This window comes from Bos taurus, chromosome 8 (genome assembly GCF_002263795.3).
Source record: "Bos taurus isolate L1 Dominette 01449 registration number 42190680 breed Hereford chromosome 8, ARS-UCD2.0, whole genome shotgun sequence".
NCBI classification, from domain to species: domain Eukaryota; kingdom Metazoa; phylum Chordata; class Mammalia; order Artiodactyla; family Bovidae; genus Bos; species Bos taurus.
Window position 1 is genome coordinate 112,973,659 of NC_037335.1, and position 72,089 is coordinate 113,045,747.

The 72,089-nt window shown below is 44.0% G+C and overlaps 1 protein-coding gene and 3 pseudogenes across 1 annotated transcript in view; 1 reads left to right on the forward strand and 3 right to left on the reverse strand.

The window, feature by feature from the left end:
• Positions 1–7,936: 7,936 nt before the first annotated feature.
• LOC100139638 (histone-lysine N-methyltransferase PRDM9-like) lies at positions 7,937–32,383 on the reverse strand (annotated as a pseudogene).
• On the forward strand, positions 60,991–61,914 carry OR5M9GP (olfactory receptor family 5 subfamily M member 9G, pseudogene; annotated as a pseudogene).
• Positions 66,704–67,663, reverse strand: OR8U29P (olfactory receptor family 8 subfamily U member 29, pseudogene; annotated as a pseudogene).
• The window catches only part of LOC112447760 (basic salivary proline-rich protein 4-like), a 1,981-nt gene continuing 752 nt past the window's right edge, over positions 70,861–72,089 (reverse strand). The window contains exons 3-4 of the mRNA XM_024996033.1: positions 71,148–71,929; positions 70,861–70,926 (exon numbers count right to left, since the gene is read on the reverse strand). Coding sequence (XP_024851801.1) covers positions 70,861–70,926; positions 71,148–71,929 — 848 coding nt within the window. The remainder of the gene's footprint in view (positions 70,927–71,147; positions 71,930–72,089) is intronic.

A 72,089-nucleotide genomic window follows, 5' to 3' on the forward strand; every position in this document is an offset into this window, starting at 1 on the left:
CGCTACTTCTATCTTGCAAAACCCAGACAGTCCCCGTGAGACACTCAGTCCCCATTCCCCTCCCTCAGCCCCTGGCACCCACCATTGTGCTTTCTGTGTCTATGGAGCCAGTTGCTCTAGGGACCTTGTATGAGTGGACTCAAACATCATTTGTTCTTCCGTGTCTGCCTTATGTCACTGAGCATAATGTCTTCAGGGTCCATCCACGCTGTAGCCTGTGTCAGAATTGCCTTTGTTTCAGGCTGGACAACATTCATTGTGTGGATGGACCATGTTCTGCTTATCCATTCTTCTGTCGAGGGACACATGGAATATCTATGTTCATCTCTCAGGTCTTGTAGTACTTGTGGAATAACTTCAGAAAGTCCCATCATCTAAAAGTCATTCACCATTAACTACTTTATAAACTTTTTTATTTTGGAAACCATCGATGCTCAGAAGAAGGGAAGAATGCATGTGAGCTTCACTCGTGTTTAGGAATGAGCACTTTAGGGTATTCGTTTTATTCCCCATTTGTGTGCTATGCATGTGTGTGCGTCTGTTGGTGGACACGTGCTGTTTGTGTGCACGGTGTGGGTGCACAGCTCATACGTGTGCGGCATGGGAGTGTATGTGTGTGTGGTAATGGGTCATGGGGTGGGGGCTTGGGGCCCGAGGTGGGCAGGCAGGCACAGGTGGGAGCTCCCCCAGGTGCTCTGCTCTGATGGTGTCTATGCCCCACATCTGCCCTCATTCTCTACTTGGATGCAGCATGGTGCCCTGTGGGCGTCAACCCCGGCATGAAGCCACTTGACCAGGAGCCTAGGAGGTGTTAGGCCCACTCCCCAACCCTGCGGGGAAGCAGTACCTGAGCGCACTCCATCCCTAATGACCAGCAGGATGGACGGACCCACTCTCCCCTCGGACGCTGCAGGACTGTCCTGCCTGGGCGACCCTCGGAGCACCTCCTGCTGGGAGCCCGGAATGCTGCAGCCGGGCCACTTCCGGTCTGTCCTCGCAGGTCGCTGGGCGGCGCTCCACTGGGTTCCTGGCTTTCCCCGGGCCCTGACCACCACATGGTTGCAAAACCTGGTCACAGTTTTGTTTTGCCTGCCAAAATGTGTAGTGACAAAGCTTTTGTTCCTTTCCTGATGTGGGTGAAGTGTGGAGCCAGTGGTGATTTCTTCAAGAAAGGTACGTCCCAGTTCTCACACGCAGGTGAGCCCCTGTTCAACGATGAGAGACCCTGGGGGTGTGACCTGTGCCTCCTAGGAGTGCAGCCCTAAGCTACTTTGAACCTGGCCAAGTTCTGTTTACATGGTGGATTCAGACCTCTCCAAGTCCTGTCTACACTGATTATGTTTATACATAATCAGTTCTTCTACAGTGAGGACATTTACACCTGGCTGGGTACTCTGTGCAATAGGACATGGAGACCTGGGTGCAGACTGGGCCTGTCCTCTGTCCTGGAAGACTCCGTGCCTGTGTCTGAATGTCAGTGCTCAGATTTCTGGGGTCTGGAGCTGAGGTGGGTTTCTCTGGGTGACCGTGGGCTTCCATGGCCCTCCCAGGGGTCAGTGCTGAGGTAGGGCTCTTAGTCTTTCCCTCTGACAAGTTCATCTCCTCTGGGGTTCATCGAGACAACTCAGATAGGCTACCTGGTTATTGTTGTTCAGTCTCTAAGTGTGTCCAACTATTTGTGACTACATGGACTGCAACACATCAAGCTTCCCTGTCCTCCACTGTCTCCTGGAGTTTGCTCAAACTCACATCCATTGAGTCGGTGATGCCATCCAACCATCTCATCCTCTGTTGTCCTCTTCTCCTCCTGCCTTCAATCTTTCCCAGCATCAGGGTCTTTTTCAATGAGTCAGATTTTCCCATCAGGTAGTCAAAGTATTGGAGCTTCAGTTTCAGCATCAGTCCGTCCAATGAATATTCACAGTTGATTTCCTTTAGGATTGATTGGTTTGATCTCCTTGCAGTCCAAGGGGCTCTCAAGCATCTTCTCTAACACCACAGTTCGAAAGCATCAGTTTTTCGGTGCTCAGCCTTCTTTATGGTCCAGCTCTCACATCCATACATGCCTACTGGACAAACCACAGCTTTGACCATATGGACCTGGCTTGTTTACATATTGGAGGCCCACTGACCACAGCCAAGGTGTCCTGACCGAGGGAATATGTGACCCCAGGTAGGGGGGTCTGGGGACTGAGTCTCACCTCATCTGCATGGGCCAGAATCATGTGCAGAGGGAAACCATATACTCAAAGCTAAGAAAAAGGGAAGAATACACATGAGCTTCACTTGACTTGTGTTTAGGAATAAATGCTTTACAGTATCATTTTATACAGGCCTCTGCCTATTTCCTCTTTATCCCTGAGTGGTTCCCCATCCCTGGGGCTCCTGGAGACTCCTCAGGTGAGCTATCTGGTAATTATTCCAAGTCACCAGCATGAGCATGGGGAGAAGGGAGCAGGTTTATCTGGGCAATTGATTATCCGGGCACATGGACCAGCAAAAAGCTAATGAGCAGCAGGCGAGGTTGCAGCTGTGATCTCCTTCCAGTAGACGTCCATACTCAGCAGAGACCAGACCTACCCCTCCTCTTCCAGCCCAGCATCTGATGTGTTTTCACAGAATCTCAGTGGGATAACAGAAGACCCAGACTGCCAGCACCATGGCAGTGTGTTCAACATTATTATGATGGCTGTAAAAACAGTTAATATTACACAGAACCGAAGGGAATGTGGGAGAGAAGGAGGGGGAACCTGGGTCCCCATTGCGACCCTCTCAGCGAGGCTGGGCCTGGGTTGGGCGTGGAGGGTGTGACTGAGAGTTTGCTGGACAGGACGCCACATTTAGAGGGCCTCCTGCAGTGTAGGTTTCAGGGCTGCATAGCAACTGAGTGCAGAGCATGGTGGCCGAGCTGGTGGTTGTGGATCCTGCAGGCAGAACTCCGAACCCCTAATGTTGGAAGATTGTCTGCAGTCACAGGACATGCTTGCTCTCTCTGCTGAGATGATCTCAATGGGGATCCAGGTTCCCCCTCCTACTCTCTAGGAGCCATCAGACTGCAGCCACTCCCCACAGTAAGCCCTGAGGAAACTCAGGAAGGAGAAGAATACCTGCATTCCAGCAGCCATCAAAGTGCAGCCACTCCCATGGTGATCCCTGAGAAAAGTCTGGAAGGAGAAGACAGGATACTGGCCCCAGATGGTGAGGTGTGTATCAAAGGGGATGATTTCAACGAGATGACTCTTGCATCTTCCCATACATAAAAAGTGCAAAATTCCTTACCTTTAGATGCTGCCTGCATTTTTGAAGCCCTAAAAGATTCTTGCTGAATAAAACATAACTCTTAACACCTAGATTATAAATATTTTTGTGTCTACACATATGAAGTAGACACTTTCCAAAGAGCCACAAAAGATAAATCTCAACATTCAGAAAACTGGCACCAGTGGTGGGCACTCCCCAAACGATGCAACTGGTGGAGCAATTAGAACAATCAGGTTCCCATTTTCCATAAGATTGTGGAATGGACACTGAGAGTGGGGAGTTGTTACAGGGAAGAACAAAATCTGACTCCATGTTAAAAAAATTTTTTTTTCAAATTAAATCTTTTACTTTAACCTTTGCTTCCTGTTGGTTCGTTTGCTACAGGGATACTGTCCATATGTAATGGCCTACTTCAGGAAACCCTGCCCCTCTGGCTTTGTTTAGGACCTGTCCACCTGTGGATGGCTACAGGAAGGGAGAAAGCAACACATCTCCTCCCTAGGCTGGCCATTCCAGGAGATATTTGCCAGATTAATGGCCTTTTTACTTTATTTCCTCACCTCCCAGCTCTGTGTTCTATAAAAGACACTGGCAACCAGGCCCTGACAAGATGGTTTCTTTGAGCTGTTAGTCTGCTCTCTTCTCAGTCTGCCGGCTTTCCAAGTAAAGTCGTATTTCTTGCCTCAGCACCTCGCCTCTGGTTTATTGGCCTGTTGTGAGGCATGCAGAGCAAGCTTGGACTTGATAACAATCACACATGCCTTGCAGTCAAAAAATCAAAACATAAAATGGAAGCAATATTGTAACAAATTCAATAAAGACTTTGAAAATGAACCATATCAAAAAGATCTGAAACCAAAAGGAAGTCAGTGGTTGTCTGAACTATTTAAAAAGGAGTTAGTGCCCCTCTTGCCCATACCCCAGAAGCCACACTGGACAGTTAGGCCCTGTCCACTCAGGACACCCTCTCTGGACCCCAGGTGGATGTGCTCTGCCCCCAGTGCCCACCTGGGTCTCAGGAGATAGAAGAGACACAACCTAGGGGGTCTTTTCTCTGGTCCAGGGGAGCGTCACACCAACCACCCTGTCTCCCTGCCCATAATAAATAAGGAGTGTTGTCGGCACCTGGGCGAGTGATGCTGTGGGCACCTGGACAGCCTTTTCCTTGTAAGAGTTGATGTGAAGACAACACAGAAGAGAACCAGCCAAGAAGGATCCAGTCAGAAGTAAAGCCCTCTTCACAGGGACACTGTGAGACCCAAGCACTCACTCTGCCCACCCTGCTCCAATTTCTGGGAACTGGCCTTTGTCATTCTCTGGGCAGGAGGTGGAAAGGACAACCTGGGCCTCTCTTCAACCTCCTGAGACCAAGGTGGGCACTAGGGGCAGCAGCATCTCCACCTGGAGTCCAGAGAGGGTGTCCTGAATGCACAGGGCCTAACCGTTCAGTGAGGCCGGCCCTTGTCTACAGTGCACTGACCTGCTGCAGGGTCTTGGGTCCCTGGCATCCAGCTCACCCTTCGTCAACCCCAGCTTGGTGTCTTGGGAGCCCCTCGCTGGCAGACACCCAGGAGGTGAAAGCCGCATGCCCAGTGAGAAGGAGGAGAAGCCGGTGGGGCAGGGGTCCAGCATACAGTGTCCAAGGCTCCTCTGCTCCCCCAAGAACACCCAGCCCTGCCTGCCGTGGCCTTTCTCCTCTTCAGTATGTGTGGCTGATGTTGCCAAACACCGTCCTCTTGAAGAGAAGGCTCTGTGACCGTGGAAGGGGTGGAGGTGAGGAGGCGCTGTAACCCTAATGGAAGCTTCAGGACAAACTTCCCTGAGCCCTGAACATACTGCCTGTTAAATCTGTTCCAACTGAAGCCGAGATCCAGATTCTCTGTGAAAACACTTTCCATGTCAAGCAAGAGAAACTACTGAGGTCAAGATCTGGGCAGGTTCTCTGTGGAAACACGTTTCGTTTCCAACAAGAGAACAAACCGAGGCCGAGGTCTGGGCAGATTCTCTGTGGAAACAGTTTTCACGTCCAAAAAGAGAACCAACTGAGGCCAAGATACAGGCAGGTTTCTATGAAACACTTCTTGTTTCCAACAAGAGGACCAACTGAGGCTGAGATCCAGGCAGCTTCTCTGTGGAAACACCTTTCTTTCCAAAAAGAGAGGATTTAACACACAGCTGAACCCTGAGACGTGGGACGTGCTGTTACTTAGAGAATGCAGGGAAGGTGTTTGAGAGGCTTCTTCTCAGGTGGCTCCCCTGGAGTTACTGGACCTAGAGGCGGAGCACTCTCGCTTCTCTCCTCACTGCAGGCCAGACAGTGCCCCCAACCTCACAGGCCTGCTCCCTGAGCTCAACAGAAACCCCCCCAAGCACGAGGCCAAAGTGCAGTCTTCTTGGTGAGCAGAGCAGAGGCCGGTGGGAAGGTAGGTGGAGGCTGAAAGCTTTTGTAGAAGAAACACACACACGTGTGTTCCCGTGTGTGGTGGCCAGATGCTGCAGTAACTGGTGTTCCCTACACATTTATGGGTGGGTTTTAGTTTCTGTATTTTCAATTTTTTTTAGAACAGCTGCATGTTATGAGAAAATTTTTGCAATCAACCATGAGAACTTGCAAAATAAGATCTTTGTTTTTTTTCTTTCACTAAAATGTTGCAGTTTTCTATGGTGACAGATGAACAGCCTCCTACCTTTGAATATTCATTTAATTGGCTGTGCTGGGTCTTAGCTGTGGCACATAGGGTCTTCAGTTGTGGCATGTGGGATCTAGTGCCCTGACCAGGGATTGAACCCGTGTCTCCTGCATTGGCAGGTGGATTCTTAACCACAGGACCACCAAGGAAGTCATTCCCCTTCCCCTTTTCTGCCAACATCCCACTTTAAAAAAAGACAAAATAATCTGTTTAGTAAGTTTTCAGGAGTCTGAGGTCAGCATCTGTGGTGTCATTCTCCCAAAGGCATCTTGCTTTCAGATACTGGCTGGGCTCATGAGTCTGGCGACCAGGGTAGGTGTGGTGGCTGAAGACAGGCTTGGCCTCTGGAGCTCTGCCCTCACCGACTCACCCAGGGTCCAGAGCCCCGGCAGCCAAGCAGAGCCACACGCAGGTGGGGCTGGTACAGCCATGGGGCCGCTGTGGTCGGGGTGGAGCATGAGGCAGAGGCAGCTGGCTGTCCTGTCCCTGCAACTGCTGCACTCCTGTGTGCCCGTGCAGGGCAGTCACAGTGTCAGGTGAGGCCTGGCCACCGTCGTGGGGACAGGATGGGACCTCAGACAGCTCACACCCCCACTCCCCATCCCCCAGCTCTGCTTCAGATCGGGGCTTGTGGCTGCTGGCAGCCCCCTGGGCTGGGAGGCTGTGTGAAGCACTAGCCCCCTTGCTCAAGGTCAGCTGAGACCCCCAGCTCTGGGGTCAGATACCATCCCTGCCACCGTGCAGGTCGTCCCACTTCTGCGAGGGAGGGCCTGTGCAGGGCTGTGGGTGATGGGGGGCTTGGGGGTGTTGTGGGCTGGCCCAGGAGCCAGCTTTTTGGGGCAGGAGAGGGGAGCAGAGGGGAGGGGAGGGAGAAGCTTTGAATTGGTCAGGCTTCCAGGGGATTCCAGGCCCAGCTCTGGTGGGAGGTGCAGGTGAGAAGCCCCTGCAAGTTTCTGGGTCCCCACCATTTTTCAGTTGACGCCCATCTGCCTGCACCACCCCTAACTCTCCCTCCTGTGGCCCCTGCCTCAAGCCACAGAAGATGGGGACTTTACATGGCTTCCCTTCCTGCAGGGAAACCAAACCACAGACAAACACGTTCTTTAAAACAGTATGAAAGAAAAGAGAAAATAACAGTGGGTGGTTATTACTGACATGGTTCACGTAGAGACGCTTCGGAAGCCTGGCACAGGGAGGGAACTGAGGGCCGTTGCCCCCAGCCCTGGAGTTTGCACCGCCCTGTGGCTCACTTGCCCCTTGGTGTCTTCTGGTGACCGGGTGGACTTCAGCCTCCTGAACCCTTTCTAGAAGGATCAGGACAGGGCAGAGGTCATTCACAGAGGGGAGGGTGCGGTCGACACTTGAGAACGCCATTGGCTCCACTGTGTCGGAGCTCAGTTCTGGGTCTAAGCAAGCGTGGCTGCCTGGTGTGGTCCCCACCTTCACTCACCAGGGGAGGACTTTGTGTCCACCTTGTCTCCACGTGCTGCCTGGTAACCCCCGGACCCGTGCTGTGCGCACCTGCTCTGCTCACAGCACACTCCGTGGCCCATCAGACTTCACTCATAAAAAAGGTAAGTGTAAGGATGAGCTATTCTGTAGTTAAGAATTTCAAGGTCGAGGCAGCATTGACCAGAGCATGTGGGGACAGATACGAGGCTGTGCATTAGAGAAGCCACAGTATGGGCTTCGAGGACCTTCTGTGTGGGTGGTGGGATGGGGGCCAGACAGGGATTTTCTGAACATGTGGCTCCAGGCTCTTTTTTCAGCAGGGTGGATGACTGTCGGCATTGCCTGTCTGTGGAGGGGCTCTGGGGCTGCCCAGCTCAGCAGGAATGGAAGTGGTGGGAAGGGAGGTCGCCCTCCCTTAGCACCCCTGACTTCACACTCCCCATCAGGGCAGCCGAGTGCCTAAACGGCCCCTTCCCCGTCTAACTCTGAAGACCTGGAAGGTGTGGGGGCTGAAGGACACACAGGAAACAAAATTCTGTAAAGCAATTATCCTTCAGTTAGAAGATAAAAAGAGATTAAAGAAAAAAACACAAAGAACAGCAAAGGCAGGGCTTACATTCTCATCAACCTCTGCCACATTCCACCTGTGCTTATGCATCAGACTAAAATGCTGCTGCCTCTACCGTGTATCACAGACAAGAATAGAGACACAGAGAGGTTGAGCATCTTGCCCCAGGTCACACAGCTGCTGAGTGCAGGGCTGAGAACTGGATCCCTGTGGTCAAATCTGGAGTCCAGGTGCTGTGATGACTCTGAGGGAGCGGCAAAGACCAGATGGCCCAGGCTGAGCCAGGCATACACACATGCCCACACTCACGTGCCTGAGGCCTTCACTTTGAGGCTACAGAAGTCAGAGGAATCCAGAGGGCAACCAGGAGACACCAAAGGAGAGTTGAGGTCCATAAGGAGGAGAGGCCACACTTCCCAGGAGGCCAGGGAATTCTCTTCCCTGGTGAGTCTGTCTCAAACCCTAGATTCCTCTCCCTGAACCCGGGAACTGACTGTCCAATGCCTAACTGAGTTGACTCCAGAATTATGCCTTCCCAGGGGTTCAGCTACCACTGGACCCCACTGCTGTCAGTAATAAGGGGGGGATAAGTATGTAGTCTGGGCCTCAGATTTGTTTGGAGACAAAAATTATCAGAAGAGGAGTACAAAAAACCACGAAGGCAATTGGTATGAACATCTCCAGAACACTTAAGAAACCCTCTGCTCTTTATCTACCTCCTCCCCTGTCATGAAAGTGTCATAAAGTGAAACTGTCAAAAAGGTCTATTTAATCAAGTAATTCTGTGCTTATCACACTCTGTCTTTAAAATATTTATTTATGTATTTGTTTTTTCCACTGCGCTGTGTCTTAGTTGCAGCATGTGGGAGCTAGTTCCCCAATCAGGTAGTGAGCATGGGTCTCTGCAATGGAGTCTTGGCCACTGGACCACCTGGGAAGTCTCTCCTCATACTCTTGGGGACTGTAATGGGCCACAGATCTCCTCTGAGGCCCCCTTAGAGCTGAGGCATGGGGTGGCTGCAGTAATCCTCCTGTGCTAAGATGTGGTTTGTTTGTCATGACTCACTCACACTCTCTGCAAACATAGGGCTGCTCCCCTGTGTGTGTCCTCTGGTGTCTGATGAGCCTGAACTTGACACTGAAGCTTTGCCCACACTCCCCGCAAATGTAGGGCTTCTCCCCTGTGTGTGTACTCTGGTGTGTGATGAGATTTATCACTGAAGCTTCGCCCACACTCCCTGCAAACATAGGGCTTCTTCCCTGTGTGTGTCCTCTGGTGTCTGATGAGGGGGGACTTCTGACTGAAGCTTTTTCCACACTCCCCACAAACATAGGGCTTCTCCCCTGTGTGTGTCCTCTGGTGTCTGATGAGGGGGGACTTCTGACTGAAGCTTTTTCCACACTCCCCACAAACATAGAGCTTCTCCCCTGTGTGTGTCCTTTGGTGCATGACGAGGAGAGGGACTTCTGACTGAAGCTTCGCCCACACTCTCCGCAAACATAGGGCTTCTGCCCTGTGTGTTCTCTCGTGTGTGATGAGACTTGACCGATCCTTGGAGCCTTGCCCACACTCTCTGTACTTGACTTTTATAATCCCTGAGACCCCTGCCCCCATAAATAATTTGCCTGTGTCCTCTGGATTCAGTTTCTGGCTTGTGCTGGGCTCTTCTGTGATTCTCTCATGCACCCCAGACCTCCCCACTTGTCCTCTGGGTGAGTAGGAGGAGGCCCTTGAAATCCTCTTCAGCTTTATGCTTTTCAGCAAAGGTTGGGGCCTGTCCTTGGCCTTGCGACCCTCAGGTTTGTCACTTGGGCTGTGTGGATCAGAATATCGCTGCTGCTGATTTTGATTGCCTGGGCAGGGATCCTCTGGTTGGAGGTGGTCTCTTGCAGATGGTCTCAAGAGGGTCTGAGAGGGGTGATTGCGTTGGACGTGCTGGCTGAGGAACTTCTGACTGGAGAAGGCCAGAGAGCAGGAGGCACATGGGTGCATCTTGGCTTCGGTTCTGGAAGAGGAAGCTTTTGGTCAGGTGGCGAGTTTGCCACGGTAAGGCCGCCCCACTGATCATCTAAGTGTTGATGCTGCACGATTTGTCTCCCATCGAGTGTGTCTTTACAGTCCACTTCTCCATCTATTCTTATTCTCTACATCTACAGAAATCCAGGAAGCTTGTGTCAAGGGTCTTTTCTACATATCACCCAGACTGGGGACCTTCCAGCAGCATCAGAGGCAGCGTCTCTCCTGATAGAGGTGGATCTGCAGGAACCTTTCCCTGTGTGTAAGTATCTGAAAAGTCATGTCACAGTGGCCACAGGTATTTTACCCTACTGAGAGATAAGACTTGATGACTTAGGTGGAATCTTCCTGATCGGCTCCCTGTGAGGGGAAAGGGTCTATTAAATTAGGGGCACCTGGCCTGGAGCTCTCTGCATGTGGGAGGCAGCACAGCGGGTGGTTAGAGCAGGTTTGAGTAAAGCTGAATTTATGGCTCCTTGTTCAAAGAGCAGCCTTTGTGTTGATCTCTGCAGGAAGTGGGTTTCAGACTGCTGGAGACCAAGAGGCCCAGGTCCCACTGACTACAGGTCTCTGGCTCCTGCTGCCCCAATTGCTTCATAAATTGCTCCTCTTTCAGTTTTCCATAAATCATAAAATAAAGGCATGTCCTTTCTCAAGCCTCACCTGTATTCATACCTCATTTATTTCATTCAGTCTTACTGCATTTAACATGCACTAGGAAGTCCTATTTAAAAATACATCTCCAGCCAGATTCCTCACACCCTCACTCCCGAGCATCTTTATCCAGCCCACTCTCCCCTCATGTCTGGCAGTGAACTGACCTATGAGCGGAATCCCCACTGCTGTCTCTTCCCAAAAGTGAACAAAAGCATTGTCTTAGCACAGAGAACATGCCACTTGCAGCTGAAAGCCACACGGTTGTTCTGTGTTACCCAGGAAGACTCCTGGGGCGTGCACCTGGACACAGGCCCTGAGGCTTCTGTGTCCCATCCAGCCTCCTTCCTCTCCCTCTGTGCTTCCTCCTGTGACCACTGGCATGGCCTCTATTCCTGGCTCTGGGGCTACAGCACTGGCTGCTCCCCTGCCTGGAATCCTTTCCCACAGGTGTTATCGCTGCAGAGACCCTGCCCACCATCCTGCACCACACCCCACCCTCTGCTCACGCTGATTGGAGGCACTTTCCCTGCACTGGTTTTCCTCAGAGCACCAGCCCCCATCTGGTATGAAGCCCATGGTGCCCCAGGGCAGTGGTTCTGTCTCTTTCAGTGGGTGGAGCCTTGTCTGGCACAGAGTATAAACTCACATGACAACAAACTGATACAGTAACAGAATGCAAATCGCTGTACATGTGTCGCTTAGAAATGTGGAGGAAACAAGGAAGAAACAGGTAAAGGTGAGAGAGCTGGTAGGTGCTAGGAAACTTGCTTTTTGCTTCTAGGCCTTTCAGCAGAAGGTGACGTTACATATTTTTCTGCATGAAATATTGAAAATTAGAACTAACATTTTTAATATACAATTTTTCTCTAACAGTCATATGAAATGAATCAAATTCTGAGGCATTTTAATGATGACATGACTGACTTTGGACTGGATTGTACTCTGCTTCGGAATCGGACCAGAGAGGCTCCCCAGGATGGGGTGGGGCGTTGGAAGAGGGGTGGCGCTCACCTCTCCCGGCCGCGAGCTTGTTCTTCCCCCTGCTGTCCTGCTTGATGCTGAGGTCCCAGCCATACTCATCCCCATACCAGACCAGCAGCTCGCAGCCCAGCCTGACCACCTGGCAGGTTCGGTAGAAGATCTGCCCTTGATACTGCAAGGCCACCAGGTTCTGCTCCTCGTCGTCCCGGGCACAGTTCACATACCTGGGGTCGAGGCAGGGAAAGGGGAAGAAACCTCAGGTGATGAGTCCCCTCCACCGTCGGGCCATGCCCAGCTCCTTGCCTTCAGGCTCTGAGGCTGCCATGGCTCCCACCGCCCCTCATGGGGACCTTCTGTTCACACCTTCGACCAGGCCGTGTGAAGTTCTATTTCCAGATCCTGTTTTCGGTCCTCTTTCTGGCTGGAATGCTTTTCTCTCCTTTCCTAATTAGCCATTTTATGAGCCCAGTTCCAGACTCGTCTGCACCTGGGCTGTCCGTGAGGCTGGTGACCTCCAGTTCCTCTAAACTCTGAATTAAGTTCTCTTTCATTCCACAGGGCTTGGTGCTCCTCTGCTAGCAGGCAGCCCTCAGCACTCACCCCAGCCTGCCTTCTCTCCCGAGGCTTTCCTCCAATCTCCCCACGTGTATCCAGGGTCATATTCGCTTGCCCACCCCTTCTCATGAAAACTTGGAGACTGCTCTGACATAGCTTGAGACCCATAACAGTGATAGTTTATTCACTTTCTGCCTGCCCTGATGAAAGGAGAGGCCCTCAGAGAATGGCCCTGCTCATGGCCATCCTGGCCCCCATTCCTTCCCAGGCCTCAGGGCCCACTTCTCACTGGAATGGAGCCTGGGGAGGTTGTTGCCCACATGGACTCAAGGCCTCCCATGTTAGGTTATCCTGGAGCTGTGCAGTTACTCAAAAATAGAAAATTAAGGTTACTGTTCCTAAAATCAACTGGTTAATGTCTGTCTGCAGTTGTTCTCCAAAATATGGGTTGAGTGACCTGCTTCAGTAATGAAGTTCACTGTCTAAACTGGAACACAAAATGCTTGGTAAGTGCCAGTTAAGTCAGTTTAAGTATCCCGATGTCCAAGGAGAGGTGGCTGCGCGGGCACAGAAGAGCCGAGAGGAGCTACTCCACGTACAAGGTCAGGAGGGGCGGCTGTGAGGAGATACCCCTCGTCCAAGGTAAGGAGCAGTGGCTGGGCTTTGCTGGAGCAGCCGTGAAGAGACACCCCGTGTCCAAGGTAAAAGAAACCCAGGTAAGACTGTAGGTGTTGCGAGAGGCATCAGAGGGCAGACACATAAACCATAATCACAGAAATTGAGTCAATCTAATCACATGGATCACAGCCTTGTCTAACTCAATCAAACTAAGCCATGCTGTGTGGGGCCACCCAAGACGGGTGGGTCATGGTGGAGAGGTCTGACAGAATGTGGTCCATTGGAGAAGGGAATGGCAAAACACTTCAGTATTCTTGCCCTGAGAACCCCATGAACAGTATGAAAAGGCAAAATGATAGGATACTGAAAGAGGAACTCCCCAGATCAGTAGGTACCCAATAGGCTACTGGAGATCAGTGGAGAAATAACTCCACAAAGAATGAAGGGATGGAGCCAAAGCAAAAACAATACCCAGTTGTGGATGTGACTGGTGATAGAAGCAAGGTCCAATGCTGTAAAGAGCAATATTGCATAGGAACCTGGATTGTTAGGTCCATGAATCAAGGCAAATGGGAAGTGGTCAAACAGGAGATGGCAAGAGTGAACATCAACATTCTAGGAATCAGCGAACTAAAATGGACTGGAATGGGTGAATTTAACTCAGATGACCATTATATCTACTACTGCAGGCAGGAATCCCTCAGAAGAAATGGAGTAGCCATCATGGTCAACAAAAGAGTCCAAAATACAGTACTTGGATGCAATCTCAAAAACGACAGAATGATCTCTGTTCATTTCCAAGGCAAACCATTCAATATCACAGTAATCCAAGTCTATGCCCCAACCAGTAATGCTGAAGAAGCTGAAGTTGAACGGTTCTATGAAGACCTACAAGACCTTTTAGAACGAACACCCAAAAAAGATGTCCTTTTCATTATAGGGGACTGGAATGCAAAAGTAAGAAGTCAAGAAATACCTGGAGTAACAGGCAAATTTGGCCTTGGAATAAGGAATGAAGTAGGGCAAAGGCTAATAAAGTTTTGCCCAGAGAACGCATTGGTCATAGCAAACACCCTCTTCCAACAGCACAAGAGAAGACTCTATACATGGACATCACCAGATGGCCAACACTGAAATCGGATTGATTATATTCTTTGCAGTCAAATATGGAGAAGCTCTATACAGTCAGCAAAAACAAGACCGGGAGCAGACTGGGGCTCAGATCATGAACTGCTGCTACTGCTGCTGCTAAGTCGCTTCAGTCATGTCCAACTCTGTGCGACCCCATAGATGGCAGCCCACCAGGCTCCCCCGTCCCTGGGATTCTCCAGGCAAGAACACTGGAGTGGGTTGCCATTTCTTTCTTATTGCCAAATTCAGACTTAAATTGAATAAAGAAGGGAAAACCACTAGACCATTCAAGTATGACCTAAATCAAATTCATTATGATTATAGTGGAAGTTAGAAATAGATTTAAGGGCCTAGATCTGATAGATAGAGTGCCTGATGAACTATGGACGGAGGGTCATGACATTGTACAGGAGACAGGGATCAAGACCATCCCCATGGAAAAGAAATGCAAAAAAGCAATATGGCTGTCTGGGGAGGCCTTACAAATAGCTGTGAAGAGAAGAGAAGCGACAAGCAAAGGAGAAAAGGAAAGATATAAGCATCTGAATGCAGAGTTCCAAAGAATAGCAAGGAGAGATAAGAAAGCCTTCCTCAGCGACCAATGCAAAGAAATAGAGGAAAACAACAGAATGGGAAAGACTAGAGATCTCTTCAAGAAAATTAGAGATACCAAGGGAACATTTCATGCAAAGATGGGCTCGATAAAGGACAGAAATGGTATGGACCTAAAAGAAGCAGAAGATATTAAGAGGAGGTGGCAAGAATACACAGAAGAACTGTACAGAAAAGATCTTCACAACCAAGATAATCATGATGGTGTGATCACTCACCTAGAGCCAGACATCCTGGAATGTGAAGTCAAGTGGGCCTTAGAAAGCATCACTACGAACAAAGCTAGTGGAGGTGATGGAATTCCAGTTGAGCTATTTCAAATCCTGGAAGATGATGCTGTGAAGTACTGCATTCAATATGCCAGCAAATTTGGAAAACTCAGCAGTGGCCACTGGGCTGGAAAAGGTCAGTTTTCATTCCAATCCCAAAGGAAGGCAATGTCAAAGAATGCTCAAACTACCTCACAATTGCACTCATCTCACATGCTAGTAAAGTAATGCTCAAAATTCTCCAAGCCAGGCTCCATCAGTATGTGAACCATGAACTTCCAGATGTTCAAGCTGGTTTTAGAAAGGGCAGAGGAACCAGAGATCAAATTGGCAACATCCGCTGGATCATGGAAAAATGATGAGAGTTCCAGAAAAACATCTATTTCTGCTTTATTGACTATGCCAAAGCCTTTGACTGTGTGGATCACAATAAACTGTGGAAAATTCTGAAAGAGATGGGAATACCAGACCACTTGACCTGCCTCTTGAGAAACCTGTATGCAGGTCAGGAAGCAGCAGTTAGAACTGGACATGGAACAACAGACTGGTTCCAAATAGGAAAAGGAGTATGTTAAGGTGGTGTATTGTCACCCTGCTTATTTAACTTCTATGCAGAGTACATCATGAGAAATGTTGGACTGGAAGAAGCACAAACTGGAATCAAGAGTGCTGGGAGAAATATGAATAACCTCAGATATGCAGATGACACCACCCTTGTGGCAGAAAGTGAAGAGGAACTAAAAAGCCTCTTGATGAAAGTGAAAGATGAGAGTGAAAAAGTTGGCTTAAAGCTGAACATTCAGAAAATGAAGATCATAGCATCTGGTCCCATCACTTCATGGGAAATAGATGGGGAAACAGTGGAAACAGTGTCAGACTTTATTTTTTTGGGCTCCAAAATCACTGCAGATGGTGACTGCAGTCATGAAATTAAAAGATGCTTACTCCTTGGAAGGAAAGTTATGACCAAATAGATAGCATATTCAAAAGCAGAGACATTACTTTGCCAACAAAGGTTTGCCTAGTCGACGCTATGGTTTTTCCTGTGGTCATGTATGGATGTGAGAGTTGGACTGTGAAGAAAGCTGAGCGCCAAAGAATTGGTGCTTTTGAACTGTGGTGTTGGAGAAGACTCTTGAGAGTCCCTTGGACTGCAAGGAGATCCAAATAGTCCATTCTAAAGGAGATCAGTCCTGGGTGTTCGTTGGAAGGACTGATGCTGAAGCTGAAAATCCAAAACTTTGGCCACCTCATGCGAAGATTTGACTCATTGGAAAAGAGTCTGATTCTGGGAGGGATTGGAGGCAGGAGGAGAAGGGGATGACAGAGGATGAGATGGCTAGATGGCATCACTGACTCTATGGACATGAGTTTGGGTGAACTCTGGGAGTTGGTGATGGACAGGGAGGCCTGGCGTGCTGCGATGGGGTCGCAAAGGGTCGGACACAACTGAGTGACTGAACTGAACTGAACTGAAAGTGTCCCTGGTGAATCTAGACTCAAGTTGTTTTCATGTACTGCAGTTTTGTTCAGCATGTAGACTTGTATTTTGATGTCACATGCTATATTTTAATTTTTTTCTAATGTCTTTTAAAATGAAAGAGCATGATATGAACGGAAAAGAGGTAAGAAGATGTGAAAGCTGTTGAGGTAGCCAGGTTGAGAAGGAAAGGGGTGTGGGCTTGAGGGAGGAGCGACATCTATACACTGCAGACTCACTGCACTCACCTCATCCAGTTGGCCAAAGACGTGTCCTTTCCATCCACATACTCATAGCAGTTTCTCCCTTTGGTGATCTGAGTGTCAGAAAAAGAGTTTCAAGCTTTCTTCTCTCTTTTATTTTTTTTTGGTAGGAAGTAATAGAAGAACTATTTTCCTCTGCTGTCATTGGTGCTCTTCAGCCTGCATAGATTCAACTGCCAGTCAGACCACATGGTAAGCTTCTTAATCATTCCAAGTCTGAGTCTGTTGGTTCATTGAAGGAAAGGGTTCCACAAGGGAGGAGTCACATCTGTGTGCCTGTACCACTGTCTCCCACCTCTCCTCTGACCTTTACATGGAAGTCCTGTGTGCCTGGACCACAGTGTTCCCACCTCTCCTCTGACCTTTAGATAGAAGTCCTGTGTGTGTGTACCACGGTGTTCCCACCTCTCCACTGACCTTTAGATAGAAGTGCGGTGTGTGTGTACCATGGTGTTCCCACCTCTCCTCTGACCTTTGGATGGAAGGCCTGCGTGTGTGTACCACGGTGTTCCCACCTCTCCTCTGACCTTTGGATGGAAGGCCTGTGTTCACACCCAGTGCACACAGTACACAGGGCTGACCATGTCATTGCTGACCATGTCATCACCATTGGTGTCCTCCCATGTAGACATGAAGTACCCCCCACCCTCACCACCCACAAGTGATTAGAGGCCAGAGGACAGGGAAATAGGGGTGTTTCTCACCAGCCAGGAGTATCTACTGTGGGCGGCCTCTTTGTCATCTGTAATCTGGCCCTCGTAGGGGCCAAAGTGCAGGCCCAGTGGCAGATCGGATGCCTCGTTCCACACTCCAAGCCCAGCCTCAGGGATGCCCGACAGTCTGATACTTAACCCAGGGGGCAGAGTGAGGGCTGAGCAGTTGGCATGCCCCTTTTCCACTGCACAGTCCTTTACAAAGGTTGGGGGCCTGTGGGCAGCACAGATGTCGATGAAGAAGCTCTGACACTCCTCACAATCTGGAGGTGAGAGCAACAGGGATGAGGGGAGGTACAGTGATGTTGCTGGTCGTAAAGACCTTCAGAAAGAACTGCGGCACTCACGGCATGTGGCCTTGATCCTGCACCCCAAGTCATAGAGGAAGGGGATAATTGGGGAACCAAATGGTGAGGTGAGGTTATTGGACCAGGGCCTTGTAGCCCCTTCTTCATGAGCAGGCCAGCGGGGTCACTCACAGAGGTAGTCGTCATCCAGGGGCTCGCTGACCTCTTGGTACACAAGGCCCTCTCTTTCTCGTAGACTGTACCTCTTCACTCCAGTCTCCTTTCTTCTGCGTTCTAAGATGGAGAACAGAAGTTAAACAAGGCTGGTGGGGTCTGGAGAGTTAGTCCCTGTTTTATCAGAAAGTGTGAGATCTCCTACCTGTCCATCTATACACTTTGTTAAAATTTTATTACATTTATTTTTCAAGCTTTTACTTTCATATTTTTATGTTTTAATGTTACATTATTTATTGGCCACACTACATGGCTTGTGGGATCTTAGTTCCCCGACCAGGAATGGAACCCACACTTCCTGCAGTGGAAGCGGGGAGTCTTAACCACTTAACCACCAGGAAGTCCCTTCTCTATGCTTTGTTTCTTCTCCCTTTAACTCCTGGTTCAGGAGACTGAGTCTCCTCACTGACCACAGATGCCCCGTTCAGTGTTAGCTTCCTGTACTTCCCATTAGTAGGTTTAACTTCTCAACCTTCTTACTTAGGAAATAGTTCACTGACACATGTACTCAGAAAACATACATTGAGGGCACATGACACGTAAGGCATTGAGCAGAGGTCTGGGCATAAACACTAACGAAGTGCGGTCCCTATGATCACAGCTCGATTTATTGAACTACTTGTAGGTGTCAGACTTTTGCATTTTTGTAAGGCTTTCAAGCACTGTATGAGTTATGTATCCTTATCTTCACTTTACAGATGAGCATTCAGACCTCAGAAAATGTATAAGATTTTCCCAAGGCCCCAGTGCTAACTTCATGTTTCAGATCAGTCCAGCTTAAACCCATGCCTACCTAAAGTCCATGCCACACACCTAGGCCATACTTATTAGTTTTTCTATAGTGATGAGAGGAACTAATTAGAGGAACCCCTCAAGTTTTCTCTTATCGACTTTTTGTCTGGGGTGCTGTTCAGGGGTCCTTGCTTTTCTGGGAGGGGGCACCAGTTTCTGAGCCTGCTTGCAGCCACTTGTCTTCAGCAATTTTGCTGCTCCTGGCAATTCCTTCAAACTAGATTCCTTACTTAATGGTGCCCTGGACATTCCCTTCCATGTGAGTAAAAGATAACATTCATTTCTTTAGTTCTTTAGGACTTTATGAAGTGTTTTCACATGCATGACTTTAGTTAGTACTTTGACAATTCTTGGAAATACCTGATGGAGGGGGTGGACATGAACACTGGAGTGTAAAACAAGGACCTAAGAGGATAGTGAATCAAAGCTAGAATTCATATCTTAAGGTTCCCTTCAGCTTTCTGCATAAAAGTGAGAGCAAGGCAGGGAGAATAGCTGGAGGTCAGAGAAAGAAGAGGGTAAGGGCTCGTAGAGAAATCCGGGGGGTTTTCTATTAATTAGTGGACCTTTGATGGATGAGGAAGTACGGAAAATTACAGAGGGGATAAAACACATCTGGGAAATAAGGTGACAAACCAGTGAGATTGATAAGAGAAAAGACGATCGGCAGAAACACATTTAGACAATGAAGAAAATGAGCTGAAAGTTGCAGGTTGCCATGTCCTCTTAGAGACAATGTTTGGAATTAAAGTAGTTGGTCTCATCAATTCTCCTTGAACAAGGCCGTATGACTAGCTGGTTCTCCTCAGTTTCCTGATCCATAAATTGGTATACATGCTAATTCTTAATGTTATAGTGGACATGAAATTTAATAACATTCAACAAATCATTGTGTGAGCTATTTAATACAGTATGAATGTGAGCGTACACCCCCGCCATCAATTTATCCCCTAAACTCCCTCTATATTTGAAGTCTAGCTTACAGATACCCTCTTCAGCATTCTTTGACCTTCCTACTCCTAGATGAATGTTTAAATGTGCAGTCACTCATTCAAAAAACATTCAGGGGGCCCTCAGGGGCTTTGAGCTGGGCCTGGACTTCTGAGAATTAACGGGTATGGGCTAGGCTCTCAAAGCTCACAACACAGGGGCAGGCTAAACAAATGATTCCAAACAGGAGAGTTGCCTAATAGGAGCTCAGAGGAAGGAGTTGTTACTTCCTCCTACAAGAATGAGCATTTGAAATGATGCCCAGATGATGAGTTTCTACTCAAAAGCAGGTAACCTATGTGAAGTCCTTCAGTCATTTTCTTATTTGTTGCTTTTCAGTCATAAACCTAAGGCTTGTCAAGGCTGTGAGTTGCTTCCTCTTATTGGTGTGGGAGGCTCTGAGGTAGGGATCCTGTCACCTTCTTCATCCTGGACCGTCCACTCTACACACTGCCTAACATGTTCTTAAGCTTCTTCATCTTGGACCGTCCACTCTCTAGACTGCCCAACATGTCCTTCAGCTTCTTCATCTTTCACTGGCCACTCTACAAAGTGCCCAACATGTCCTTAAGCTTCTTCATCCTGGACTGTCCTCTCTTAAAATCTGCCCAGCATGTCCTTAAGCTTCTTCATCTTCGACCATCCACTTTACAAACTGCCCAACATATCCTTAAGCTTCCCTTAGTCAGATGTCTTAGCATATCCCTCCCTAGCACAGCAGGATGAAGTGAGGTTGAAAACATCTCTCAGATGAATGATATAAAGATGTATGAATAAGTTTCATAGAACTATGGAAGTTTTAATCAGTTTGTAAGGGGTTTAGAGAATGTGCTTTGGATTAGATCGCACTACCAGTGATACTGTGATCTCAGGCATATAATCAAATGTTTTTTACCTCATTTTTTAGATCTATAATGGTGATAGCTATATACCTACTTATAGGTACTATAGGATTGTTTTAAGGTTTATTTATGTGAATAAGTAAGTTTATTCACATAAAATGCTTTAAAGTCTGAAATATTGTGAAAATAATGTAACAATAGAACAGCCTACTATTGTTGCTGTTGTTACTAAGTATAAAGATGATGATGATATCAGACATTGTGCTAAAGATTCAGGACAGGAAGGCAGCAGTCTCCAGGATCTCTGTGTTTTCTCCTATTCTCATCTGTGACTGGAGGAGGATATTTTGGCAACAGGATTTGGGAAATACTCACCTTCTGGTGTTTACTGTGCTCCACTCTGAAGGCCATTGAAAAAGGTTTACCTAAAAAATGAGAATCAGTGTTTTTTTTGGTAAATGTTTCCAAACTCTGGGCATTCTAATTAAGGACACATAATTCTAAGCCAGAGAGTGACAAAGACAATGATTACCAAAGGAGGAATGGAAAATTTCTGTATCATCAACTCCTATGCTTCCACTGGGAGCATTACATAATTTTCTTACAATTAAAAAAAAAAAAACATGAAACCTCATCTATGCCTCATCTGATGCTCATAAGTATCTAATAAGTTTACTAGCCTTTCATGACAAAAATACTCAACAATGTAGAAATAGAAGGAAGTGATTGCAATATAATAAAGGTCATATATGAAAAGTCTACCTCTAACATCATAGTCATCAGTGAAAAGCTGAAATAAGATCCAGAAAAAAAGGCAAGGATGCCCATTCTCAGCATTTCTATTCACCATAATATTAGAAGTCCTAGCCAGGGCATTAGATTAGAAAAGGAAACAAAAGGCTTCCACTTGGAAAGAAAGAAGTAAAATTATGTCTGTTCACAGGGGACATGATTTTATGTGCATAAAAATATTTAAAATTCCACACACAAAAAAAAACCTGCACAGAGTGTTGCACAGTACAAAATCAACATTCAAATATCTTTCCCTGCATGAACAACGACCATTTCAAAAAGGAAAATAAAAAACAATCCTATTTATTTTTTATTTTTTTAAAGCTATAGTCTAGAGCGAAAATTAAAAAAAAATATTTATTTTTATTTATTTGTTTGTGCCAGGTCTTTGTTGTGGCATTTGCGATCTAGTTCCCTGACCAGGGCCTGAACCCAAGTTCTCTGCATTGGGAGTGTGGAGTCTTAGCCACTTGACAAATAATCTTATTTATAATAGCATTGAAAAGAATGAAGTAATTAGGAGTAAACTTAAGGAGATGAAAGACTTATACATTGAAAACTACAACTTATTGCTGAAAGGAATCTGACATAGTAAATAGACAGCTGTCTCGTGTTTATGGATTTAGAGGCTTAATATTAAGTTGTTCATACTACTCAAAACAATTTAAAGATTCAATGCAATTCCTATTAAAATCCCAATGGAAGTTTTTTCAGATATAGAAAATCCATCCTACAGTTAACACGGAATCTCAGAGCACCCCAAATAGGCAAAACAATCTTAGAAAGAACAGCAAAGCTGGAGGCCTCTGATTTCAGAACATATTACAAAGGTACAGTAACCAAGAGAATATAGTTTTGGCAGAAAATGTGTGCTTAGTCCCTCAGTCTTCTTGACTATTTGTGACCTTTTGGATGATAGCCCACCAGGCTCCTCTGTCCAGGGGATTTCTCAGGCAAGAATACTGGAGGGGGTTGCCATTTCCTTCTCCAGGGGATCTTCTTAACCCATGGATTGAACCTGCATCTCCTGTGTCTCCTGTATTGAAGGCAGATTCTTCAGCTGCTGAGCCACTGAGGAAGCCGGCTGGCATAAAGACAGATATGTCAATCAGTGGAACAAAATAGACAGCCAGAAATAAACTCTTGGATACATGGTCTAATGATCTTCATCAAGGGTGTCAAGATAACGGGGAAAGTTTAATCCCTGTAATGCATGGTGCTGGGGAAACAAAATATCCATATGCAAAATAATGAACATCTTACATCATGAAGTAAAATCAACTCAGAATGGATTAAAGACCTAAATGCAAGATTTGATAGGACTCTTAGAAGAAAACAAGGGTGAAGCTTCACGACACTGAATCAGCAATGATTTCTTAGATATGGTACCAAGTGCACAAGTATTAGTAACAAAGTAAAAATAGACAAATGAGACTACATTAATCTTAAAACCTCTGTGCAGCAAAGGACACAGTGAACAGAGTGAAAAGGCCACTTACAGAATGGTAGAAAATATTTGTAAAATATGTATCTGATAAGGGGTTAATAAGCATATACCAATATGAAGGCTACCTACAAGCCAGGAAGAGAACCTGATTGACCATAATGGCACCCTGATATCAAACGTCCATGCTCCAACATTGTAAGAAAACAAATTTCTGTGGTTTAAGGCATGCAGTCTGTTTTGTTATGGCAGTCTGAGCTGACCTAACACAGTGAGAGAAGGAATTGAATAGACATTTCTCCAAAGAAGATACACAAATGGCCAAAAAACATATGAAAAGATGTTCAATATTACTAATCAATAGGGAAATACAAATTAAAACCACAATGGAAATTATCTCATACCTTCTGTGATGGGCAACATGAATAAGAAGACAGTAGCAAGTTTGATAAGGATATGGAGAAATTGGAACCCTTATACACTATTGTTGGCAATGTAAAATGTTGCAAGCTTTATAGAAAACAGTATGGAGTTTCCACAGAAAATTAGAACTGCTGTATGATCTAGAAATCCAACTCAAGAGTATATTTCCATAAAAAATTGAAAGTGAGATATTGAATAAATAGTGTGTACAGGTATGGCCATTGCCACATTATTCCCAGTTGGCAAGATGTGTAAGCAACCTAAATGTTCATTGGTGGATAAACAGATAAAGATTATATATATCTTATGTCTGTTATATCCACATGAACACATGGAATATTTTTAAGCCTTAACAAGAATTCTGTCATATGCTACATTATGGATGGGCCTTGATGATATTATACTAAGTGAAATGAACCAATCAAAAAAGACAAGTATTGCCTGATTCCACTTCTATGAAGTATCTAAATCAATCAAATCCCTGGAAACAGAAAATACAATTGTGGTTGCCAAGGGCTATGAGGATGAAGGATTGGAGAATTGTTGCTCAGTGGGTTAGGGCTTCAATCACACAAGATGGAACATTTCTACAGATTTGTTGTACAGCAGTGTGTATATATGGGAGAAGGCAATGGCACCCCACTCCAGTACTCTTGCCTGGAAAATCCCATGGATGGAGCCTGGTAGGCTGCAGTCCATGGGGTCGTTAGAGTCGGACACAACTGAGCAACTTCACTTTCACTTTCCACTTTCATGCATTGGAGAAGGACATGGCAACCCACTCCAGTGTTCTTGCCTGGACAATCCCATGGACGGAGAAGCCTGGTAGGCTGCAGTCCATGGGGTCGCACAGAGTCAGACACGACTAAAGCGACTTAGCAGCAGCAGCAGCAGGAGGAGAAGGCAATGGCACCCCACTCTAGTACTCTTGCCTGGAAAATCCCATGGATGGAGGAGCCTGGTAGGGTGCAGTCCATGGGGTCGCTAAGAGTCGGACATGACTGAGCGACTTCACTTTCACTTTTTACTTTCATGCATTGGAGAAGGAAATGGCAGCCCACTCCAGTGTTCTTGCCTGGAGAATCCCAGGGATGGGGGAGCCTGGTGGGCTGCCGTCTATGGGGTCACACAGAGTCGGACACGACTGAAGCGACTTAGCAGTAGCAGCAGCAGTGTGTATATATATCCCCGGTGGCTCAGCAGTAAAAAATCTGTCTGCAATGCAGGAGATGCACCAGACTCAGGTTCGATCCCTGGGTTGGGAAGATCACCTGGAGCAGGAAATGGCAACCCACTCCAGGATTCTTGCCTGGAGAATTCCATGGACAGAGGAGCCTGGTGGCTACAGTCAGTGGGTATGCAGAGTCGGGCCACTAACTCTAATGTGTATATAGTTAGCAACAGTGTACCATACACTCAGAAATTGTTAAGAAAGTAAATAAAGATGTGCAGAGGTATGGCGAACCATGGCATATGTATTTCCTACGAAGAATCTCTCTTCATGTGAAAACCTTTGCAGACAACCAAATGTTTGGTTTCCATGTCTCTTACACTAGTTTTAATAACCTAAGGGAGTAGTGGGACTTCCCTGGTGGCATGGTGGATGAGAATCTGCCTGCCAGTGCAGAGGACACAGGTTCACTGGCTGGTCCAGGAAGATTCCACTTTCTGTGGGGCCACTAAGCCTGTGTGTCACAAGCTACTGAGCCTGCATGTGCTCTGCAATGAGAAGCCACTCACGCAACCAGAGAAAGCCCATCACAGTCACAAAGACCTCACTGCAACCAGAGAAAGCCTGTGCACAGCCATGAAGACCTCACCGCAACCAAAGAAAGCCCATTACAGTCAAGAAGACCTCACTGCAACCAGAGAAAGCCCATCACAGCCACGAAGACCTCACTGCAAACAGAGAAAGCCCATCACAGCCACGAAGACCTCACCACAACCAGAGAAAGACTGTGCACAGCCACGAAGACCTCACCGCAACCAGAGAAAGCCCGTGCACAGCCACGAAGACCCAGTGCAGCCAAAACTACAAAATTAATTTTTAAAAATCTGGGAGAACAGAAATCCATAGATGGAGAATCATAGAACTATCTAAATTGTTTTCTCCAGTCTAGGCAGATTAACTCTTCTAAACTGTTTGAGCAGCAGAAGAGGAAGTGAGCTGCTCACTTCTATTGTATAATGAGTGTACTTCATTTTATTTACCTGATGCTGTCTCTGGTCAGTGAAATATGGGAAAGATCAGGGAGAATAAATAGTTCTCTCAAACCCTTTCCCAGAATTAAAACAAAGAATTAGTTTAACCTTAGGGTAAGAAGATCATGTGGTGTTGTTTTATATACATACATATATAATGTATCTTGACATAATATGTTAATCATTTCCTCTTCTAAGAGATTTAATCCAATAACCTAATTATTATGAGATTAGCATTAAATCTCTTTGGTGAATTTATAGTCTAAGGTTTCTTTAATTGCCTTTCATTAAGAATGTTTAGCAAAAATAATTCTTTTTAAAAAGAATGATAAATTTTAAACATAAAACTTTTGAGAATTACACTGGAAAACCTATACATTCATCTTCATTCAGGCTGATTTCAATATTCAGCCACAAGCACTTTGGAATGCTGAAAATTATGTTTTCTTTGCTAATGGCTGAGAAGTAGTTGAGACCTAAGCCCAAGCTGGTTTCAGGAAGACACCTCCAAATCCTCCTGGCCCCTCACCTTGCTGCCTTGGTGTCCATTCTTCATCAGAATCCTTAATGTCATTTACCTGGGGTTTGATGACCTGCCTGCGGTGATGCATGAAAGCTGGTCGAGCGGCTCTGAAACCTGGAAAGAAACAAAGTGTGTGTTCTACCAGGGGGAACAAAGCACAGAAGCAATGGGAAGTGTCACAAAATCAGGGAAATCAGTAAGATGGGCTGGGAGAATCTAGAACAAGGCAAGAGGTGAGCTCTGCACTGCAGGGTCAACCTCCATTTGGTAGAAAACAATAAAAATTTCCTCCAGGTTAGTCTCCACACAAAAGGGAACTGTGAGCAGATGAAGCCACCTAAGAGAGGGCCAAGTAAACACTGAGGGTGAAGACCTGTTTCATGTTTCCCAGGCTCACAGGCACCCAGCACTTCCTGTTACCTATAGTAATCAGCACTTCATAGTTCCTTTTCACATTCCTATATCGGATTTTTCCCATTCTCCCATCTCTTCCCATTCTTCCTTGGAGAAGTATATGGAGATGTCTTTGAAAGCATCTTTGGCCTAAGGAAAATAATAGATTTCATCAGTGATTTACTAATCTAAGTCAGACCTTAGAGCTGGGCCTTCTCTCCACCTTTTGTGCAGGGAGTAGCCTGAAGCTCGGAGAAAGCAATGGCACCCCACTCCAGTACTCTTGCCTGGAAAATCCCATGGGCGGAGGAGCCTGGTAGGCTGCAGTCCATGGGGTCGTAAAGAGTCGGACACCACTGAGCGACTTCACTTTCACTTTTCACTTTCATGCGTTGGAGAAGGAAATGGCAACCCACTCCAGTGTTCTTGCCTGGAGAATCCCAGGGACGGGGTAGCCTGGTGGGCTGCCGTCTATGGGGTCACACAGAGTCGGACACGACTGAAGTGACCTAGCAGCAGCAGCAGCAGCAGCAGCCTGAAGCTACTGGATGGTTTCTGTGAGACAGGCAGGCAGACTTTCCTTCCCACCTGTGTTCTGGTTAACTGAATAAACACTGAGTATTTTCCTAATTCTCCCTGGACACAAAGCAGCTGACGATGCTAGTGTCCTGTTTTGTCCCACTCCACCCCACCATCTAAGACAGGACCAGGCATTCCCACCCTGTTACATTCACAGAGTTCACTCAGGTGCCCAGGCAAGCAGGCTGTGGTCCTTCAGGGACCAGTGCCATGTCCTTCGTATAGAGCTGGCTTAGAGGTGGACTTTGCTGCCTCTGCCTCTCACCATGGGCTTCCACTCTGTTCTCCCAGCATCTCCCTCAGTGCTCTCCTCTGGAGACCTGTTTGGCCTCATGGCCATGGGACTGCCTCAAAGCCAAGGTGCCTGTGGAAGAAAGGTGCTGAGATAGCCCAGACCACTGTCCAGAGCCTGGTCTGTCTTCCTTGGGTGGAGTGTCCAGGGCAGGAAGGTGAGGGGAAAGTTGGGGTGAGAGTATTGGTGGGATGGATGGATCCTGACTAGCTATGACAGACTAGCCTAATGTCAATTAGATTTGGTTTCTTTGGTTCCCCTACAGTTCAGCCCCTCTGAAGAAAGGCCCTGGGAGGGACACGTCTGTGGGTGACAGTGAGTCCTGAGGAGACCTGGAAGCCCGTAACTGCTGGACTGGGGTCAGGCTGAAATCAAGGCTCTGTTCCAGTGTAGGAGAGGGAATATTTCTCCAAGAAGAGTTTTGAGGATCTCCTCCTGGGGACTCAGAAAAATATGGGCATAACGTGGGTTCTACGTCTAAGGGACAAGTTGCTTGGCTTGAGGAGATCTGGGTCCCACAGGCAGAAGGAACTGGGGTCCTCAGACAGAGGGGACCGGGGATCTTTTTACTGATGTAGAATGCGCAGGGTGAGAGAACTTGGGATCTTTGAAGCTGAGGAAATCGGGGGTTTCTTACTAAGGGGCTTTAGGTCTCCGACAGGCAGGATAGTTAGGGTCTTGAGGAGGAAAAGTTTTAAGAGCTCCCAGGCTGAGGTATTCAGTGTCTCCGAGGTTAAGGAAATTTTGTCTCTCTGTGGGTGCTATTTTTAGGGTGCCTCAGGCTGAGGGGAACTGGGGTTACTCTAGGTATTTGAGGGTCGCAGAATTAGGGGATTCAATGTTTCTGTGGGTTAAGGGACTTGTAGTCCTTGTGGCTGATGAGACGCAAGCCCCCTTCAGGTTAGGACCCAGCTTTCTCAAAGCTGATGGGTTTTGGGGCCTCCTACCCTGGAATTTGAAGCCATCAGGCTAAGGGTTTACGAGGGTTGCACAGGGAACGTACCCATCAGTCTCCCCGCTGTCCTGTCGCGCTGCCCACCCTGTCCTGGGAAGCGCTAGTAGCTCGGTGATGTTCAGTCCTCCAGCGCTGAGGCGAAATGAAGGGCCAGCAGCCTGCCTGTACCCTATTAGGCACAAGCGACCAATCGGAGTTGTGACTGAGGCAGTCTGGCCAATAGGCGTCGGGAGTGTGCGGAGCACAATGGAGGCCCCGCCCCACCGCTCGAGAATTGGCTGCGCTGGGGGCCTGTCAAGAAGCCTCCAGCGCGCAGGCGCATCTTGGCCACTTCCTTTGCTTGTTTGCACGCGTGGCCTCTTAGGCCTGGATCCTCAAGTGGGCGGATTGTTCTCAGGCTGCTTGTTTCCATCCAGTGCCCTCACCTGGAATCTCGGCTCCACCAGACTGTAGTCGTGCTCCAGGACTTTCACCTAGGCCCACCTGTGCCCTACCTTGTCAAATCCAGTTTTGGCAAGAGCTCTGTGTGGTGCTGCTGCTAAGTCACTTAGGTCGTGTCCGACTCTGTGCAACCCCATAGACGGCAGCCCACCAGGCTCCCCCGTCCCTGGGATTCTCCAGGCAAGAACACTGGAGTGGGTTGCCATTTCCTTCTCCAATGCATGAAAGTGAAAAGTGAAAGTGAAGTCGCTCAGTCCTGTCCGACCCTTAGCGACCCCATGGACTGCAGCCCACCAGGCTCCTCCGTCCATGGGATTTTCCAGGCAAGAGTACTGCAGTGGGGTGCCACTGCCTTCTATGTGGTGAGTACTCTATTATTCAGGGGAAAACGGTGTAATTAACTACATTCTAATGAGACACAAGATAGACAACATTTAGGCAAAGATTTAAACATAACGCAATAAATAAGTATGTTAGAAAAAACTTGGAGGATTTTTAACCTGAAAGTAGCAGTGGCACTGATGAGTCATCTGCATGTTTAATGTAGGTATAAAAAGCCTTCAGAAATGAGGCATAAATCAAACCTCAAAGCCTTGCAAGTGTTTTTTGGAAAAGGAGGCACAGAGCTGGAGGACAAAGGATCCACAGAGCTGAGTTTGCTTGACACCTACTGGTTTCACAAGATAAAATAGGGCCACTGTTTCTGGCCCTTAGCTAGCTTTGCTCACAGAAAAATAATGTGATTTCGATGTATTGGAAGCAAGACAACTGACTGTATATTTAGTATCAAGTGGTGGTTGGGAGTCTGGATGGAAAAATGTTACCAGAAAGTGAGTTAACCTCTTGGTGGGTGTTGAGCCAGAAGATACAACCCAGCCAAAGCTCATGGGAAGGAAAAGTGTATTACTTGCAGAGCTATGGGGAACACCATGGAGCTTTCCAGAGCAGTATCTCTCTAAACCCCAAATTTGAGGAAGCTTTAATCTATGGGTACAGGCATGTTCAGGCTTCCGTGGTGGCTCAGATGGTAAACAGTCTGACCACAGTAGAAGACCTGGGTTCAATCTCTAAGTGGGGAAGATCCCCAGAGGAGGGTGTGGCAGTCCACTCCAGTATTCTTGCCTGGAGAATCCCATGGACAGAGGAGCCTGGTGGTCCATGGGGTTACAAAGAGTCAGACATGAGTGAGTGTCTAACACGTTACCTTTACAGGCATGTTCATTAAGGGTCTTGGTCTGTGGCACACCCCAAGCTTCAGTTGACTGAAGTCTTGAGAGTCAGAACCAGTCACCATTAGCATCCCTTACATTACAGCTGGTCTGGTATAGATATAGATATCTAATCTTGATATAGATACAGATATCTATTCTCCTTCATGTTCTTTCCCCTTATCAGTTCAGTTCTTTCAGTCACTCAGTCATGTCTGACTCTTTGTGATTCCATGGACTGCAGTATGCCAGGCTTCCCTGTCCATCAGTAACTTCCAGAGCTTGCTCAACTCATGTCCAATGATTGGTGATGCCATCTAACCACCTCATCCTCTGTCGTCCCCTTCTCCTCCTTCCTTCAATCTTTCCCAGCATCAGGGTCCTTTCCATTCAGTCCTTCGCATCAGGTGACCAAAGTATTGGAGCTTCAGCTTCAGCATCTGTCCTTCCAATGAATATTCAGGGTTGATTTCCTCTAGGATGGACTGGTTGGATCCCCTTGCAATCCAAGTGACGCTCAAGAGTCTTCTCCAACACCACAGTTCAAAAGCATCAATTCTTCAGTGCTCAGCTTTCTTTATAGTCCAACTCTCACATCCATACATGACTACTGGAAAAGCCATAGTTTTGACTAGATGGACCTCTGTCGGCAAAGTAATGTCTCTGCTTTTTAATATGCTGTCTAGGTTGGTCATAACTTTTCTTCCAAGGAGCAAGCGTCTTTGAATTTCATGGCTGCAGTCACTATCTGCAGTGATTTTGGAGCCCAAGAAAATAAAGTCTGTTACTGTTTCAATGGTTTCTCCATCTATTTGCCATGAAGTGATGGAAATGAATGCCTTGATCTTCATTTTCTGAATGTTAAGTTTTAAGCCAGGTTTTCACTCTCCTCTTTCACTTTCATCAAGAGGCTCTTTGGTTCTGCTTCACTTTCTGCCATAAGGATGGTGTCATCTGTATATCTGAGGTTATTGATACTTCTCTCGGCAATCTTGATTCCAGCTTATGCTTCATCCAGCTTGGCATTTTGCATGGTGTACTCTGCACATAATTAAGTAAATGGTGACAGTATACAGCCTTGATGTACTCCTTTCCCGATTTAGAACCAGTCCGTTGTTCCATGTATGGCTCTAACTGTTGCTTCTTGACCTTCATATGGATTTATCAGGAGGCAGGTAAGGTGGTCTGGTATTCCCATCTTTTGGTAATTTTCCAAGAGTTTGTTGTGATCCACACAGTCAAAGGCTTTGGCGTAGTCAATAAAGCAGAGGTAGATGTTTTTCTGGACTTTTGCTTTTTCTATGATCCAGTTGATGTTGGCATTTTGATCTCTGGTTCCTCTGACTTTTCTAAATCCAGCTTGACCATGTGGAAGTTCTTGGTTCACATATGTTGAAACCTCACTTGGAGAATTTTGAGCATTACTTTGCTAGCATGTGAGATGAGCACAATTGTGCAATAGTTTGAACATTCTTTGGCAGTCCCTTTCTTTGGAGTTGGAATGAAAACTGACCTTTTCCAGTCCTGTGGCCACTGCTGAGTTTTCCAAATTTGCTGGCATATTGAGTGCAGCACTTTTAAAAGCATCATCTTTTAGGACTTAAGATTTCTCAGTTGGAATTCTATCACCTCCACTAGCTTTGTTCATAGTGATGCTTCCTCAGGCCCATTTGACACCACATTCCAGGATGTGTGGCTCTAGGTGAGTGATAACACCATGGTGATTATTTGGGTCATTAAGATCTTTTTTCTATAGTTCTGTGTATTCTTACCACCTCTTCTTAATATCTATTGCTTCAGAAATGGTCCATACCATTTCTGTCCTTTACTGTGCCCATCTTTGCATGAAATGTTCCCTTGGTATCTCTAATTTTCTTAAAGAGATCTCTAGTCTTGCCCATTCTCTTTTTTCCCTCTATTTTTTTTTTTGCATTGTTCACTTAAGAGGTTTTTTTTATATCTCCTTGCTATTCTTTGGAACTCTGCATTCGAATGGGTATATCTTTTTCCTTTTCCTTTAGCTTCTCTTATTTTCTCAGCTATTTGTAAGGTCTCCTTAGACAACCCTTTTGCCTTTCTGCATTTCATTTTGGTGGATAGTTTTGATCATGGCCTCCTATACAATGTTAGGAACCTCTGTACATAGTTCTTCAGGCACTCTTTTTATCAGATCTAATCCATTGAATCTATTTTTCACTTCCTCTGTATAATCATAAGGGATTTGATTTAGGTCATTCCTGAATGCCCCAGGGGTTTCCCCTACTTTCTTCAACTGAAGTCTGAATTTTGCAATGAGGAGGTCATGATATGAGCCACAGTCAGCTCCTGGTCTTGTTTCTGCTGACTGTATAGAGCTTCTCCATCTTTGGCTGCAAACAACATAATCAGTCTGATTTTGCTATTGACCGTCTCATGATATCCATGTTTAGAGTCTTCTTTTGGGTTGTTGGAAGATGGTGTTTACTATGACCAGTGTGTTTTCTTTGCAAAACTCTGTTAAACTTTGCCCTGCTTCATTTTGTACTCCAAGGCCAAACTTGCCTGTTACTCCAGGTGTCTCTTGACTTCCTACTTTATATATATATAGATATATATATATCTCTCTTATAGATATTTATTTTAATTGGAGGCTGATTACTTTACATTATTATGGTGGTTTTTGCCATACATTGACATGAGTCAGCCATGGGTGTACATGTGTCCCCCTGTCCCAAAGCACCACCCCCCCCCAACTTCCCTCCCCATCCCACCCCTCTGGGTTGTCACAGTACACCAGCTTTGAGTGCCTTGTTTCATGCATCGAACTTGCCTAGTCATCTGTTTCACATAGGGTAATATACATGTTTCAATGCTATTCTGTCATATCATCCCACTCTTGCCTTTTCCCATAGAATCCTTAAGTTTGTTCTTTACACCTTGTCTCTTTTGCTGTTGTGTATAGGGTCGTTGTTACCATCTTTCTAAATTCCATATATATGTGTTAATATACCGTATTGGTGTTTTTCTTTCTGACTTACTTCACTCTGAATAACAGGCTCCAGTTTCATCCACCTTATTAGAACTGACTCAAATGTATTCTTTTTAATGGCTGAGTAATATTCCATTGTGTATATGTACTACAAGTTTCTTATCCATTCATCTACCTATGGATATCTAGGTTGCCTCCATGTCCTAGCTACTCTAAACAGTGATGCAATGAACATTGGGGTAGGGGTGTCTCAGTTCTGGTTTCCTCAGTGTGTATGCTCAGCAGTTGGATTGCTGGGTCATATGTCCATTCTATTTCCAGGTTTTTAAGGAATCTCTACAATATTCTCCATAGTGGTTGTACTAATTTTCATTCCCACCAACAGTGTAAGAGGGTACCCTTTTCTCCACACCATCTCCAGCATTTATTGCTTGTAGACTTCTGGATAGCAGACATTCTGACTGGTGTGAAATGGTACCTCATTGTGGTTTTGATTTGCATTTCTCTAATAAGGAGTGATGTTGAGCATCTTTTCATGTGTTTGTTAGCCATCTGTGTGTCTTCTTTGGAGAAATGTCTGTTTAGTTCTTTGGCCCATTTTTTGATTGGGTCATTTATTTTTCTGATATTGAGGTGCATGAACTGCTTGTATATTTTTGAGATTAATTCTTTGTCAGTTGTTTCATTTGATGTTATTTTCTCCCATTCTGAAGGCTGTTTTTTCACCTTGCTTATAGTTTCTTTCCTTGTGCAAAAGTTTTGAAGTTTAATTAGGTCCTGTTTGTTTGTTTTTGCTTTTATTTCCATTACTCTGGGAGGTGGGTCATAGAGGATCTAGCTGTGATTTATGTCAGAGAGTGTTCTGCCTATGTTTTCCTCTAGGAGTTTTACAGTTTCTGGTCTTAAATTTAGATATTTAATCCATTTTGAGTTTACTTTTGTGTATGGTGTTAGAAAGTGTTCCAGTTTCATTCTTTTACAGGTAGTTGACCAGTTTTCCCAGTACCACTTGTTAAAGAGATTGTCTTTTCTCCATTGTGTATTTTTGCCTCCTTTGTCAAAGATAAGGTGTCCATAGGTGTGTGGAGTCATCTCTGGGCTTTTTGTTTTGTTCCATTGATCTATATTTCTGTCTTTGTGGCAGTACCATACTGTCTTGATGACTTTAGCTTTGTAGTATAGTCTTATTGACTTCCTAATTTTGCATTCCAGTCCCCTATGATGAAAAGGACATCTTTTTTTTTTTTTTTTTTGGTATTAGTTCTAGAAGGTCTTGTAGGTCCTCATAGAACCATTCAACTTCAGCTACTTTGGAATTAGTGGTTGGGGCATAGACTTGGATTACTGTGATATTGAATGGTTTGCCTTGGAGATGAACAGAGATCATTCTGTCATTTTTGAGATTGCACCCAAGTACTGCACTTTGGACTCTTTTGTTGACTATTATGGCTACTTCATTTCTTCTAAGGGATTCTTGCCCACACTAGTAGATATAATGATCATCTGAATTAAACTTACCCATTCCAGGCCATTTTAGTCCACTGATTCCCAAACTGTCAGTGTTCACTCTTGCAATCGCCTATTTGACCACATCCAGTTTACCGTGATTGTGGACCCAACATTCCGGGTTCCTGTGCAGTATTGCTCTTTATGGCATTGGACTTGCATCACCAGTCACCTTCACAACTGGGCACTGTTTTCACTTTTGCTCCATCTCTTCATTCTTTCTGGACTTATTTCTCCACTCTTGTCCAGTAGCATATTGGGCACCTACCAACCTGGGGAGTTCATTTCTCAGTGTCATATCTTTTTGCCTTTTCATACTGTTCATGGGGTTCTCAAGACAGGAATACTGAAGTGGTTTGCCATTCCCTTCTCCAGTGGACCATGTTTTCTCTGAACTCTCTGCCATGACCTGTTTGTCTTGGGTGGCCCTACACAGCCTGGCTCATAGTTTCTTTGAGTTAGACAAGGCTGTAGTCCATGTGATCAGTTTGGTTAGTTTTCTGTGATTGTGGTTTTCATTCTGTCTGCCCTCTTATGAATAAGGATATGAGAGTTATGGAAGCTTCCTGATGGGAGACAATGACTATAGGGGAAACTGGGTCTTGTTCTGATGGGTGGGGCCATGCTCAGTAATCTTTAATCTAGTTTTCTGTTGATGGGGGAGGCTGTATTCCCTCCCTGTTGTTTGGCCTGAGGCCAAAATGTTGACCCATGCTTCCACCAGACTCCTGGACTCCCATAAGGAAGTCTAACTCAGTCACTTGTGGGGACGCTGCACCTTTTTCCTGGCTCCTGGTGCACAACAAGGTTTTGTTTGTGCCCTCTAAGAGTCTCTTTTCCCAGTCCTATGGAAGTTCTGTAATCAAATCCCACTGGCCTCCAATGTCTAATTCCCTGGGGATTCTCAGTCCCTTTGCCAGATCCCCAGGTTGGGAAATCTGTTGTGGGTCCTAGAACTTTCTTAACAGTGCAGGAATTTCTTTTGTATAATTTTTGTGCAGTCTGTGGGTCATGTGCTCGGTGGCTCTGTGGTGGGGCTAATGACAACCTCCAAGAGGGCTTATGCCACACGCTGCATGATCCAGGTCTGCTGCAGCCAGAGCCCCTGTTTGTGTGGCAGGCCACTGCTGACCTATGCCCCCGCAGGAGACACTCAAACACTCAAAAGCAGGTCTGGTCAGTCTCTGTGGGGCCTCTGTGTCCTGGTGCACACAAGGTTTTGTTTGAGCCCTCCGAGTGTCTCTGGCGGGCCTGGGGTTTGATTCTAAATGTGATTTTGCCCCTCCTACCATCTTGTTTGGGCTTCTCCTTTGCCCTTGGACATGGGATATCTTTTTTTTTGGTGGGATCCAACATTCTCCTGTCAATTGTTGTTTCGAAGTGAGTTGCAATTTTGGGGTTCTTGCAGGAGAAGATGACCACACGTCCTTCTACTCTGCTATCATTCCCCTTATAATTTATTACAAAATGTTGAGTGTAGTTGCCTGTGCTATACAGTAGGTCCTTGTTGATTTTCTATTTTACTTTAATTTTTTAAAATGTTGATTTTACTTCTTTATTTTATTTATCTATTTTTGGCTGAACTGTCTTTGTGGCTGTGCATGGGTTTTCTCTAGTTTCAGTGAGTGGGGGCTACTCTTCCTTGTGAGGGCTTCTCATTGCAGTGTCTTCTCTTGTTGTGGAGCACAGGTTTCAGGGTGCTTGGGCTTCTGTGGTTGCAGCACATGGACTCAGCAGTTGTGGCTCCCAGGCTCTCGAGCACAGGCTCAGTAGTTGAATGACAAGCCTTCACACTGCAACCAGGAGAAGCCCACACTCTCCTCAACTAAAGGAAAGTCCACGCATCAGCAAAGACCCAGTGCAGCCAAAAATAGACAATAAATAAATAAATGAAATTATAAAATAACAACAGCAGTAAACCCCTACAAAAATCAGAGCTTGTATCAGGTAGCCCGGTAATTAGGTCTGTTCATCTCTAGTTCATTGCACTGCTGCTTTCTTTCTGAAATGCAAAAAGAAGGAAAACTACAAGGGGTGGTCTGTGGGAAAGGCAAGCACCAAGGTGTGAGTAGCATGGGGTTAAAGGAGAATAGGTGCAGGATGTAGCTCAAGCAGAGTTAGGGAGCAGAAAAGCAGACTTAGTTACAGAGTACAGATTAGGAGCAGTAAAGGAAAATCTGGGAGGGATCCGGCCTGCTCACTGTCCTCTTTATCTTCTTTGTTCTCAGGAAAGAAAAGACAATCATTTCTCTCTTTTCCTTTTCACTGAAACATTGATAGAAGCAACTTAGATGAGAAGGAGTGGCCTTCAGGAGCCCAGCCTCGTTCTCCAGTTCCTGTATAAAAGCAGTGAGTTAGAGACATCACCAGGAGAAAAGCAGACATTTAATAACTTTTATACTTCCTGTATATAGGGGAACTATCCAGGAAACCTGAGTCACCCCCTGAAATGTCCAAAGCCATAACCTCAAGTATGCTCTTTAGAGAAAAATAAAAGAAAGACCTTGGGGAAAGGGGGAAGCCTGTTGTGACAGGTTATCATGCAAACATAGTAAAGAAATGTATGATTGTTGCAGATTTAAGTCAGGACCTCTCCACTGATAAGAATTACTTGAGAGTTACTCGTCATCTACTTCTAGTGCAAAGAGGGACAGCCCTTAAATATATAGAGTTCTCTGTTGTAAATGTCCTTCACAAAAGGGCAGTTGCTAGTTTTATGAGATTTCTGTTTTTTCTTTTTTAAAAGTTAGACTGAAATAATCCTTATGCCAGAGAGGTATATATTGGGGTGGCATATTCTCATCTTATCATGGATGTAACCCACTTTGCTTATGTTTTCATCAATTGAAGGATATCTTAATTTTTTTTTCAATTTTTTAGCTATTATGAATAGTGCTGCTGTGCATAATTGCATCCTTGTTTTAATTTGGGATAAAATTTCAAAGCAGTTGATAACACTGAATACATGATTGTTGGATCCAGTGTTTTGGCTTTGAAAAACACTGCCCAGCTGTGTTATAAAGTGGCCGTAGATACATCCCACCAGCAGTGAGGGAGATTTCTTGTTCCTCATCCTCCAGCAGTGGATATTGTCATGTATATGGAGTTTAGTAGTCCTAATAAGTGTGGTGTGATACCTCATGATTTTCTCTCAATGTTCCCTAGTTCAGTTCAGTTCAGTGGCTCAGTCATGTCTGCCTCTTTGCGACCCCATGAACTGCAGCAGGCCAGGCTTCCCTGTCCATCACCAACTCCCAGAGCTTGCTCAACTCATGTCCATCGAATCAATGATGCCATCAACCATCTCATCCTGTCATCCCCTTTTCCTCTCACCTTCAATCTTTCCCAGCATCAGGGTCTTTTCAAAAGAATCAGCTCTTCACATCAGGAGGCCAAAGATTTGGAGCGTCAGCTTCAGCGTCAATCCTTCCAATGACTATTCAGGAATGATTTCCTTTAGGAATGACTGGTTGGATCTCCTTGCAGTCCAAGGGACTCTCAAGAGTCTTCTCCAACACCACAGTTCAAAAGCATCAATTCTTTGGCAGTCAGCTTTCTTTATGGCCCAACTCTCACATCCATACATGACTACTGGAAAAACCATAGCTTTGACTAGATGGACCTCGGTCAGCAAAGTAATGTCTCGGCTTTTTGATATACTGTCTAGGTTGGTCATAGCTTTTCTTCCACGGAACAAGTGTCTTTTAATTTCATGGCTGCAGTCACCATGTGCAGTGATTTTGGAGCCCAAGAAAATAAAGTCTCTCACTGTTTCCATTGTTTCCCCATATATTTGCCATGAAGTGATGGGACTGGATGCCCTGATCTTAGTTTTTTGAATGTTGACTTTTAAGCCTACTTTTTCACTCTCCTTTTTCACTTTCATCTAGAGGCTCTTTAGTTCCTCTTCACTTTCTGCTATAAGGGTGGTGTCATCTGCATCTCTGTTTAATTGATATTTCTCCTGGCAATCTTGATTCCAGCTTGTGCTTCATCCAGCCCGGCATTTCTCTCGATGTACTCTGAATCTAAGTTAAATAAGCAGGGTGGCACTATATAGTCTTGACATACTTCTTTCCCAATTTGGAATCAGTCCAGTGATCCACATCCAGTTCTAACTGTTGCTTCTTGACCGGGATAAAGTTTTGCAGGAGGCAGATAAGGTGGTCTTGTATTCCCATCTGCTTAAGAATTTTCCACATTTTGTTGTGATTCACACAGTCAAAGGCTTTAGCATAGTCAGTGAAGCAGAAGTAGATGTTTTTCTGGGTTTCTCTTGCTTTTTTATGATCCAAAGGATGTTGGCAATTTGATCTCTGGTACCTTTGCCTTTTCTAAATCCAGCTTGAACATCTGGAAGTTCTTGGTTCATGGACTGTTGAAGCCTCACTTGGAGAATTTTGAGCGTTACTTTGCTAGCATGTGAAATCAGTGCAGCTGTGTGGTAGTTTGAACATTCTTTGGCATTGCCCTTTTTGGGATTGGAATGAAAACTGACTTTTCCAGTCCTGTGACCACTGCTGAGTTTTCCAAATTTCCTGGAATATTGATTGCAGCACTTTAATAGCATCATCTTTCAAGATTTCCAATAGCTCAGCTGGAATTCGATCAGCTTCACTAGCTTTGTTCATAGCGATGCTTCCTAAGGCCCAATTGACTTCACACTCTAGGCTGTCTGGCTCTAGGTGAGTGATCAAATCATCATGGTTATCTGGGTCATTAAGATCTTTTTTGTATAGTTCTGTGTATTCTTGCAGCCTCTTCTTAATATCTTCTGCTTCCGTTAGGTCCATACCATTTCTGTCCTTTATTGAGCCCATCTTTGCGTGAAATGTTCCCTTCGTATCTCTAATTTTCTTTGCACATATTCGAGTATTTTAACTGGGATGGGTGGAGAATGTTTAGGAGCAGCTAGCCTGGGGATCAGGCAGAATTTACTTCACGATGCCTCTGCATGGTCCCCCAGCTTCCCACTGAGGACCCTCCTTGTGGGAGTTGAGGTGGGGGCTTAGGAGGGTGGGGGGGGTCGGAAGAGTGGAGGAGGGCGTCAGGAGTGTGGAGGAAGGGTGGGAGAATAGAAGGGCTGTTGTCTGCACTAAAGTCCGCATCCCTGACCATCTTCAGAATTGCTCATTGGTGTAGCGAGCATCCTAATTGGGTTTTCACCTGTGTAACTCGCGGGTTCTTAATGAGCAATGTGAACAGTGACATTATATGTCCTCAGTCAGGACTAGATACTTACTACACCATGTGACCAGGTGTAAGAACCTCTAAGAACCTGTAGCCAGTACCCCTAGGGACAGGGTTCAGACTTGACCCCTCAACATTTTGGGGTCCAGCCACTGCTTTAGCATTTCTCAGGGCCCAGTGCTGACTCTAAGGGTTCTGAAATCCAGCCTCCATCTGCCTTTAGTGAGACCCACACTTCTAGGATCCTACAGAGCAGGGCCTGTGTGAGTTCTCTGTGGCTTCTCTAACAGACGACCACATGTTGGGTGATTTAAAACAACAGGAGTTCATCCTCCCCCAGTCCTGGAGACCAGACACCTAAGATCAAGGTGGCACAGGGCTGAGGTCCCTCCAGAGGCTCCAGGATAGGGTTCTTCCTGCCTTTTCCAGCTTTGGGGCTCCAGGGGTCCTGGGGCTTGTGGCCCCCTCCCTCCCATCTCTGCCTCCATCTTCACGAGGCTTCTCATCTGTGTCCTCTTTCATCTCTTATAAGAACTCTGTCAGTTGGATTGAAGGTCACCCTAACCCTAGATGACCTTACCTTGAGATTCTTAACTACATCTATAAAGACTCTTTTCCCAGATATGGCCCTGCTCCTGTGTTCTGGGGGGGACACATCTTTTGGGGCCACCATTCACCCCATTATCTATATATAAAATAAGCCTCATTTTAGGAGATCACCATAGGCCCATTTGGACAGGCACAGACAGCGGCCACACAGGTGGGGTCTGGAGAGAATGAGGATCCTGGAGTCACCTGGAATGGATCAGGCCTGGCTTCTTCAGGTGAGGGGAATCACAGGGAGGAGCAGGGCATGGTCTTGTTCAGGCTTCAAAAAGACCATGTTGTGTGGGATGTGAGACACACCATGAGGGCAGGGAGCTTTGTAGGGCCTGATGGAGGGATTAGGCTTGGGCCAGGGCTGTGGGTGTAGAGGGGAATTAGTGTGGGGGTTGGCCATATGCCCTGGAGAAGGAGCTCACAGTCCCTGGGGCACAAGGAACTGGGAACCTGGGAGGCTTCTGTGTTACTGAGCCAAACTTGAGTCCACATACCTGAGTGCAGTAAAGCCAGTCGCCTGATACCAGGTGCAGTAAAGGAAAGTGCAGCATTAATTGTAAAGGCACCAATACGTGGAGACAGTAACTCGTGCTCTAAACCCTGAAATCCCTGAAGGGCTTCAGGAAAGCAGTTTTATGGGCCACACGGTGGTGGGGAGGGTGGTGGTGGTGTCACAGAGTATGTGATTCACTAGTGCATGGTTCTCTGGTTGGTGAGGTAACAGAGGGGTGCAGGCTGGAAATGTCACTGGAATCATCGCAGGGAGGAAGGGGAAAGGCCAGAGGGGGCAGGTGGGTTATAGCACCTACGTGCAGATGATGGTGGTCCTGTCGGACACAACTCAGAGCCATAAGGAGTGGTGGTCAGGGGCTCAGCTTCGTCCTCTTGTTCTTTGCTTATCTGTAACTTCCCAGTCCTGCAGCGAGGAGCCTGGCCCCCACCATTTGCATTTGTCAGCTCTTTTCTCCTCTTCAGATTACGTGTTTTGTACTATCTGTATAACATTTTTTGGCTGGGTGTCTGTTCAGATCCTTACTTATTGTTTATAGGGTCGTTCAAGAGGTCTTTGTCTATTTTGTGTCCAAATCCTGTATCAAATATGAATTTTGCAAATATTTTCTCCCAGTTTGTAGCTTGTATTTTGATTTTTTGAATGAGGTCTTTCAGAATAGACATATTTATTTCTATAAAGTCCACAATATTTTTCTTTTGTGGACTGACAGCTTGTGTGTTAAAACTCAAAGCTCATGATATACAGGCCAAACCCAGGGTCATGTAGATTTTCTATGTTTATGTCCACAATTTTGATAGTTTCAAAATTTAAATGTCTGTTAATAAATTTGGTGACTACATTTCATTCTATACAGTTTCAAGTTAATTATTCCTTAACTATTTTGGAGAAGTTTTGGATATTGGCAATATTTCAGTTTGAATTTCCATAGTTTAATGGACCTAAGCAGAACTGCCCCGAGAGGCCGAGTCTCCACTTAGCTGTACCTGCGCGAGTGAGGGAGGCTTGAGCTGCAGTTCCCGTTGGCTGGCCCGGGGCGAGGAGCCCGCCTCCCCGACCCACCCGCACCCCAGGCGGAATTCCTGCTCTGCCTGAGCATCTGGCTGTGTGTGGCTGCTGACGGGAGTCTGGTCTCCTCAGGACCCATTGGGGCTTCAGCTTTGGGACGCTGTGGGGTTCAGTTCAGGCTGACTGGAGTCTGGTCTCCTCAGGACCCATTGGGGCTTCAGCTTTGGGACATTGTGGGACTCAGTTCAGGAAGACAGGGAGTCTGGTCTCCTCAGGACCTGCTCAGGTTTTGGCCTTGGGACATTGTGGGGTTCACTTCAGGCTGAAGGAGATGGGTCTCCTCAGGACCCATTGGTGTTTTGGCTTTGGGACATTGTGGGGTTAGTTCAGGAAGACAGGGAGTCTGGTCTCCTCAGGACCTGCTTAGGTTTTGGCCTTGGGACATTGTGGGGTTCACTTCAGGCTGAAGGAGATGGGTCTCCTCAGGACCCATTGGTGTTTCGGCTTTGGGACATTGTGGGGTTAGTTCAGGCTGAATGGGTGTCCTTCTAAAGCACCGGGAATAAACATGATGCCCCGGGAAGCTGTATCACAGACACTCTGTTTTGCGTCCCCCGTGCCTGGAACTGGGGCCCTGCATGCTCCAGTTAGAGATGCGTGTAGGCATGTGGTCCTTGGAGTTAATCAGAGCAACTAAACGGAAAAACGATCTAAGTGACTCCTGATATTGCCAGTGTGGTCGTGAAGGGGAAAGGCTTGAGCCGCATTGCAGGACACAAATATGGAAAGTGTGTGCTAGCTTCCTGCACTCCCATTCCAGAACACTTCCAGAAAGGACCAAGGGGATCTCTGAGGCCCTTACTAGGAAAACAGAGTCCGTGAACCCAGTGGCCCCGGCGGCGTGGGCGTGGCCGTCCCTGCGCAGCTGTCTCCTGACCGTCGCGCTGGGGGCCTTTCCACGGCGAGTTCCCCTGTTTACAACGGGCGGTGGAGCAGCCCCTCTGAGAGGCTGGACCACAGTGGGAGCTGCTGAGTAGCTCAGGTCCTGGGGATGCTCCTGTGAGCCACACGTCTCAGGGGGAGGAGTCAGGAGGAGACACAGCAGCCCAGAAGGGCGAGGGCCAAGGTAAGGGCCTTAAAAAAGGTAAATTCCAGATTCCCAGGAACCAGGTGTTTCCATTTTAGGTGGTGAGTCTGTGTGTCAGATGTCTGTCCCGGCGCTTGCACATGGGCTCCTGGAAGCCCTGGGCAGCTGCATGTGACCCAGGGGCCCTGTGTGCCCGGCTGTCACCACGCAGTGACACTGCCCATGTGTCCACACCGGACCAGTCGGAGAGGACCCTCCTCCAGGCCCAGAGAGCGGGCTGGGAAGCAAGAGGCCTGGAACGGGGTGGGGACCTGCTGTGCCCTTTATCTTCCCAGTTCTGGCTTTCTTTGAGCAAAGATCCTCAGGACCTGCTGGTGCTTCAGCTTTCGTCAGCCTATGCCGTCCCTGCCACCAACAAAGAATGAGTTTTTTCCATGCATTTCTAAGTCATTTAGACTGCTGCATTCTGTGTTTCATTCTGTGACACTCTCATGTCCTAAATAACTAAATTTGAATAGATTATGATTTACTAATTGAGGTCTAAGGCTCTATGGGTTTATACAAATGCACAGTGGTAGATATTCATCTGTAATGTCAGTTTAGTCGCTCAGTTGTGTCTGACTCTTTGCAACTCCATGGACTGCAGCCCGCCAAGCTTCTCTGTCCATCACCAACTCCCGGAGCTTACTCAAACTCACGTCCATCAAGTCGGTGATGCCATCCAACCATTTCATCTGTAATGTATCAGATGGAGTATTGAAACTCCTACCTCATAATCTTTTTCTAAGTCTGTTTTGCCTTTTTCAGAATGTTGTATAAATGGGGTCATTAGTGTGTAGACTGGATTCTTTCATTTAGCAATATACATGTAAGATTCATCCATGGTTTTTGCTTGGTTTGATGGTTCATTCCTTTATATTTCCAAATGCTATTCCATGGCATGTGTATTGGAGGAAAAATAATGTTCCCTTTATATTTCTGTTTTCCTCATTGAGGCTTTCCCCCACAATGAAAGGCAGATGAACTGGAAGAAAACAGAAGCTTATTACCATGTATACCCCCTATATGCTTGTAAGGTACCTAGGAAAACCTGAAATGGCCCAAGCCTGTAACTTATGTGCTATCTTTAGCTAAGAACAAAAGAAAGATATGAGGGGTGGCGGTGGAATGATTCGGGAGGTTTGGAGGCAAAGCACAGTAAACAAGGGTCTGGATATTATGCAGATTTACATCCAGGCCATCTCCATGGACTAGCTTCTCTGAAGACTTAGTTATCCTTCCATTTCTGGTACACAGGTGGAGAGAGCCTTACAAGTAGAGATTTCCCTAATAAATGTAAATTTAATTCCTATAAGGGCAGTTTCAAACATTCTCCTGGATCTGTTGTTTTTTAAATGTCAGTCCAGAATTATGCTGATGTCAAAAAGACACAACTTGGGGTTGCATATTCTGCTCCCCTTGATGTATATGTGCCCTAATTTGCTTATTAATTCATTTACAGAAGAACATTCTGATGTCTTTCAGTTTTTAACCAATTTTTAACCCAGAATAAAGCTACTGTGCATTATTTTATGCTAGTTTTTGTTTGAACACAGTGTTTCAAAGCTGTTGTCTAAATACAAGAGGTGTAGTGTCTTTACCAATTATTAATGGGTTTGTTTGCTCTAGAGTTCTTGGTATAATTTAAGTACAAATTCTTTATCAGATATGCGTTTTTTTAAATTATTAATGTTTGGCCGTGCTGGGCCTTCATTGTGTGGGCTTTTGTCTAGTTCTGGCGAGCAGGGGCTACGCTAGTTGTGGTGCATGGGCTTCTCACTGGTGGCTCCTGTTGTTGTGGGACACAGGCTCTGGGGCTCATGGGCTCAGTAGTTGCAGCTTCCGGGATCTAGAACACAGGCTCAGTGGTTGCGGTGCATGGGCTTAGCTGCTCCACAGCATGGACAGGGATCCAACCTACGTCTCCTGCATTGGCATGAAGATTCTTTAATACTCAGCCAGCAGGGAAGCCCTCAGCCATGTTTTAGATTCTAGTTTGCCACACACCTGTATCTGGTGAGAGAGGCCAGTATCAAGAGGCCTGGGAGCTGGGAGTGCTCAGCCACAGTTCTGGCTGTGTAATTGAAAGCTTTGGGGCCTTTGGTGAGCGCCTTAACTTTCCTGGGACTGTTTCCTCTCTTCAAAAATGCCCTGCTGTTGGACTGTAGCCTGACAGGCTCCTCTGTCCATGGGATTTCCCAGACAAGAATACTGGAGTGGGTGCCATTTCCTTCTGCACAGATACACATTTGGAAGATATTTTCTCCTGGTTTGTGGTTTTGATGCAGGAAGGGGGGACCCCTTCCACGGCCTGAGAGTGGGCTCTTGTCTGACACTTGGAAATGAATTGTCTGAGGAGACGTGTACTATCAAAGCTAGAGGTTTTATTGGGAAGGGCTGCCTGGGTGGAGGGCAGGAGGGTGAGGGAAGCTGAGAGAACTGCTCTGCCACGTGGCTCACAGTCTCAGGTTTTATGGGCACTGGGTTGGTTTCTGGTTTGTCTCTGGCCAGTCATTCTGAATTGGGGTCCTTCCTGGTGGCATATGCATCAGTCATCCAAGGTGGATTCTGCAAGGAGGACCCTGGGAGGTTGGTAGGACCTGCGGATTGGAGTCTCCTGTCTCCTCTGACCTTTCCTGGATTCTGGTTGGTGGTGGCTTCTTAGTTCCTTGTTCTTACCCAGGACCTCCTGTTGTAAGACGACTCCTGCAGGTGGTTTCTCTGGTGCCCGGCAAGGACGGGCGGGTGGTTTTGGTTAGTGGTTCCCCTAACACTTTGTCCTGTGGTTTTCTTGAGCAAGGTCCTCTACACAGTGAATGTATACATTTTTAAAAGTCAGTGTTTTAATTAATTTATTTAAAACATTTTGTATATTGGCTTTTTTGTTGTGCTTTAGAACTCATCACCAGACTCAAGGTCATGTAGATCTTTTTTTGTTTTCTAAAATGTTAATAGTTTTTAATTGAAATGTGGTGTCAGTTGCAAAGTTTGTGTTTATTTTCCTTTCATTCCATATGGTTTTTAATCAGTTTTAATCAATTGTTCCCTGGCCGTGTGTTGAGCAGGGTCATGGAGATTTTTGGCTCCATTTCAGTTTGGGTTTCCAGTCTGAGTGCTCACAGCAAAGCTGGTTCTGGGTGAGCCCTCTGGGGTCTGTGAGCGTGGGGCTGCCCGCTCTTCTCTGGTGGCCTGCTTGGGGCGCCAACCCCCGCTCTGACCTGTGGGGACAGGACGTTTGCCTTCAGACTCAGCTCGGTGACCAGCTGGTGGGAGCTTTGTCTCCTCAGCACCATCAGGGCTCGGGTTCCTGGGTAACGGGGCTGCATCCAGGCTGAGAGGAGGGGGGTTGCCTCAGTGCCCACCAGCAAGGGGGCGCTGCAAGAGGGAAAAATGAGGATGAAGTAGACGTTTCCTGTGTCCAGCTGAGCACTGACCGGAGGTCCATCTCAGAGAACTCGGGGGGCTGGAAGGGGGAAGAGCTCCATGTGCCAAATGGTGAGTGTTTAGTTAGATTTCTGTTAGATGATCTAGAGGATGCCCAGTGATGTTCTTTGGTGTAGGTGGCCAGTTTTCCTGTCACTGTTTCTTGAAAGGATTGTCCTTTCATCTTTGCACGTTCTTGGCTTGATTTTCATGAACTGTCCACATACATGTGGCTTTATTCCTGGGCTCTCTATTCTTTCCTTGAGTCCCTGTGCCTGTGTTTGCGCCAGTTCCTTACTGTTGTGGTTACTACACCTCCGTGATGTAGTTTGAAGTCAGAGAGGAAGTTGCCTCCAGGTTCATTCTTCTTTCTCAGAGTCTTTTGGGCTGTTCAGGGTCCTTAGTTGTTTCAGAGTATTATTAGGAATATTTCTATTTCTATGAAAAATGCCATTGGATATTATATTTTGAGTGCAGTGCATTTGCTGATGGCTTTGGTTGGAATGGACATTTTAATAACTCATTTTTCCAGTGCATGAGCATGGAATATTTTTCTGTTTATTTATGTTTTCTTTGATTTCTTTATCAGTGCTTTCTAGTTTTCTAACTACTGGTCTTCTATGTCCTTGGTTACGTTTTTTCTTAATTTTTGTTTCTGATTGTTACTAGTATATAGAAACACAACTGATTTTCATATATTGATTTAGATTATAAACTGTAGTATTTTATATGATTGTAAATTGATCCCAAATTATTCAACTTTACTGAATGTATTCTAACAACTTTATGTGAAGTTATGTGGGAAATTTTATTTGTAAATTCCATGTGGACTCCTTCAAGGGTAATGAGCATCACAACTTCCCTTGAACTTCATCTGGGTAAGTCTTGGCCTCTATAAGAAAGTTTCAAGCCTGTCTGATCTGATTTTCTTTTGTGGTATTGACATGGTTGTTTTGAAAAATAATTTACTTTTCAGTAACTTAAAATGTGCAGGAAACTCTTAATAATGGTAAAAAAAAAAATGCTTACAGTTGCCACATCACCTAAAATACTCCATGCGTTTTATCCAAAGTGGGCACGTTCTCCTGTGGAACCAGCACATAATCTCCAAAATCAGGAAATCATATAGTTTCTACATTATAATGTAATCCACAGCCGCACTTCCACTTTCAGCAATTGTCCAATTGTATGAAAATATCTTTTTTCCCATCCTCATCCAATATTTTTTTAGACTGTTACGGAGATTTTCAGACATTTGGACAAACTTAGTGGATGTAAAGCAGACATGGTGAATATGGGATCTGGGTTGCCTTTTCTATGTGGATTTTTTCACTAAAGATGTTTTTAATGTTTATTCATTTTGTAACATGTACCAATATTACATTCTTTTTCCCCATAGTAATTAAAAATAAGTAACATGCCATTTACCATTTACATATTTGTAAGCATACAGTGTTGTAGTATGAACTACCTTTACTTGTTTTGCAAACCAGTTTAATAATGTGCACCTCATGCATGCTTTGGAGAAACTCAGGAAACTGAGTCAGTGACTGAAATGGCCCAAGAAATCACCTTAGATACCATCTTCATCTAAACACAAAACAGGGGCTTCCTGGTGGTCCAGTGGCTAAGACTGGACACTCCTTAAGAAGGAGGCCCAGGTTCCATCCCTGATCCAAGAACTAGATCTCCCATGCCACAATGAAGAGTTTGCATGCTGTGGCTAAATATCTGGCTTGCTTCAGTGAAGGTCGACCTGGCGCAGCCAAATAAAAAAACAAATAAATCTTAAAAAATAAAACCAAAGGAAAGGAAGGGTATGGTGGTTGTACAGATTTACATCTTAGCTTTCCCTATTGATAAAAAAAGTTTCACAAGACTGTCATCCTTCTATCTGATATATACAGAGAATTCCTTTGAAATGAGATTTCTCTGGTAAATGTGACTCAGAAGAGCCATCTTGAACTTGGGTTTCAGAGATGATCATGTGTCCTCTTAAAAAAAAAAAAGTTAATTAAGTGCAACTAATTCTCATGCTGAAGGGGTATATTTTGGGGTAGCATTTGCTCCCCTTCACTTTGGATGTATATCCCAATTTGTTTACAGTCATCTACTGAAGACATCCTGATATTTGAAAGGTTTTAGCTATTAGAAGTAGAGCTCCTGTGTATAATTGTGTGATAATTTTTGTCTGGACACTTTTTCAAAGCTGTTTACTAAGTACTAGACATGTAGTGTTCAGGTCATAGGTGAGCCTTTTTTAGCTGAGGAAAAATTCCAGCTGAGTTTCTCTGTGGCATGTGGGATCTTCCTGGGTAAGGGATTGAACTTGAGTGTCTTCCATTGTCAGGCAGATTCTTTACCACTGACCCACCAGAGAAGCCCCCCTTTTTTGAGTTTACTGATCTAATAGGTGTGTAGTGCTACTTTACTGTTGTTTTAGTTTGTAATTTCCTTATAATATATGATTTTGAGTATTTTTGATATGCTGATTTACTATCTTTATATTTTCGTAGGCCAGGTGTTTAGATTTATACATTTTTAATGAGGTTGTTTGTTCCAGATTTTTTGGTATAGTTGGAATACAATTCAGAAGTAGATTTTTTTTGGAATGCTGCTGGGAGCCAGTGTGAGGAACTCTGCCTGTGGCAAAGGTCATGAGGAAGGAGGCTCGGCATATGCAAAGGCGGGATCGAGCCTCAGGAGTCCCCCTGGAAATTCTCGAGCATCTACCCCCAAAACCAGAGCCTGCCTACTTTACTACTTTGTGCTCTCACCTATACCTCTGACTTTACGGGGGGCTGTCCCCCACCACCTCTTTCGGAAACAGAGTGAACTTAGAGCTCCAGTTAATAAAAACTGGGCAGGAGTGTTTCAACCTAAAAACTCCTCTGAAGGTTCTCTAGCCTGCCTGACAGGCCAGTCCAGCCACATGTGATTGCTCACAGCCTCCCAACCGTGAGAGGCATGAGATGCTTTAAACCTTTTAAAAACAGGTTCTTTAGAGAAGTTAGAAAACTATTAGTATAGTATAGTGGGCTGATTAGAAATTGTATTGGTGAAGGGTTTTTCATTTGTTGAGCCAATGTTTACTGCTAAGTCTCCACATCCCCTGCCCTTACACACATTAATGAATATATAGAAGAAATAAGTATTAACCTTTGATATTAATCATGTTAGACCTTAGGCTAAGTAAATTTTTTCCTTAATTAAAACCCACTATACCCTCACCCTATAGGAATGTAACTTTATCTGGTACCTTCGGAAGGTGGCGTCTGTTTTAAGAATAATCATCCCTGGAGAAATAAGTGTTCTGGTTGACTGACCGCTGTCACAAGGAGAGGGTCATAAATTGTCAGCAGGCCTGCTGGCCAGAAGATGATGTAACATCCCTAAGACCTCTGTATACATTTGTATGAAGCACCTGACTTTGATAAAAGTCAGGACTGCTGACCCCGTGTGACTTTTGTATAACATCTCAGTGTATAAAAACAGACCCTGGAAAAATAAAAAATGGGATCAGTTCCTCGAAAGACTGGTCTCCCCATGTCGTTCTTTTTCTCACCTTCTGGCTGAATCCCCATCTGGAAAGTGGAGGCTCGTCAAGCCTACTAATTATGCCTGGGCTTCTAAGATCTGACTGGGGAGGGCTTAGTGTCTCCTCTCCTTCGGGAGAATGGGAGGATGCCTGCGGCCTATGTAGGTGATGTAAATTCCTTATTTTGGAATTTTATTAGGTTTCCACGTAAACCAAGTTATTCAGCCTCTTTTCTCCCCTGAATTTTCCTACTGGGCTGTCCTCATTCTATTACTCTTTATATCTCTAATTAATATTTAATTAAAGCCAGTGTATTCGCCGACACCGTCTCTCCTTCGAATTTCCCTGGATCCACCGGGGCTGGACCCCGGCAGAATACCTTTGCTTTCTCCATGATTCAATGAATGTTGTCAACTCGATCTCTACACTTTCAGTAATAAAAGAACCATTGCTATTTAGAATGTGGGGGCTTTAGGGAAGTCATTAGGTCATGAAGGCTTTGCTTTGCCCTCATGAACTGAATTAGTGCCTGCTTGTGCTTAGTTGTGTCCGACTCTGTGACCCCATGGACTGTAACCTGCCAGGCTCCTCTGTCCATGTGGTTCTCCAGGCAGGAATACTGGAGTGGGTTGCCATTTCCTGATTCAGGGAACATTCCCTACACAAGGATCAAACTCAGGACTCCTGCATTGCAGGAATATTCTTTACTTTCTGAGCTACTAGGGAAGCCCATGAACTGGATTAGTGCCCTCATAAAAGATCCCAGGGCACTCCCTTGCCCCATGTGATATGTGGGCACAGCAAAAATACAGCCATCTACAAACCAGGAAGAATGCTTTCATCAGAACCCAATCCAGTCTTAGACTTCTAGCTTTCAGAACAGTGATAAATAAATGCTTATGTTATAATTACTATAGCAGTCCAAACAAGCTAAAACAATCATCAACATAATGTTCAGATATCAACAGAGTTTTCACCAGAAGAGTATACATCAAAGAATGTGTTCTGTTTGATTTCACTTGTGTAAAATTCAGAAAAAGACACAAACTATGTAGAGTACTAAAAATAAAGATTCATCTAACTTGAGGAATACTGATTCAGAAAGAAGATGAGAAGTTTGTCTGATGTAGTGTTGGTCTTCTGCTCGGTTTAGAAGTTTGGTCATAAAGGCATTTTTACTTTGAAAAAATTCAATAAATTGTAAACTTATGTTTTGTGCACATTTTGAATGTGTACTGTAAACGTTTGATATATATTAAAAATGATACTACTCTTCAAAGAAGCAAAACATCCTTTGAATATGAAAGCAGTCTCTTTGTCTACTGAAGGCAGAACATATTAGTTTGTGAGGGCTGCTATAACTAACGGAGAAGGCAATGGCACCCCACTCCAGTACTTTTGCCTGGAAAATCCATGGATGGAGGAGCCTAGTAGGCTGCAGTCCACGGGGTCGCTAAGAGTCGGACACGACTGAGCGACTTCACTTTCACTTTCCACTTTCATGCGTTGGAGAAGGAAATGGCAACCCACTCCAGTGTTCTTGCCTGGAGAATCCCAGGGACAGGGAAGCCTGGTGGGCTGCCGTCTCTGCGGTCGCACAGAGTCAGACACGACTGAAGTGACTTAACAGCAGCAGCTATGACTAAGTACCACAGACTGGGGTGGCTTAAATAAAAGAGACTGATTCCCTTCCAGTTTGGAGGATAGTAAGTAATTCAATATCAAAATGTTAGTAGGGTTGGTTTCATTCTGAAGCTTCTGTCTGGCTTATAGACGGCCATCACCTCCTGTGTCTCTCACAGTCTTTCCTGTGTGTATGTTCTAATTTCCTTTCTTAAAAAGATACCAGTCATCTTGTGTTAGGATGCACGATTTGAACTGATTACAATTTAATTTCCTCTTTAAAAACTATATCTACAAATTCAGTCATATTCAGAAGTACTGGGAGTCAAGATTTTGATATATGGATATTAAATAAACTTTTTAACCCATAACCCAAAGTGAGATGGTAATAGGTTGTGGCACAAAGTTATGATAATTGTGTGGAAGAAATTGTGTTAAATTAGATTAAACAAATATTATGGGTAACAGAATATGGCACGAGTATCGATGGTAGACATCAGTATTATGATGTAGACTTCCCAATGTATGAAGGAAAATATTGACAAGGAATCTAAAAAAGAAAAGCACTAGAAACCAGTTGGGCCCCATGGCAAATCTGCATTGTACCCAATTGTTATTTCTCCAGAGAACTCATTTAGTGCAAAATACTAGCAACAAAGCAATTACTTACTACTCACCTATATGTATAATCTCTTAAGGAAATGGCATCAATCTACAAATAATATACATCTTGCCTGCGTTATTCAGCAGAAGAGCCATGACACTGATGCTCTTTCTAAAATGGCTCTTCCTTCAAAGGTATGTAGACTTCTGTATTATACATTTATTCATAACCATCAAAACTCTGCTTTCTTATTTGGGCAATCATGTGCCAAAACCAGACTTATGATTCATAAATGACAAGAAAGACCAATGACCAGAAAAGTGTGGATATTTACTATTTTAGGTACTATTACTTATATAATTCATTGAGTCATTTAGGTGGATGATAAGGAATATATTGAATGCCATTCTCTATGATTCTTTACTTAATGACTAATAGCTACCATTTATTGATGACTACCCAGTCCATGGATGTACAAAGTGTCAGCAATGACTGAGCATGCACACAAACACACACAGACATGTATGGAGAACAATATGTTCAATAGTGCATACTTTCTGTTGCATGATCCTCAAAATAAACCTACCCATATAAGGAATCCATTTTGACAAAAAAAATAAATAAATGATGAAGCCCAGAAATATTAAGAAACATTGTCCAGAGTGCATGGATCAAAATTGTTAAAGCCAGAATGGGAATTCAACAAGTTGACTTCATAGCCCATGTTTTTACCAGTAAATTCTACTCAGTTCAGTTCAGTCAGTCAGTTGTGGCTGATACTTTGCAACCCATGGACTGCAGCACGTCAGGCCTCCGTGTTCATCACCAATTCCTGGAGTTTACTCAAACTCATGTCCACTGAGTTGGTGATGCCATCCAACCATTTCATTCTCTGTCATTCCCTTCTCTTCCCACCTTTAATCTTTCCCAGCATCAGGGTCTTTTCAAATGAGTCAGTTCTTCGCACCAGGTGGCCAAAGTATTGGAGCTTCAGCTTCAACATTAGCCCTTCCAGTGAATATTCAGGACTGATTTCCTTTAGGATGGACTGGTTGGATCTCCTTTCTGTCCAAGGGACTCTCAAGAGTCTTCTCCAACACCACAGTTCAAAAGCAACAATTCTTCAGTGCTCAGCTTTCTTTATAGTCCAACTCTCACATCCATACATAACTACTGGAAAAATGATAGTCTTGACTAGATGGACCTTTGCTGGAAAAGTAATGTCTCTGCTTTTTAATATGCTGTCTAGATTGGTAATAACTTTCCTTCCAAAGGGTAAGTGTCTTTTAAATTCGTGGCTGCAGTCACCATCTGCAGTGTTCTGGAGCCCCCAAAATAAAGTCTATCACTGTTTCTACAGTTTCCCCATCTTTTTTCTATGAAGTGATGGGACCAGATGACATGACCTTACTTTTCTGAACGTTGAGCTTTAAGCCAACCTTCTCACTCTCCTCTTTCACTTTCATCAAGAGGCTCTTTAGTTCTTCTTCACTTTCTGCCTTGAGGGTGGTATCATTTGCATATCTGAGGATGTTGATATTCCTCCCAGCAATCTTGATTCCGGCTTGTGCTTCATCCAGCCCAGCCTTTCTCATGATGTACTCTGCATATCAGTTAAATAAGCAGGGTGACAAAATACAGCCTTGACAGACTCCTTTCCTGATTTGGAACCAGATTGTTGTTCTAACTTGCTTTCTGACCTACATATAGATTTCTCAAGAGGCAGGTCAAGTGGTCTGGTATTCCCATCTCTTTCAGAATTTTCCACAGTTTATTGTGATCCACACAGTCAAAGGCTTTGGCATAGTCATTAAAGCAGAAACAGATGTTTTTTTCTGGAACTCTCTTGTTTTTTCAATGTTTTTCCAACGGATGTTGACAATTTGATCTCTGGTTTCTCTGCCTTTTCTAAAACCAGCTTGAACATCTGGAAGTTCATGGCTCATGTATTGCTGAAGCCTGGCTTGGAGAATTTTGAGCATTACTTAACTCGCATATGAGATGAGTGCAATTGTGCGGTAGTTTGAGCATTCTTAGGCATTGCCTTTCTTTGGGATTGGAATGAAAACTGACATTTTCCAGTCCCGTGGCCACTGCTGAGTTTTCCAAATTTGCTGGCATATTGAGTGCAGCACTTTCACAGCATCATCTTTTAAGATTTGAAATAGCTCAACTGGAATTCCATCACCTCCACCAGCTTTGTTCACAGTGATGCTTCCTAAGGCCCACTTGACTTTGCCTTCCAAGATGTTTGGCTCTAGGTGAGTGATCACACCATCGTGGTTATCTGGGTCATGAAGATCCTTTTTGTACAGCTCTTCTGTGTATTCTTGCCACCTCTTCTCAATATCTTCTGCTGCTGTCAGATCCATACCACTTCTGTCCTTTATTGTGCTCATCTTTGCATGAAATATTTTCTTGGTATCTCTAGTTTTCTTGAAGTGATCTCTAGTCTTTCCCATTCTATTTTTTCCTCTATTTCTTTGCCAAGGAAGGCTTTTTTTTCTGATCGCTGAGGAAGGTTTTCTTATCTCTCCTTGCTATTGTTTGGAACTCTGCATTTTAATGGGTATATTTTTCCTTTTCTCCTTTGATTTTAACTTCTCTTCTTTTCTCAGCTATGTGTGAGGTCTTCTCAAACAACCATTTTGTGTGTTTGCACTTCTTTTTCTTGGGTATCATCTTGATCCTTGCCTTCTGTACAATGTCATGAACCTCCGTGCATACTTCTTTAGGCAATCTGTCTATCAGATCTAATCCCTTGAATCTATTTGTCGCTTCCCCTGTATGATTGTAAGGGATTTGACTTAGGTCATAGCTGAATGGTCTAGTGGTTGTCCCTACTTTCTCCAATTTAAGTCTGAATTTAGCAAGTGAATTTGGCAAGTGGATTTGGATAATATTTGTCACCTCTTATTTTTTTTTTAAGTGAACCACTTTCTCTACTCTTTTGAGATTTGTTTCAGTGTTGCATGAAGAATGATGATGTCAAGGTTCTTGGTTAAGTCATGTTCCTGGTTTTACTTTCCAATTTTCAAAATAATTTGTGGGTAACCTTGAACCACTCATTTTGTGTTATTCATCCAGTTAATTTTTAGGATGAAGCATCTGACCTCCAAGATCACTTCTGGCTCATAATTTCCCCAAATCTTGATTCTTTTGGAGAATTTAAAGCAATTTTGCTATTTGCAGAAAATTCAGGATAGTTCTGTAAAGCACTTTAAAAAATGGATCTCATTCATACATTTATTTACATATCTATCAATTTTTTTTATAGTTAAGCATCTCTAGTATAAAATGTATTTAACCTTGACTCTCTTCCTTGCTCTCTCCCTATTTAACACACACACACAGACAGACACACTCACACACACAATGCTTTTTTGTTTTAAATTCCCTTTTTCTCGAGGGAGTGCAAGTTAAGTTATAATAATCTGGTGCCAATGAGTTTGCCTTATGTAGCTTCTCCAGAAAAGGTGAGAAGGAACTAGGGAGTCTGGGATCCTTGGGCACTGAAGAGGAAAACTTTGCCTGAGTATTATTCTGTCCATGATTTTCCAGCAAAATTGAGGTAGTACAAATGGGAGTTTATGAACAATCTTGCTTTCCACTCAAATTCTTTAATCTGCTAGCTATCTTTAATGTTTGAGCCACTTAGAGAAGCACCAAGAATACTAGAGTGGATAGCCATTCCTTTTTCCAGAGGATCTTTAGGACTCGGGGATCAAACCTGGGTCTTCTGCATTACAGGCAGACTCTTTTCAGTCTGAACCACCAGGGAAGCCCCTACTATCCATATTTTGTGGAGAAACTGAACCTCAGAATTACTTTACTTAGTTTTTTTTTAAATTTTACCCTTCAACACAGAGATAATACTGATCACAATCACAAATAGGTGGCGAGATCTTGTGAACTGTTGATGGGTGAAAATTCACAGCTCATTTCAATTTTTTGACTGCTTCATCAGAGACAGGCGTTGTGCTAAGAATTTCCCAATGTTGTCTGCGATCCCCATACCTCACTGTGAGACAGCAGTTTCCTTTTTCTACAGATGAACTTTGAAACTGAGAATCCTTACTTTTCCAAAGACAGGCAGTTAATTATGGTGCAGTTAAGATTTTATTTCCGATCTAACTGACATTGAAGTTGATGCTCTACTGACTCCAAAAAGAGCCTAAGTTCGCTGATAAATTGTTCTACTACAATCAACTTCTCCACTAATGACCTCTACTTGTACTCATTCTCCCTAGATGTTTCCATGTGATCTGTACTTTTGAGGCACCTGGGATCTCTTCAACAGCCATGAGATGCATTGCTGTGTTTGGCCTGAAAGATAATGCTTATTAGAACTAAAGCACAATAGAAAAGAAGGTGACTGAGCAACATTGTATGATGCAAACCAAGAATGCTTTCCTGAGGTGCAAGGTGCTTTCCTGAGGCAGATATTATACCATGTGAAGATGGGAGAGATTATACCCATGACATTAAGGATACTGGTCACGTAATGTTATCAGAAGACATTCTTCTGATTAACCCTCCTTAACTTCCCTTACTCATGAGATGTTTCTATAATTTTAATTATAATGTGTTTCATCATTATCTGGATAGTTCCTTGGGGAGATGCTCTCAATGTGTGCCGTGTTCAAGATTCTATTATAAATAGTGAGGAATTATCATTTTCTTCTTGGTGCTGAAGGTAGGTCTGCAAATTTTATTCTCTTTGCAATAGAGATTAATGCAGTCACATCTTTAGTTTTTAGCCCTTTTTTGAAGAAGGGACTAAGACCTTACTTGTGGACCTATTTGTTATCACAGTGTTTTATTGTCTGGAATTATATACTTGGGAAATATTACTATTTATATTAATAGTTGATATAAAAATTCATAAGAATATCTTGCTAACATAGGGACTTACAAGAATTTTTGTTCTTTAGGTTTTGCCTTTTATGTCTTCTCTACAAAGACCAGTGATTTTCACATTGTGTTTTAAAATGTATCTGAATGGAATTGAAAGTATTGTGTCAGTGGGAATGATTGTTATTCCCAGTTCAGTCACTAAGTTGTGTCCTACTCTTTGCCATCCCATGCTTCCCTGTCTTTCACTATATTGAATAAATAATTATACCTTTGATGTATCATGTGTGTGTGTAAAATTCCTGAAAAGTTAATGAAAGTGATTTATAAAAATTTCTAAATTATACATTCTATATGCATAATTGCTTTAAAAGATGATGCACAGTTATCTAATAAAGTGGCTCTCTATGAGAAGTTACTTCGGTCATCTGGCCCTAGGACTATGGGATCATCCTTATAGCAGAAAGTGAAGAGGAACTAAAAGGCCTCTTGATGAAAGTGAAAGTGGAGAGTGAAAAAGGTGTCTTAAAGCTCAGCATTCAGAAGACGAAGATCATGGCATCTGGTCTCATTGCTTTGGGAAATAGATGGGGAAACAGTGGAAACAGTGTCAGACTTTATTTTTCTGGACTCCAAAATCACTGCAGATGGTGACTGCAGTCATGAAATTAAAAGATGCTTATTCTTTGGAAGGAAAGTTATGACCAACCTGGATAGCATATTGAAAAGCAAAGACATTACTTTGCCAACAAAGGTCCGTCTAGTCAAGGCTATGGTTTTTCCAGTGGTCATGTATGGATGTGAGAGTTGGACTGTGAAGAAAGCTGAGTGCCGAAGAATTGATGCTTTTGAACCGTGGTGTTGGAGAAGACTCTTGAGAGTCCCTTGCACTGCAAGGAGATCCAACCAGTCCATTCTGAAGGAGATCAGCCCTGGGATTTCTTTGGAAGGAATGATGCTGAAGCTGAAACTCCAGTACTTTGGCCACCTCATGCGAAGAGTTGACTCATTGGAAAAGACTCTGATGCTGGGAGGGATTGGGGGCAGGAGGAGAAGGGGACGACAGAGGATGAGATGGCTGGATGGCATCACTGACTCGATGGACGTGAGTCTGAGTGAACTCCGGGAGTTGGTGATGGACAGGGAGGCCTGGCGTGCTGCGACTCATGGGGTCGCAAAGTGTCGGACACGACTGAGTGACTGAGCTAAACTGAACCTTGAGAGGCATGGAGGACCAATGGTGGTCCAAGGACTCTGTTTTCAGGCTGTGTAGCCACGTCAAGCTCTTCCGGTTCATCAAGCATGAATTATCAAAAGGGTAACTTTTCCCCTTTTTTGGACGAAAATCAAACTGCATTTTAAATGTAGAGAAATAGAATATTAGAAAAAGTTATCAAAGAGGCAGTTTTGGTATAAAGTTATTGAGTGTACCCCTAGAGTTCAGTTAATTGGTTTGCATTTCCGTCTGGCCAATTTGCAGACGTCTGATCCAAGGAGAGCCTCTTAGTCTGTCAGTGCTTCAGTTTTCTCTTTTTTAAGAAAGATATGCTAATTAGAACCTCTCTCATGGGACCTTTGTTTATAAAAGATCGTGTAAGGAGTCAGCAAAAGGTAGCTGTTATGTCACCTTAAAACTGAGACTGCTGCCACTAGAACAATTTTTTAAAATAGAGATTTTATTAGTTATGGACACAGTAATGCATTCTATGAAGCTGGTCTGGAGATCAGGATGCTTAAAAATCACGTGTGAATATCCCTGAATGTCTACAATACATAACTAATGTAGTCAGTTTGAAGTGTTCTAAAATGAATGAGACAAACTCTACTATTACAGAGCTAATGATTATGAAAAATGGAAGAAAACCCACGTATCACACAGGAAGGGAAATTGGAGAAGTAGTATTACTTTATGTTTCTTAGGTGCCTTGATGATTTTTTGTATATTTTATACTTATTTGCTGTTGTTGTTCTGTCACTAAGTCATATTTGGCTATTTGAGACTCCATGGACTACAGCATGCCAGGCTCCTCTGTCCTTCACTATAGAGTTTGCTCAGACTTATGTCTGAGTTGGTGATACTATCTAACGATCTCATCCTCTTATAATTAGTTGTACCAGTAACCCAAATCAAACTCTGTTAATTAGGTAATTATGGGTTCACCAAGCAGAGGTAAGACTTTTTATATATGAAAATTCTTGGCCTTAGCTCTATCTCTTAGTCAAAATCAGTAACTCTCATCTGGCTTAGTTTATCCACACTTAGAAGCCAGAAGATCTATGATCATGAAAATATAGGGTACAGGTGAGCCCAGACCATAACTGAAATATCAGTGACTATGTTATGTGCCCAGATCATTTTCTCTATGGTGTATTTAATTCCCATACGAATAATTTCAGGGGTAGGAAGAGTGTTTACAGAGATTAATCAACTTCCAAATTGTGAGTTGCTACTAGTTGGAGGGAGCCATGATACAATCATAGAGTTTATACATTTTTAAAAATAGTTCCTTTTCTAACTTTTTGTATTTTCATTTTCTTTTTCCTCAATATTTTTACATAACTGGCTACTTGCCCGTAACTGAAAAGTCACATCCTCAAAGATATCTTTGACCATTCTGTGTGCAGCCTGCCTCTTCTTATTTCTGTGTTTATCAGCATGCTCCGTTTTCATCTCACAGTAGTTCCATTCCCTAAATTGTCTCATTTCTGTATTTTTCATTCACTCCTTTTCAAAAAGAATCAATTATGATGCAAACCAAAATCTCGTGTAGCTTGTTCAATTTCATACTGCAAAACTTAGACTACTTCTAGATATAATAAAAATATAATATAGCAAATATATTTGACATAACATTGGTTTTGATGTTTGTAAATGAATTATTATAAGCAATTATAACTACAGACCATTTTATGTCATAATATTCCCTTCAAGCAATGTTATTATGGGGATCTTAAATTCCCGAGATGATGTTAATCCTACAGATGCATCCCTAAGTACTCAGAGAAGTTTACTTCTCAGAAGACTTATCTGGGGAAGTGTATTAAACAGAGAAAACATTCCTTATGGACATTTTAATTGTAATGACATTGAATTTGAAAATAAATAATTAGACATATAATGTATTGTTGCTGAAAAGCAGTAGAATCTTAAATAAGACAATAATTTTAAAAGCATGGCACCTGAATTTTATATGTATATAGAATTTATCTATTGATATAATTTTGATATGGTGATTGAACCACTTGTGGTTTACTTTTCTGAGATAACTGTTAAACTGATACAGTCTGTGTTGTTAAATACTGATTACCTCATCCTGCAAGCAGTAGTAATCAACCAAGTGAAATATATAGCTAAATAAAATAAAACATGACTAGGATTTTCATAAGTTGAAAGCTTTTTATATCATATGCTGGCATAGTGTTTAAAAGTATGTCAATGACTAGATTGTAAGACCAAGCTTTAAGACAATCATCCCGTAGAATTGTGTAGATAAGAAGATATCTTCTGGACTTCCTGGTGGCTCAGTGGATAAGAATATGCCTACCAATGTAGGGGACATAAGTTCGATCCCTGGTTGGAGGAAGATTCCACATGCCATGGAGCAGCTAAGCCCGAGAGCCACGACTACTGAGCCTGTGCTCTAGAACCTGTGAGCCACGACCATTGAAGCTGCTCACCTAGAGTCAGTGTGCCACAACAGGAGAAGCCACTGCAGTGAGAAGCCCACAGACCCAACCAAGAGGAGCCAAGCGCAGCCAAAAATACACAAACAAATACATTTCTAAAAAAGGATATCTTCCAAGTCATAGGGAAATGGGTAGGTTAATATTACATGTGCATTTGTATTAATATAGACAATGAGAGGCAACCAGCATACACAAAAATAGTGTTCAATGGCATTTCAATGATTCACTCTTATTACTTCCCTGTTCAGCACAAAGTAGTTGTCTGACCTTATTGAATATTTACATTTATGAGTCTCAAGTCATTTCCTATAAGAGAATATGTTGAAATGGATTTGATCATTCTCTGATGACTCTCCGTCTGGCTTTAATTCTATTAGCACTCTATGATGTTAGCATCATTGAAATAATTTAACAAAAATAAGTGTCTAATACTAGTAGTATATGAATGAAATTGTTTTAGAGTTAAGAAACTAATATTGTAATAATTATCTATAAGGCCTATTAAAGGAAATAAATGTGATTATATACTCATATTAAACTTTGTGCAAAGTCTATGTTGATTTTTATATTATTTGAACTAGAATACTAATAAACATGACTCAAGATTTTCAAGAATAAAATAAATCCATTTGTTGCTTTTAATTTGTCCATAGGCACTGCAGACTGGGTCTAAGTGAAGGCAATGCCAAATTTCACAGATGTGACAGAATTTGTTCTTCTGGGTTGACCAGTCGTCAGGAGCTTCAGGGTCTCTTTTTTGTGGTGTTTCTAGTAGTTTACATGATCACTCTGATATGGAACATTGGTATGATTACTTTGATCAGCATCAGCCTCCAGCTTCAGAGCTCCATGTAATTTTTCTTGAGTCATTTGTCTTTTGTGGATGTGTGGTTCTCTTCCAATGTCACTCTGAAGATGCTGGAAAACTTACTATGAGGCAAAAACCATTTCCTATGTGGGGTGTTTGGTGCAGCATTACTTCTTCGCAGCCCTTGTCCACGTGGAAGTATGTATCTTGGCTGTGATGGCCTTTAATCACTACATGACCATCTGCAACCCTCTGCTTTATGGCAGTAAAATGTCCAGGACTGTCTGTGCTCGTCTCATCTCTGTGACATACATCTATGGATTCTCTGTCAGCCTAAACTGCACACTGTGGACATATGGCCTGTGCTTCTGTGGAAACTTTGAAATCAACGACTTCTATTGTGTTGACCCTGCTATTATCAAGATTGCCTGTGGAGGGGTCCACATTAAAGAATGCACCATGATTGTTATTGCTGGGATTAATTTCACATATTCCCTCTCAGTGGTTCTCATTTCCTATACCCTCATCGTAGCAGCCGTGCTGCACAGGCGCTCTGCCGATGGCAGGAGGAAGGCATTCTCCACGTGTGGGTCCCACCTGACAGCTGTTACCATGTTTTATGGGACTCTCCTCTTCATGTATCTCAGGAGGCCCACTGAAGAGTCTGTGGAGCAGGGGAAGATGGTGGCCGTGTTTTACACCACAGTGATTCCCATGCTGAATCCCATGATCTACAGTTTGAGGAACAAAGATGTGAAAGAGGCGGTCGTCAAAGCAAGTGTCAAGGCAAACTTGAGGCAGTGAGCCTGCAGTACATAATTCCGTGTATGCCACTTCCTGCTATAAATGTCCAGGCATATAAATAACCCTGTTTAAAATAGACTGTATATAGGCAGCACTTAAATATACTAAGAGACCCAGTCTAACACAGTGATGGTTTACCCCGTGAATGGACTCTCAGGACTAAGCCTCCTTTATCTACATATGCAAACATACTAACCCTGACCTATTACTGTTAGTCACAGTGTATGTAAAATTGTACTAAGTGTAGTCATCAGATAACTCATATATACATTTGGATAAGCACATGTTAATTTGGAGGTATCTTTGTAAGAGTTGAATATGCTTTCTTAGGATATTTTCTATATATAATTGCTTTTCACTTGTTTTATAAATAATATATAATTTCATGAGAAAAAATTAAGACTTCATCACTTTTCCATGAATATAAAAGTTGGTGGATCCTCATTTACCAAAAAAGCTTTCAATAACATTCACACATGCATGGACTTTTGAAAACAAAAATGTATTCAGAATCTTCAACTAGTGTCATGAATCAATCAGAAGGTTAACTCCCAATATGTATTGCTGTCTAATTAACAGTATTTGTATTTCAAACAATCTGTTGACTCACCGTAATTCTACTCTTTGGTTTGGATTTTGGCTAGTTGTTTTTCTCTTCATTAATTTAAATAGGTGAAAAATTTATAGGTAAAGCCTATCATGTCCTTCTCATAGTTTAAAAAGATGAAGTAATACGGGTTTTTGTCATTTAAAATCTAACTTTTGATCAGAAGAATGTTCTGTTAAACATTTGATTGCTATGATGAAGGTATTGTTTGATTCCAAATTCTTGTCACTAACATTACATTTTTAGGTCTGTATTTAGCTCCTTAAGTCAAGCTTTTAATAACTAGAATTGATCAACCAGATAAGAATCCGTGTAAAACCAAATGTCATTGCACTAGACGTGTTAAAATGTGATCAGCACGGCTCAAACTGGTATCCATTGGGATCTGATTACATGTTTACAATTCAGTTTATGTTGATTGGTGTCCACTTAATCTACCTTAATTCTTAACATAAGTGGAATACATTTTTTGTCCTTGTTGACTCTTGCTAATAATACCAGCATAAAAGCAAATCAGAAGCAGAAGAAGTAATTTCTCATGAATGAGTTTATTCTTGTTTAAGGGCTAATCCAATTAAGAGGGGTACACAATCGAACATGTGTAGAAAGACTGAGAAGTAACATTTACTTGTAGTAGTATCACTGGAAAGATGGATTCATTTAAGCGCAGAAAGTACTGTTACTCAGGCTAATTTACCAATTGCCCACAAGCCACATTCCCTCAGATTGGTTCAGAGAAAAAGCAGATGGTGGGAGGAGAGTTCTTTTTCATAACTTTAGGTTCTGAGTAGGAAGAAAAAGTACTATTTGATTAGTATTGGAAACTACATTAACAAAGGTTTTTTTTTTTTTTTTTAATGTTTTCAAATCACCCAAGTTTATTTCTAACAAGTTGGTGTCAAGTATGAAACGATAGGCTGCTCAAGAAACAATCGTACTGACAGAGATCATTATAACTTGACCCTTTAAGATCATATTTTCTGTGATCCTTATGGCAGACATATTCCTCAGTGTCCACTATTTTATGTTTTATTTTATAAGTAAAACATTTGTCATCCAGCTGTTCACCACCGTTCCTATTGCCCCTTGTCAGTGGGATACATAATGTTGTCAAGTCTTGGCAATGAGCCATCCATAGAAAGTGGTGCCTGAAACCTAAAGATCACCTTCTCTATGTTAAAGCCATTAGATATGGACTTTTTTCTCTTCCTTCTCACTTGAAAATGTTGCCACTGAAATGATCACTTTTTAGGCAAAGATGGAAACCACATATTGAGGGTCTAATTGCCTTTCCAAACCCCCTTAACTCATACTGCTGCCTGAGAAAGGAATAAATTACTTTATTAAGTCACTGCATCTTGGGAGTTCACTTAGCTATAGTGCTATATTTGCTCTTATAATACTTTCCATAAACATATCCTTGGCACTTCACCTCTGCATCTTACCACTTACTAGGACAATTTTTACCTGCGAATGATCAAGTCTCTTCAGAAAATATTCTGGTATTGAGAGAAGGGCATCTTGTCTTCTGTCTTAACCAGAAGGAGAAAAACTCAAGGTTCTGATCTACATTAGATATTAGGTTATATATCCCTTTGTCCTAACTACTTGATGAGTCCTTGGGCTCGTTATGACCTTTAAGAGTCCAGTTGTCACATTAACTGGTTTTGGATCCCTTTTGACCCGTCATCTAGGCCATTTCACTAGCCTTTTTAGGTACTTACAAGTCTCTTTCTTAAGCTTAGGAAACCTCAGATATTTTTTGTCTGCACTGTGCTTGCAGGTGTAGATAAGGTGTGTTTTCACCATACATTTGAGCCAGCACATCTTTAACTGTCCTTACTTATTAGTGGGGCTTCCCCAATGGGTCAGCAGCAAAGAATCATCTGCAAGGCAAGAGACATGATTTCAATCCCTGGGGGAACATCCCCTGGGGAAGGAAATGGCAACCTACTCCAGTATTCTTGCCTGGAAAACCCCATGGACAGAGGAGCCTGGCAGGTTACAGTCCATAGGGTCACACAGAACGGAACACAACTGAGCATGCACACACTTACATGCACTTATTCTGAGTGAAATTGTTCCCCCAGAAGATGTGTTAAGTTCCTAACCTGAAGAACTTCAGAGTTTGGTTATAGGATCATTGGGTTATAGAGTCATTATTTGGATGTAGGGTCATTGAAGATGCAGTTGTTAATATGAAGTCATACTGAAGTAAGGTGGACCATTAATCCAGTGTGAGTGATGTCCTTACAAGAATGAAGAAATTTGGACACAGATGTAGAGGGAAGATGACCATGAGAAGACAGCAGAGACTGGAAAGATGCTTACAAGACAAGGAATGCCTGGGACCATGAGCAGTTGGAAAAAACAAGGAAGCTCTAACCCTAGAACTTCATAGAGAGCCTGGTTCTGCCAATACCTTGACTTCAGACTTGTAGGCTCCAGAACTGTGAGAAAATAAATTTTTGTTGTTCTGAGTCAATGAGTGTGTGGTACTTTGTTAACGCAGACTGATGAAACTAATATATTTCTTTACGGTAATTTTTAAAAGTTAGAACTTGGGTTTTACTTAGTTTTTCTTAGTGTCCCAGGCTATCATCCTGTCTGCTCTAGGAGCTCTTCAAATGTATCTGAAGTTTCTTTGGTAAACCTGTGGTTTTGCAGCAACCTCCCCTGAATCCAGTGTGCTACCCAGAAGGGGCACCAGATTCCTTTTGAAAGATTCACTGACCTTTAAACCCTTCTCACATTGCCAATCTCAGGTTCAGCCCTTACTCTGTAGTTTACTATAGAAGCTCACTGCTGTGCTTTTAACTATTTAAATTATACTTTTGGAATTATTTAAAAAATAGCAACAACAAAGATATTCTGCTCTCTTGAGTTTTATCTTTGGCAATTGACAGTCATGATTCCCAAGATTAATTTCTCTGCAACTGTGCTCCCTGACCCCAAAAGAAGTTGATTTAAGAACTTGAAAATCAGGATTGCAATTCATTGCTTCTCTTCAGAATTTGTACAGTTTACATCCACTTAGAACACCTTGTTGCTGCTTTAATAATGGTGTTTAGGTTAGGTGAGGCATATATTAAAATAAAGTTTAATATAAGTAATTTAATGTGGCAATATTGATGTCTTTACATAAATGTGAAATCTAACTTAACAATGAAATGTTTACTAAGATAACTTGGATAAAATAAGCTAAACTGTTTCTAAATAACTTATACAATCAATTTTTTTGCCAGTATTTTCCAAAATAGCAGACTATTCAGCATATCCAGGAATGTTTTTGATTTTGCCCTATGAGAATAGCTCACAATATCACTCACATGGTAGACACCAAACATTTGAATCTGAATTAAAAAAAAAAAAATTCCCATTGATGGTTTAAGTGGGTCTTAGATTGCATCACTTTACAACCACCCCAACATAGAACAATATTCCTGACATCTGACGGCAACCACGTTTATAACTTGGTTTTAAACTACCGCTTCCTGTCAAACCATTGTAATTTCTTCAAATCCCTAAGATATAAAAGGATCTTAAGCTTTGCTGAGGGAATATGGGGGTATGTCTGCATTTTTGTTTTGATACAGAAAAAGAGTATGACTTTCCAAAAGCTGACCCTGATTTCCAGGTCTGCATGTCGAAAAATGACATCTTTTCAAACATGAGAACCATGGAATTACAGAGAGTGACCGACAGTGAATCTAGTGGGAGTCAGAAGCAGAGAGGAATGATTTTTAGCAGACAGGGTGCAGTTGAGGAACAGCTACTGCCTGGAATGACATGGGGATGGACAAGAAATTTACTTTACCACCTCCCCTTTTCTGTCTCCACAATGTATAAAATAGAAGCATTTTTGAAAGCAGTGGCTAAATCTTATTATCAGTTAAATAGAAACTATCCAGGTCAACACTATCAAGTGTCACAGATGCAAATAGTAGCAATTTGTTAAAAGTGTGCATTATAATCTTTTAAACCTTTTATCTTACTTATAAATTATATGAAAAGTAGAACACCTGAAAAGTCATTTTGCTCATATAAAAATGGTAGAAATAAAATTAACCTATCAAAGATAATAAAAACAACACATCTGCGTGTGGCATAATTCCAAGACAGTCAGTGTTACAAGATACATTTTAATGTATCAATGTTACAAGATGTATTTTAATGTAATTAAAATACATTAATGTTTATTAGAAACAGGAAATAACATTTTTTAAAGGCTTTCCTCAAGGCATTTTTTACCTCTTGGTTCCTCAGGCTGTAGATCATGGGATTCAACAAAGGAATGACTATTGTGTAGAAGACAGAGGCCATTTTGTCTGTGTCAAGGGAATGGTTTGATTTGGGCTGCAGATACATGAAGATCAGAGTCCCGTAGAATGTAGTGACAGCAGTCAGACGAGAACCACAGGATGAGAATGCTTTGCGCCTCCCTTCTGCAGATTGGATTCTCAGGATGGCGGCCACAATGCATAGGTAAGAAATAAGGACCGTGGTCAAAGAGCTGATTATGTTGAATCCAGCAAAGATAAAAATCAAGATCTCTCTGAGGCTGGTGTCTGAGCAGGCAAGGGCCATCAAAGGGACATCATCACAATAGAAGTGATTAATAACATTGGGGCCATAGCAGACCAATCGAAAAATAACAACTGTTTTTTTTTGAGAAAACTGTTTATTTGAGAAAAGCAACAGAAAAGCTGTACCAGTTGCATGCACACCTTTTGGGACATGATCACGATGTAGAGAAGAGGATTGCAGGTGGCCACATAGCGGTCATAAGCCATTACTGCAAGAAGGAATGTCTCCAAAATCAAGAAGTTCAGGAAAAAGCCCAGCTGTGCGCATATGCATAGAGAGATATGGACCTGTGCTTGGTCAGGAGGGTCTCCAGGAACTTTGAGGCTATTGATGAGGAGTAACAAAAGTCTACAAAGGCCAGATTACTGAGAAAAAAGTACATGGGTGTGTGAAGGTGAGGATCCAACCGGATTAAGGAAACGATGCCAACGTTTCCCACCAGAGTTAGAGAATATACCACTAGAATGAGAAGAGAGAGAAGCATTTCACTCTCTCTCTGGACTGAAAAACCCAAAAGAACGAGTTCCATCACCTGGTAATATTCTCTTCAGTCATTTGTTCTAGTCTCTGAACTGCTGAAAAGAGACAAGTTAAAGACAGATAAGTTATCAGGAGTAAGGAATTGTCATCAGATGCCAAAACGTGTGTGTTTTAACTTGAGAAATTATTGCTTATTGAAACAGAATAAGTGAATTCACTCAGTCGTGTCCTACCCTTTGCGACTCCATGGACTGTAGCCTACCAGGCTTGTCCATCCATGGAATTTTCCAGGGAAGAGTACTGGAGTGGGTTGCCATTTTCTTCTCCAGGGGATCTTCCTGACCCAGGGATTGAACCCAGGTCTCCCGCATTGCAGGCAGACACTTTACTGTCTGAGCCACCAGGGAAGTTTCCCAGAAGTTCTGAAGCAGAATATGTGAACAAATAAATATATCCCCTCTCAAACTCTCCTGTCTGACTATTTATAATTTTCTGAAGCCAAAAATTGAGGTTTAATAAAAATAATGTTTATAAATATATGTGATATTTTTGGTTTAGATTATTTTTAGTCATATTAAATAATATAATAAAGATATTTAAAAATATCCTGCTCCCATATTTACTTCTCAGTGGAGTAAAACTTTAATATGTAACATTTTATTTTTTTAATAGACATTTATTTTAACAAATGTTCATTATGCTAAATATAATACAAAGCTAAACAGGATATCCCATGGATAGAAAAGTGGAAGAAATTAAATATTTCTATTTGTGAGTTAGGCAAATTTTGGATTCATATGTACTATATTCATTTTCAAATACTACTTTCTAAAAGTGAAAAAGCACATTTGTAGTTAGAATACACATATGTTAAAAAGTAGAGTCCTTTATAATCATTTAGGCAATGGACTTGAGTTTGAGCAATCTCTGGGGGACAGTGAAGGACAGGGAAGGCTGGCATGCTGCAGCACATGGGGTCACAAAGAGGCAGACACGACTGAGTGAGTGAACAGCAACAAATGGTTTTACAGGAATTATTTTCAACACATAATCAAGGAATACTTTCTAAATTATTGGTGTAACATTATTGGTGTAACAAATTTTTAGTGATTTTTTTTTGCCCGGGGAGCCCTAACGCGGGGTGGCCCAGCAACTGCCTGCAAAGGCCTCCCGTGGCTGTTTGCTTCCTTCTACCAGAGCTAGCTGTGCTCTCTGCTTCGGTTTTTTGCAAGCCAGGGCTCCACCTGCCAGTCTTCGCCGGGGGCCCATGGGAGGTGCCAGGTGCCCTCAGCTAGGTGACCCCAGCATTGCACCCCGCTGTGGTGTTGATACACTCCCGAAGCCTCCTTCCCCATGGGCAGTACTGCGCTGACCTAGAAATGTGTTTGCAAGGCTTGGAAAGTGTAGGGTGACACACGGCCCTGACTTGGGAATTGAGGCCCTTGGAGCAGGCTTGGTGGTCTGACCTCTGAGGAGCCAAACCCCAGCTGCAAGGAGAGCCCTGAAAACACATTCTCTCGCCTGCCCTTCCTTCCTCCAAGATAGCTTTCCCAGTCTCTCGTGTGCTGAGAGTCACACAGGGCTGGAATGCACTTGCTTTAATGTCATTATTCAGTAGCAGTTGTTCCTGAGGCCCTGCACCTAGGTTGGGCTCCCACACTCACAGACAAATCAAAGTGACCTCCAAATGAGTAAGCTCTTTGCATCAAGTGGCCAAAGTATTGGAGTTTCAGGTTCATATTTGTCCTTCCAATGTATATTCAGGCCTGATATCCTTTAGGATGGAGTGGTTGGGTCTCCACAGTTCAAAAGCATCAAATCTTTGGTGGTCAACTTTCTTTATAGTCCAACTTTCACATCCATACATGACACATGGATAAACCATAGCCTTGACTAGACAGATCTTTGTTGGCAAAGTAACGTCTCTGCTTTTTAGCATGCTGTCTAGTTTGGTCATTATTTTCTTTCCAAGTCGTAAGCGTCTTTTTGGAGAAGGCAGTGCCAACCCACTCCAGTACTCTTGCCTGGAAAATCCCATGGACGGACGAGCCTGGTAGGCTGCAGTCCATGGGGTTGCTAAGAGTCGGACACGACTGAGCGACTTCAATTTCACTTTTCACTTTCATGCATTGGAAAAGGACATGGCAACCCACTCCAGTGTTCTTGTCTGGAGAATCCCAGGGACAGGGGAGCCTTATGGGGCCGCACAGAGTCGGACACGACTGAAGTGACTCAGCAGCAGCAGTAGCAAGCCTCTTTTAATTTCATAGCTGCAGTCACCATCTGCAGTGATTTCCGAGCCCCCCAAAATAAAGTCTGCCGTTGTTTCCGCTGTTTTCCCATCTATTTGCCATGAAGTGATGAGGCCAGATGCCATGATCTTAGTTTTCTGAATGTTGAGCTTTAAGGTAGCTCTTACACTCTCCTTTTTCACTTTCATCAAGAGACTCTTTAGTTCTTCCCTTTCTGCCATAAGGGTGGTGTCATCTGCATATCTGAGGTTATTAATATTTCTCCTGGCAATCTTGATTCCAGCTTGTGCTTCATCCAACCCAGCATTTCTCATGATGTACTCTGCATATAAGTTAAATAAGCAGGGTGACAATATACAGCCTTGACATATTCCTTTTCCTATTTGGAACCAGTCTGTTGTTCCATGTCCAGTTCTAACTGTTTCTTCCTTACCTGCATACAGATTTCTCAAGAGGCAGGTCAGGTGGTGTGATATTCCCATCTCTTTAAGAATTCCCCCCATGTTATTGTGATCTACACAGTCAAAGGCTTTGGCATAGTCAATAAAGCAGAAATAGATGTTTTTCTGGAACTCTCTGGCTTTTTTCTTGATCCAGTGGATGTTGGCAATTGGATCTGTGGTTCCTCTGCCTTTTCTAAATCCAGCTTGAACATCTGGAAGTTCACGGTTCACGTATTGCTGAAGCCTGGCTTGGAGAATTTTGAGCATTACTTTACTAGCGTGTGAGATGAGTGCAACTGTGAGGCAGTTTGAACATTCTTTGTCATTGCCTTTTTTTGGGACTGGAATGAAAACTGGCCTTACAACCTAGAGGTTTTCAACTGCAAATGCTAAAAGAACCAGCTTTGCAGTTTCCAAGAAAAAAAAAAAAGTTTCATTTTAACCAATTTTCTCTGAAATCCAAGGAATATCATGTCCATCCTGCATCAAAAAGTCATCTTTCCTTTATGTAGTCATAGTTTCATGCCTAAATTATAGACCAAATAATGCTCAAATTGACTCTGATATCAGGGGCAGATCAGCTGATAAAAAGCTTGGATTGTCCCTCTGGAGGGAAGTGAGACCTTGGTCCCATCAGAAGAATCTGAGGGGTTAAGGGAATTTGCAGGAGTGGGGAAAGCTTGGTCCATCCTACATGTACCATAATCTTAAATAATGCTTATTTACTTTACCAAAGTAAAAAAAATTATAAAAACAAATATAAATCACTGAAAGGTAAAGAAATTCATAATCTGTGGTCGACAGCTTCATTCTAAGAAAACTGTGTTCTCTTAACCTAGAGAGTAGACTAAATTCCAGTCTGACCAGCCTCGCCCCGCCCGGCTCGTCAGCTTCTCCTCCAACCGTGCGGCGCGGGATGGGAAGGTAGGGAGGGAATAAACGTCTGGAAGGCGGCGCGCCCCGGGCGGGCGGTCGGGCCCAGTGGCCTTTCCGGTGGTAGGGGATGAGGGGCCGCGCGAGAAGGTGGGGGGCGGCGTGCAGAGTGGGGGTCGGGTGGGAAAGGCGGCTCTCCTCCGCCTTCCCGCCCGCCCCTCCATCCCCGGCCGGGCGCCACCCTTGCCCCGCGCCCGGTGGCGGCGTCTCCAGTGTCCCTCTTCTGCCCGACCTCCCCGCCACGTTCCTTTGAGGTTGGGTCTGAGGGTTCGGGGCGGGGGAGGGGGTGCTCAGCGCGCCCCCGCCCCACCCCACGCGCCTTTGCCCGTGGCGCCGGCCACGACTGCCTTCCCCCCGGCCGCGGACTTCACGGCGCGGATCCTCCGGTCGCGTCTCGAGGGCTGTGCGGCCTGACGGGTGGCGGCTCCCCGCCGCGGGGCCGCTTGCTTGCCCGTCGCCTCCCGCCGCTGGCCCTGGACTGGTCTGCCTCAGCCGGTCGTCGGCTGCTCTGGGCCTGCCGCGCGGTCGCCAGGCGCCTCCCCACGCCCTCCGAGCCTCGGGGCTTGCTCCCAGCCCCCCTTCCCCACGCGTCCCGCGGCTGTCTTGTCCGGTTCTCTCGCCTCTCACTTCTGTCGTGTCCCTTGCCCGCTTGGCGCCACGCTGCCTTTCGGAGCCTCTTCCCTCTGCCCTTGGTGGTGGGGGGAGAAGGATGCCTGGGGCGCGGGCAGGGGACCCCGGTGGTTGCGGGGAGAGGTCGGGGGGTGGGGGGTGCGGCCGTACGGGTGGAGCTTTTTTTTTTTAAAATTATTTAATTAAAAACATTTACACGTTCTATTTATTCAGTTCTAAAACACCACACTTATTGCACAGGGT